A 72,089-nucleotide genomic window follows, 5' to 3' on the forward strand; every position below is an offset into this window, starting at 1 on the left:
TCAAGAATTTTTATTGATTTTTATTTATGTTTTTCATGAGGAGTGACATTATCTAATCTTTCTTTCCTAACTTAATAGAATATTTTGCATTTGTGTGCACCATTCCCCACTTCAAGACGCTCAAAATCTTAAAGTTTTGTGGTTCCACATCCTGGCGCATTTCAAGGGATGAATTTACTGTGAGGCTGAATGGGTTTTCTCAGTCTATCTTACCAAACTCACGGTATTTATTGCCATTTCAGTCCTTGTGGAGAGAAACACATCTGATTTATTCCCCATCTTACTATGCAATATTATTGGTGCAATCCACCACTCAGCAGAGATCCAGGAATTCATTGGCACCCCTGGAGCAGGTAAGTTCTTAGAAATATATTGTTAACCCAGACAAGCACTTGCACTGCATGGTTCTTGACATTGGCCTCAGACAGGGCAGTCGGGGAAATAGGTGCCCTGCTTTGTGGATGTGGTTCTGGAGGTCATGCTAGGTGGGTTAGTGCAGAGGAAGGATTTCCTTTTTTCCTAGGACCAGCAGTGAAGGCCATGAGACCAGACCATGCCACCTTGAACAAAGATTGCCACCCAGGTTAAAGCAGATTTAACCTTTTGGAGGAATGCCCACCACTGTAGGAAGAAGGTCAATATCCTTCTCCATTTCACCAGCATAAATGCTACCACCTTCTCTGTGCTACCACTCACTCCATTTTTGCGACTGAACCCAACTCCCATCAAGGCTCAAGCACTACCATGCTCACTAATATATACAACATCCTTCTCCAATTGCATTCACCCACACCAATCCCCAACACTATTAAGCTTGCATGCCCTCTATGCTGTTTACTCATCCAATCAGAACACCTCACAACCAGCACCAAGAGTAACGGCTGTGCCAACCACTTTCATCTCCTGCAATACCTGACATCTCTCATTCCAAGAGCAAAACAGCTGAAAATAAGGCAGGAAGAGTCAAGCCAGGTGTACACTGCCCACCATTCCTCACCCCTGATGAGCAGAGGATCCTGATCCAAGTAGGGACTAGACTGACATTGGAGGCTGCCCTTGCCTTTCTGCATTAGAATCAGTTGAACAAAGATTGCCCCTGTTCTCTTAGCTGAGACCTGCCTGCAAGCCTCTTGGCTTTCTGTCTGCACTAAATGACAAGATAGTATTAATATGAAGCTTGAATTTCTGGTTGAGAGGACAATGCACAAAACAGAAAGAAAATGGAAGACAGTGACCCTGTGAAAGTTCAGGTAGGATCAGAATGAGTATATTCCTTGCTGCCCCACTACTTTGATAGTGGCCAGAGAAGCCCACGGTGCAACTCTGATGTGCAGAAATAGCCTGTAAGTGGATCAAACATGTGCTATGGGGATGCATAGTGGCTGGCACCTGTTGGATGCTAATGTACATCGAAAATAGAACATTACAGCGCAGTACAGGCCCTTCAGCCCTAGAGGTTGCGCCGACCTGTGGAACCAACCTGATGCCCATTTATCCTACACTATTCCATTATCATTCATATGTTTATCCAATGACCATTTAAATGCCCTAAAAGATGGCAAGTCTACTGCTGTTGTAGGCAGTGCATTCTATGCCCCTATTATTCGTTGAGTAAAGAAACTACCTCTGACATTGGTGAGGTCTTTGACAGCAAGTGGTGAATTGAATCAATCAAGATCCCATGGTGGTTTCCATGTCGAGATTTTCCAATGGTTAGTTTGTACGGCGCATTCAGTAAGATCACAACTTGTGGATAGCTGGTCTAGTGTCACCCTACTTAATAAGCAATAAAGAAGTCAACTGGCAATTCACTATTGCCTAGCAAAAATCTCACCACATCACTTGGACAAAGCAAACAAGAGGAAAAGCGATCTCAACATTGGGCCTCATCAAACACCTCGCCTATTTCTGCTACACAATTCAGTATAGCCTATACTGCTCAGAGCTGTTAAGATTTCACCCAAGTAGTAAATGTACTACAAACTTGAGAAGATAGAGAGAATAAAAGAAATTCAGAAAATAGAGAATGCCAATTAGAGATGAAAGATGAGAATGACAGAAGTACCATGGTGAGAAATAAGTAATTCACCCCCAACGTGTTGGCACCACTTCTCCAAATGAGTATCATGACTAAGTGTCACTTTCCTGCCTTTTCTCTACACCAGTGCATATTGTTGCAATAAAAATAATCAATCTAATGCCCTCTGCATTGTCTCAGTTGAGCCTGCCTCCACCACACTTCTAGGCAGTGCATTGCAGACATGAACCATTCCTATTTGATCATCTCCAATATAAGATATTGCAACCACTGCTAATTGACATTCAATAGTGTTGTCATCACTAAATCTCTTACTATTAACTCACTGTGGGGGTTAACTTTGACAAGAATCTCGACTAGACTAACCATGTATTATAGTGCTACAGGACCACTCATCTTCTGACTCTCCAGAGCCTGTCTACCAACTGCAAGGCACAAGTCAGGAATATGATGAAATATACCCACTTGGCTGAATGGAACAACTCCAAAAACACTCAAAAGTTTGACACTATCCAAAATAACGTAGCCTGCTGAAGCACACCCACAAGCATTCTTTCTCTTCACCACAAATGCTCAGTAACAGGATTCGGTACTATCTACAAAATGCATTGTAGAAATTCACCAAAATTCCAGGGACATCACCTGCTAAACCTACTACCACATTGGTCTCAGATGGGCAGAGGATGCATGGGAGCACCACCAATTGCAAGTTCTCCTCTAAGCCATTCCCCACCCTAACTTAGTAACATAAAGTCATTCCTTCACTGCTGCATGGTCAAAATCTTGGAACTATCTCCTTACAGACATGTGGATCTAACCACTGCACATTGACTGCAGCTGTTCAAGAAGACAACTCACCACTACCATCTAAAGGACAACAAGGGACGGGAAATAAGGACTGGCAAGTCAGTGACACCATGTCCCACATGATAATTTTTTTAAAGATTATATTAGGCTCCGTAGTTTCCTCCAAATAAAGTTTTCAGCAATTAACAGCAATGAACATTGTCACTTATCTGCTTCGAATCACTGTTTAGCTGTCTTGCCAAAGGCAATAGCCTTTCTGCAATCAGCAGGTGGCTCACAGCCCACACGGAACTCCTGATCTCATTCCTTGGTAAAATGTTATTTCACCCATAAAGTGTCTATTCTGTTCAATAAGTTCCAATTTTTGCATATTACAAAAATATAGATATGCAGCCCCAAGAACAATTTATATATTATACAACGCTCATGAATTATTCTATCCTGACAGATAAATTCAGGAAACACTACAAAACAATGTTTATCTTTACTTATTTTCTCTGAAGGAAAACCTTAAGCACAAACTCTGCCAGAAGGCTGCCACCAGAGGAGATCAAACTCAGCTGTAGTCATGCAATTGCTGGAGGAACTCAGCAAGTCTAACAGTATCTGTGCAGAGAAAGCAAAGATTACATTTGGAGTCTGGTGACCCTTCTACGAATCCTGTTCTTTGTGGAAGAATGCATGCTGTCCATCATGGGTGCTGGGAAAGTCATGGCTGTGGATAAGGGCAACACTGGAGTTCCTTGAGCAGTGTCTTCAGACTGTTACCCTCTTATTGTCTTTTTCAGTCAGGCTCATCATACACACACTGCATGACAACCAGCATTTTCTTCTTCCTGCATTCTCCCTCCACACTTAAATATAACCTTTCTCTCTTTCTTTTATTTTATGTGCTGAAAATATGGGTATACATTATGCTGAATAAACTTAAAAACAATGAAGACTCTGTAGCCCATTACCCACCCAGTGCCAACTTGCACCAACTCACCAGTCAAGTTTCCTCTGGCCTACATTAGTGCCTGAGGAAGCATTATACAAATTAGGTGTGTTTTTTTCTCTAGAATTAGGAAGGTTAAGGGGTGACCTGATTGAAAACTTCAAGATATTAACAAGAAAACGCAGGGTAAAGACAAATTATTTCCACTGGTTGGGGATTCCAAAACTAGGATCACACAGTCTGAGAGTTAGGGCCAGGCTATTCAGGAGAGATGTTAGGAAGCTTTATATACACAAAGGATGGTAGATGTTTGAAACTCTTCCACAAGTGGCAGTAGATGCTGGATCAGTTGTTAATTTAAAACTGAGATAATTAATATTTTGTTAAGCAAATATATGAAAGGATATGAGTCGAAAGCAGATGTCTGGAGTTAGGCCACAGCTCAACCATAATTTCATTGAAAGGTGAGGCATGTTCAAGGGGCTGAATGGCCTAAACTTGTTCTTTATTTGTTCTTCCTGCTTTTAAATTCATCCGTAGACTCACCTCTCATAATCCCCATAGCCTCCTCATGCCTCATGTCCTGTGAGGCCCGTAGCTCCTCACTCCCCCAATTCTGGGATATTGTGCATTTTTGATTTAGTTATCATACTATTGGCAGTTATGCTTTCGGTCAGCTAGCTCTGAAGCTCCTGGACATCCTTCCTTTAATCCTTCCATTGTATTTGTGATTAACAGTTATGTCAAAAGTGTATATGCAGTTTTGTGAGTAATAATCAGAATAAACACGAGTTTTATAGACTTACGACTGTGGTAGAAGGGAAACAAAAATAGCTGACATGAAAGGGGAAAGCATATTTAGGTGTCATGTTTTATAACATCGGTGATCCTGGTTCAATTGGCTGTTATCAGAATCTGCCCTTGACTTATTGTGCCAGGTCCTTTGTTTGAAGACTGTCTTCATTAGGCTTTGAGACATGGCCCTTTGGTTGATGGACAAGTGATGCAGTTGTGAGATTGATGTCGCAGTGTCATGTTCACTCCTTTGACTGATCACTGCTGACAACCATGACAGGTGCTGGGCTTTCTGCATCTCTGCTGAAAGTCAAGTCAATTCAAGGCAAGGCTCAGATGCTGTAAGCAAGTAAGTAAATGCAAAGTGAGTACGCAGAGACAGAAAGTGATGAGCCTTGAGATGCACCAGGTCCAATCCACGAGTTAGATGCCTCCCCTATGCACAAAGCTTCCTTGCACCAGTATTCCAATGAAAGATGCAAGTGTTCTTCAAAGTGCAGTATTGAACGATAAAACTGTACTGCAAATTAATCAGAGATGTGCCATGAAAATGCAGTGAGGCTGGTACATTTCAGGTGCCAACATCCATTAATGGGAGGGCTGTGGGCAGTTACTGTCCATGAGTATACCCTGAGATGTTGCTGGCTGAGATTAAAGCCTAGAGGTGCATTGAGCAATCAGGACTACTTGTTTTGGTCTCCATGTCAGGAATTGACACAATTTAATTTCTATCCAATGGATGGGAGAACGGAAAATGGCATACAGAGGTAGGATTAGGGTATTAATGAGATGCTAACGCATAAATATTGATGCAAGTCAGGCTCTTGCTGCTCACATGCAAGATTCTCATCTCAACATTTCACACTTGGTTGCAGAATCAGAACTTCTGCTCCCAATATTGAGAATTTCATTATTACCAATCTCACACTATTTTCCAAACTTTCTGGCCAATGCCAGTGTCATTCTGGGACTGGCAACAGTCCACCCACAATCACTGTTGCCTTCAATTCATCTTCTATTCCAACTCCCACGTCCTTATTATAATATTGATCAGACATAGTGTTTTAATCATCTTGTTCTGCTTTTCGTCACCATATTTCTAAAGAGGTCTGATATTTTGTGAAGGTTTGTTATGTGCTTCCTGAAGTCTCAATCATTTTTCTCATCAACTAGTTGAGGAAATTATTCTAACACTTCTTTTTATTTTACTTCTCCTGTTATTTTGAAACTAGGTGTAATCTGTTCTTTGATATTACCATGCAGACAACTTTGCTGACATCTTTAAACAAACTTTCAAAAGAACAATCTATTCCCCCCAATCCATTTTTTTTCAGTCAACTATGGAAACATATTGGACAAGTCCTTAAATTTACTATGTTCTGATGATGATGGCTGATTTGCAACTCCCTCCCCCCTACCCCCCAGCTTTTTTAATCACCATAGCAAAGATTTTTTGTTATTTTTAGCCATATTACATTTCACTTAAATATAGTACTAGTTAAAATGAGGAAGCAAAATTGCAAGTTTTTCTTGAGTGAATAGAAGAGGGCTACTAACCATCCTAAAAATCATAAAATGTTCTTTCAAACATATGCACTAACAGAGGTATGAAATGTAAAGGAAGGTAGGGAGTCTAGTCTAATGGGAAGATAAAGAAGACGATAAAGAAGATAAGGATTTATTGCAGTCCTTGAGTTGTTGTAGTTGAACCTGAGACCACAGATGTTTAGTCGCTGGTTTTGTATCGTCAACAGTAACAAAATTTACAGAATTCTTGAGTTCTCAGTAAGTGGGCATTTCTCTGATTTATTTTATCACCTGTGCTGGCTGTAAAGTGGCAAAAATGAACAGGATATAAATATATAGATGGGAAAAGCAGAAACAGTATTTTCCACTCCTCGGTGTTACAAATCCATTTTATCTTCTTTCACTTCTGCTGTTCTGCCAGGAAGCTGCTGTTTCTCATTTTTCATTCACAGGATGTGGGCATTGCTGGCTATTTCAGAATTCAGTACCCATCCTTAATTACTCAGAGGGCAGTTAAGAGTCGAATTGATACTGTGGGTCTAGAATCACATGTAGGCGAGGCTGGGTAAGAACTGCAGTTTTCATTCATAAAGGACATTAGTAAAGCAAATGGGTTTTCTCAATTGTCAGCAATGGTTTCATGGTCATCATTAGACTCTTAATTCCAGATTTTTACTGAGTTCAAATTCCACGATTTGCCATGGCAGGATTCAAACCCAAGCCTCCATTACCTGGAGCTCTGCTATAATAGTTTAGTGACAATACGAGTAGGCCAGCACCTCACTTGAATATACTTCATTCTTGAAACAGACTCCATTTTCTTTTCAAGCTGCATAGTTGTACATGACACTTTTTTATCTCCAATTTGTGCATCTTTTCATGCAAGTGTGAGCTCTTTGATAGTTGACTGAGGTTCAATGTTATTAAATAAAATGGTAACAGTTAATTCAGATAATTTTACTTCTTCCAAATTGGTTTCCTGATCATGCCTTAATCTGTGGTCACGTGGTCATTGCAATCATTTTAGGTGCACATTTCTTCCTTTTAAAAAAAGCCCTTTCACTCTGTGAAGGTCACAGATATTAAATTAGATAATGGAAAATGAAAATAGATGATCAATACATTGCCACCATTGTGAATGCTTCAGAGATCCTTTCTCACGCAGTTTTCACTGACTCCAGAAGAAAATGTAAAGTTGATCCATCAATACTTTAAATAAAGTAAACACAGAATTTGCAAAAGTTAAAGAAAATGGCTTGAAACCTTCCAATGCATCATTCTATCAGATTTGGACATGATTGACGTTGTTTTGGACACCTAGATAATTATTCCTACTTTTTAACACTTGATAGATATTTAATAATAATGTTCCAACTCAGACAGAGATCATTATGCAGAAGTAGCTCACAAAGAGGGAGGACAGGATAGGAGTGTAAAAGAAAGTTAATCATCTCTAAGTCATATCACTTCAATTATGCATTGTTTGCTTTCAGGCAGTTCCTTTACATTTTTCCAAATTCTGTACTGAGATAACATAAATTATTGATAGATGATTCCTGTGCTTTGTAGCTGGGCTGGGAATGTTTTTCTTGCATTTGAGGAAGTTTGCTCAGCTTCTGTCTCCCATTACTTAATTCCCTTTATGCAAAAGCAGCGTGAAACCCTGAAGAGCAACAATAAGACTTTGAAATATTGTATTTCCTGAGCAAGCTGTATCTGCCAAGATCCTAGAGACAACTTTCTATGGAAACAGCTGTTTGCACATTTCAGAACATTAGACCAACAGCATCTGAACATCTCATACCTTATCCTCTTTAGTCTTCGGGAGCTAAGATTTATTGGTCAAGAGTTTTTTTTCCTTAGTGAAATTTTGCAGAGGCTTTGTGTGTATGAGTGTATGTGTACGCATGTGCATGTGTTTTAATATATAAGTTTTCATATTACAAGTTAAGTTGATTAACCTGTTTTATATTTTTGCTGAATAGGTTTTATTTTTCAATAAATCAGTAATTTAGTGTTTATTCAGTTAGCCTGCATGGAGGATCATTTTATTTTAAGTCTTGTATGAAGAAAGTATATGATTAGCCAAATCAAGAATCACATAAAGCTACTAAATTAATATTGTAACCCACAGAGTAGTAGAATTGGAGACAGCTAATGTATACTTCTTGTTTCAGTCATAACACTGGAAGTTTATAAAGATCTTGTGCTATCCTTCACAACTGAAAGAGATAGTCAGGAATGAAAGAATTGACAGAGGTTACTATTGTGGTTTTGTGACTACTCAGACAAACTTATTAATCTCACAGCAGGACTGGTAATTGATTGGAGGTTCTGTTTACTTGAAAATCCAACACTAGATTGCTCAGCAGGCAGGCTTATTGCAGACATGCAGCAGCTATTGTTAGAGCAAAACACAGCTACACTTCTTTATGCTTCAAATTAGACTGACAATAGCTGCCAGTCACAAGTTCTGCATCCTGGTTCCTTGCTCATGAACATGATCCCTCCAAATGTGATATGGTAACAGTTACATTTCTATAAGGAGTGGTATTGAGGTAATACCATTTAATATGCAGCTTTTCTATAGTGGAGCACATTTCCTCTTGGATTTAATTTTGATTTTATTTTTGAATGTCAGCAGTCATGACAAATTTCAAATCCTTCCAATGAGGTGGGTGAGTATGTACAAATGTTAGCAAGTACGCACTACAAAACTATTCTACGTTTTTAATGTTCAACAGTTCACAACATATTGCAAAGCATTTACAGCACAGAAAAAAAGATCATTTGCCCCACTAGATCTAGGTCAGTGCTTTTACGCACTTACCCCTTCCCACACATTATCATCTCATTCTACCAGCATTGTGTTTTCTATCTTTTTCCCTTATATGTTAAACTGGTTATGTTGACTCAATACCTCTACTACACTTTGTGGCATGTTCTATATTTTTACCACTCTGTGGCTTTGGAGGTTTCCTTTGAATTTCTGTTGGACTGTTGTTGTAAACCTCATATTTGTGGTTCCTAGAGTCAAAGAGCAGTACAGGATGGAAAAATTACCCTTTGGTTCAACTCACTCATGCCGACCAAATACCTTCAATGAATTTCGTCCCATTTGCCTGCACTTGGCCCATATCTCTCTAACCCTTCTTATTCATACACCCATCCAGATGCCTTTAAAATGCTGTAATTGTACCAGCCTCCACTACTTCCTCTGGCATCATATTACATATACATACTACATTCTGTGTGAAACAAAAGTGCCTCTGACATCCCTTTTAAATATTTCCCCTCTCAGCTTAAACATGGGTCCTCTAATTCTGGAATTCCTTACCCCCCCCCCAGGAAAAAGACCTTGGTTGTTCCTCCTATCCGACACTCATGATTTTATAAACCTCTATGAAGTCACTCCTCAGCTTCCGATACTCCAAGGAGAAAAGCCCCAGTCTTTTCCCATTAGCTCAAACCCTCTAGATCTTTGCAAATCTTTCTAAACCCTTGCAAGTTTCACAACATTCTTCCGAGAACACAGACTAGAATGTAATGCAGTATTCCAAAAGTGGCTTGCCTAATGTCCTGTACAGCCACAACATGACCTCCTAACTCCTATATTCAGTGTACTGACCAATAACGGCAAGCACACCAGATGCCTCCTTCACTGTCCTCTCTACCTGTGACTCCACTTTCAAGGCACTATGAATCTGCACTCTTGCCCACAAGTGGAATCATCTTCTCTAGTTCAAGTGAATCAAGCCCTTTCATATTGTTAAAGGGTCCATCCCTTAATCTCTTATCTCGAGAAAAGAGCCCCATTTCTGTCCCAACTTTTTTCATGATTATTATGTCGTGGTCAGGTATCACTCTCACTTTATTGCAACTGAATCCAAACACATTTTTTCCCCTTTCCATTCTAAAATAAATCTACACAAAAAATCCCTTTGTATTGGAAATACCGAAGTAATCAGATAATGTTGAAAGATACCATTTTAGACATTTTATCATAGTTTCCCTTTTGCAAACTGTTCTTCAATAAGTAATAAAAAGCATGTGAGAGCAACCATTAAATCATTGTATTGCCAATCAACACTTTAAAGGAATCTACAATTCGGGAGCCTGATCTAAGGATATGGGAGAGAGATAGCATTGTGGTAATGTCATTGTAATCTAAAGCCCTATGCTAATGCTCTGAGGGCAAGAGTTCAAATCCTATCAATTCAATTGATAAAATTACAACATTAAAAGCTAATCACAGAATTATGATGAGGAAACTGTCATTGATTGTTGTTAAGAATAAAATTTGCCCAGTCTGGCCAATATGTGACTTCAAACCCACTATTATGTGACTAATTCTCAATTGTCCTCTGCAAGAACTTGGTAGATGTTCAATTCATAGACAATTAGTGAGGGCTAGCATATATTGGCTATATCACTGAAGTTCAGATGTCATGAATGAATAAAAACAAGTGAATTAAAATGGGCAAATGATAGATTTGTGCTTTGAAAAGTTTTGAATACTTGAACAGAGCAATTCTCATTAGTGTCTTTGTTTTTAGTGTGATCCTTGCCATCAGCATCAATTACTGCCAGAAGCATGATGAATTAAAAAGCATTTGTGTGGTCTTTTTCAGTTGCCATATGCCTAAGGGTCATTTTCTGTTTAATTGTGTTCCAGAGAACAGGAAACACAGACAGGCAACAAGTTGCAATGGATCAATAATAGGGCAATAGGCAATGTTTAGAATATAGCTAATGCTGTTGCACTAGCTGTAGCTCCCTGATTGGTTTTTGAATTCTTATAACTATTATTTCACTCTTTTATACTCATCTATCGAAATGCAAACTTCTATGCACCTGCGTCTCCTTTGAAATTAAATATACACCTAGCTCTCACTGTTGTATCATTGTAATAATTCATTATGTGTATTGACACCATTAGTTTCAATTATACTGCAGATAAAACTGGGGCTTTTCATTGACATGTGGCTCATCCTCACTAGATGTTCGAACAGAAATTGATCAGGATGTCACCAGCCCAGAGCTTCTCCTGATTATCGCTTCACTCTTCAATGCAACATGTCGATGTACTGCATCCATTGATGATTGTCAGTGAGTCTCATTGTAGTAGACAGTCTATGTAGGAGGCAAAAGTGAGGGCTACAGATGCTGGAGATCAGAGTCAAGATTAGAGTGGTGTTGGAAAAGCACAGCAGGTCAGACAGCATCCGAGGAGCAAGAAAATCGATGCTTTGGGCAAAAGGAATGGCTTAATCCTGATGAAGGGCTCTGGCCTGAAACATTGATTTTCCTTGTCCTCGGATGCTGCCTGACCTGCTGTGCTTTTCCAGCATCAGTGTAGTCAATGTAGTAAACATAGTCTCAGTGTAGTAGACAGAACATCCACCAAAGGAGAATAAGGTCAAATCAAATACAAAATTGCGGTCCTAGTGCTCACGTAAAGACAATAGCTTGCATTTGTCTGGTACCTTCGTTGTAATTAATGGTCACAAGATTCTGGAGGCATCATGGGAGGGGCAAAGATTAATAGCTTTCAATTCCTTGCTTCCATCAAACTCCTCTGACAATTAAATCTTCAACACCATCACCCTTAATATCAACCATGCACTTGACAGCACGCAAGGATAAGGATTTCCATGTGGTTACCTGGATCTCTCCAACAAATCAAGGGTTTTTAAAACCTTATTCTACAACTGGACATCTTTTTCCTATGGCATCCTTCCTACGTAATCTGAGACCTATCACTTCTTTCTCATGAAGCACATGGGCGGCACGGTGGCACAGTGGTTAGCACTGCTGTCTCGCAGTGCCTGAGACCTGGGTTCAATTCCTGACTCAGACGACTGACTGTGTGGAGTTTGCACGTTCTCCCGGTGTCTGCGTGGGTTTCCTTCGGGTGCTCCAGTTTCCTCCCACAGTCCAAAGATGTGCGGGTTAGGTGAATTGGCCATGCTAAATTGCCCGTAGTGTTAGGTAAGAGGTAAATGTAGGGGTAGGGCTATGGGTGGGTTGTGCTTTGGCGGGTCGGTGTGGACTTGTTGGGCTGAAGGGCCTGTTTCCACACTGTAAGCAATCTAATCTAATCTAAAAAAAACCACTCAAATACCTTTCATTTTTAATTAGCAATAATTCAACTGCTATTAGCCATCCTTAAAGTGTATGAAGGAAATTATGATGGTTTAGGGTTAAGATTATGGTTGAGGGAATAATTAACCCTGGCAGAAGATAGCTGGTGGTAGAGTGGGCAGAAGAAAGCCACTGGCAGTGCAAATGCTCTTGAGTGATGTCTCTAGGTGGTCGAAGGTTTTTGATCAAGAAGGGGTCCTAATCACTTGAGTTGGGGAGAAGATGCAGAATAATCTTAAGAGGAGGTAGCTATGTCACTGCTCAACCTATTGGCTGGGAGGAAGTATGTTTGCTGCTCTTTGTCCATATGTTGTCCTATAATGGCATGTAACACATGTGTTCATCCCTTCTAACTTCTATTTGCTCAACTTGTTTCTTGAAACATGACCAAATGTGAGTAAAAGTAAGTGTAATGTAAAAATGAAAACACATAGCTTTATGAAAATATTTAAATGACCAGCCATTGGTTTGCCAATGGTATCCACAGCCTACGAAGGGGTAAAAGAAAGCAATAACTTTAAGGGCTCTTTAAATAATTCTCATGGCATGCTGGTGTTGGTGAGAGTCGATGCTCCCACATGCAGGTCAATACACTTTTATTTGGAAGTATTTTAATTAATGGATTAACTGAATTTGCACATTCCAAGTTGATAAGTGCCCAATGTGAAATATTCTTGTGTTGTCATAAGAATCTACTCTATGTTTGAGTTAGCCAGAAGTGGTTGCATTTGCTATTTTAAGCAAAACTGATTACTACGATGAGCTGACACCAGTGGTGCTACTGAGTTGGACCCTACAGTTTAATGTTATCAATTGATATAGATATTGTCACTGCCCACAACACATGGGAAGGCTGAGCTAGTGGGGTAGGAAGTGCACATAGAGTCAAAGAATCAGAGAGGTGTACAGCTCCAAAAGAGACTCTTTGGTCCTACACATCCATGTTGACCAGATATCCTAAACTAATCCAGTCCCATTTGCCAGCACTTGGTCCATATCCTTCTAAACTATTCTTATTCATATACTCATCCAAATGGATGTTTTAAATGTTGTAATTGCACCAGACTCCACCACTTTTTCTGGCATGTCATTCTATACATGCACCACCTTCTGCATTAAAAAGATGCCCCTTAGGTCCCTTTTTACTTTTTCCCCTCTCACTCTAAACCTATACCCTCTAGTTCTGGACTCCCCTATCCCAGGGAAAAGACCTTGTCTACTTACCCAATCTATGTTCCTCATGTCTTCCAGTTTTTTTTTGGTATGTGAATATTTCCTTTCCTTCCTCTACTCATTCTGCATCCTAGAAATATAGAAATGTAGAATAAAAGACCAGAAGTAGGCCATTCAGTCCTTGAGGCCTGCTCCACCAGTCACAATGATCATGGTCAATCATAAAACTCACTACATTGTTCTCACTTTCTACCCATACCCCTCGATCCATTCAGGGCTCCAACAACTATATCTAACCCCTTCGAGAAAACATTCAATCTTCTTGACCTGAACTACTTTCAATGGCAGAGAATTCCACAGGCTCACCACTAAAATACCTCCTCGTGTCAGTCCTAATTGGCTTACCAAATATCCTTAAATTGTGATCACTGGTTCTGGGTTCCCCCATCTTCGAGAACATCCTTGCTGCATTTTCTCTGTCTATTCTTGTTAGAATTTTATTGATTTCTATAAGATCTCACCTCATTGTTCTAAACTCCAAAGTGAATACAGTCCTAACCAATCCAATCTCTCTTCATACATCAGTCTGCCAGCCCAGGGATCAGTCTGGTAAATATTCACTGTACTCCCTCCATAGCCAGATAAAACTGCACACAATATTCCAGCTGTAGTTTCACCACAGCTCTAACATCATTGCAGCAAGATATTCCTGCTCCTGTATTCAAATACTCTCCTCATGAGACCAACATACCATTTGCCTTTTTCACCACCTGCTGCGACTAACTGCATGCTTAGTTTCAATAACTGGTGAACAGGGACACCTAGGTCTCCCTTCACCTCCCCCTAACTCTTTCCCAGTCTATCACCATTCAATGGAATCATCATTAAGCTATTCTTTCCTTGCTCTCTGCATTCTGCTGATAGACTGTGTGTGCCTCCCTTGGTGCCAAGCAACACTGCCAGTGCAATCACTGTCAGAACTGCAATCAGGCCTTTGGCATCTCAGATTATACATGGGAAGGATTTTTAACCAGCTCACATCACAATCTCCCAATGGAAGAGGCTGATGTTAATGCAGCTGAGTGTAGATTTTGAAACAGAAACTATGAAAAAATTCTGCTGAGGACAGTCATCATGACTGACACTCGTAGACAAGAAAAGAAAATATAGAGTTATAACTGAGCATCCTTAATAAGATCTATCCAACTGCTGCTTCAACTGAACAACATCAAAGAGAATGTCACTGCTATTTCCAATTGCCGGCATGTTCTCTCTTCTAAATTCAGCTGTATGCAATGTGTCGGTAATATCCTTGCATTTACATGAAGTGCACAGTAGCATGGGATTCTGTCATAGATCCACAATTGTTTCAATCCATCCTGACCTATAAGGCTGTCCCTATTGGGCCACCGTCACCTTTGGTAAAAGGGAAAAGTTCATAAATAAGTTAGATGGACTCCCCAATGTGATGAAATGAACAACACTGTTTGATACAGGTTGGGAGGGGAAAAAAGATAATAAATAATATAAAGATGCATTGCAGCACACAGCACTGCTGACATGATGAGCACAAATACCTACTGAATCGAAACAAAAATCTCCCAAACGACAGTGTTAAATTTGATGGAAAATGGGGAATAAAGTTGGATAATGGCATTTATTTAAGAAAATCCCTCCTCTCAAAGCCATTTTGAAAAAAATACTATCGCAAGGACTGACATATTTTCTCTTTTAAACATCTTAGATAAAAAATGTGGTTTCAAGGATTTAAAAGAAAGACAGGAAGGATATTTGCTAAGATCTCTGAATTTAGTAACCTGTTCGGAAACTAGGATATTCAAATAGCAGCTTATAGGAGGGAAGGATCATGCTGAAAGCAGTACCGACTGTAACTAGCTGAAAATGTGTTGCTGGTTAAAGCACAGCAGGTCAGGCAGCATCCAAGGAACAGGAAATTCGACGTTTCGGGCCAGTGTCCTTCATCAGGAATCCTGTAGATGAAGAACAGTAGAGGTCCTTTGCAGGTCTGTGAGAGTGTCGTCCTGAGCTGGGTAAGGGCTGATTGCAGGGAATGTAGGTAGCGACACATGGCCGCAAGGGTGGAGCGGAGGATCCGGAGGGAGGTCTGTTGCTGGAGGCTTCGGATTTGTTGCAGGTACAGGTTGTCCTGGTTGGCTCCAAATTTTGTTGGTTGGAATGTAGTCCGGAGTCCATGCGGGATCAGTCAGTTCCGTAGGCAGGTGCTGAGGAAGGAGATGTGGCTGTAGTCGCGAGTCTGTTTGAGAACGTGGCTGAAGAGCTTCTGTGCAGAGGAGATGACCTGGGGGGTGCAGTGAGAGAGAGACTCACTGAGATCCTTGTAGAGGGAGGAAGAGAGCTTCTTCAAGGAAGGCAACCTTGCACGATGATTCGCAGTAGGTTAAAATCTTCGAGTAAAAAGTGAGGTCTGCAGATGCTGGAGATCAGAGCTGAAAATGTGTTGCTGGTTAAAGCACAGCAGGTCAGGCAGCATCCAAGGAACAGGAAATTCGACGTTTCAGGCCAGGGCTCTGGCCCGAAACATCAGACTGTAACTAATCAGGATAGTCCATCACAGCTTCTTAACCTGTACTTTGTGTTGTTCAATGGAAAGCTACATCAATTTACAGGAGAACGTGACCACTAGGGTCTAACCCTTTGAAGCACAAACAAAATTTGTAATGGAGGACTTAACATCATGGGAGAAAACATAAATACCTCAATAGAATTCCAAATCATTTATTGATCTGTTCACTACTTATTGATCTTTATATAATGCCGTTTCAGACAAGAAATATAAAAATAAACTTGCATGTGATATGCAGATTAATACAGCTCATCATCTCCTGTCAGCTTTCTTTCTTTTCTTCTTATTTTCACTCATTAGCTTTTTTTCTTTTCATTTAAGCCTGGAAACTGACAGGTGCCGCATGGTGCCTGAAGAAGGAGGAAGGCGGTTTCAGCCCTGTGTGGCAGTCCCATCCGGCATAGAGGTCTCGTCCCTTTGTGGAGACTTTGGCATTCATGTTTTCCAGTGGCCCAGCAGGCAGTCTCATTCAGGAATGATGGTCTTGGCCCAGCTTGACAGTGTCCTTTGGCATCTGTTATTGATGTAGGTGCCGTGGTGGAGTGACTTGTAAAACCTTTCACTGTATTTTTCATCTCAAAGTACACATGACAATAAATTTATTTTCTATTCTATTCTAATTCTATTCTATCTCTAACATTGGATAATCCCCAAAAATAGATTCAAGAATTATAATGTGTCATTGCCAGAGAAGAAAATGTGCAGACGGGTATCTGAGGAACAGATGGAAATCAGACACAACTGCATTGAAAGGTGGAGCAAGCTTGAGTGGTCGATCTCTACTCCTATTTCTTACATTCTAATGTCCCACCCGTGTCCATTAGGAAGCCCTTAAGACAGAAAGTCAAAAGAGACATACCACGCAAGTTTGGATGCAGTGAAATTCAATAATGTGTGGGAGCTACTAACTTAACTACTAACCTCAAAATCTGCTCAAATAACCACTTCTGTAAGTTTACATACAAACACTCTCTTGTCAATCAAAATTCATGCATAATTTTGCATCTGATCCTCACAGAATTATCAGCAAACCTCACAGTCACATCCAGAGCTTTCACATGCTGCCAGCTATTCACCCATGACAACCACATCGCCAAACGATAATGTGTGACACTCATTATTTTCTGTTCTGAAACCCTGAAGTATCATTTCTTGAGTTTTCAATGCTCCAGTACCTTAAGGATGTTGAAGTCATCTTATCAGATCCTGATATTTTGTCCACTGTTTCTTTTTAAGGAGCCTTACTAATATTTCCTTTTTACCTTATTTTGATCTACCTCAACTCATTTTAACCAATTCAGTATTTACTTTCTTCATACTATCCTCACTTCAATAAACACTAATATGAATTATTTAACCAATTCGATCATGTCTGACTAATTTCCAATCCTCTCATCTCCTTCAGAGCTCCCATAGCATATTTAACAATTGACATACTTTGTATTATAGTTTTTTGTGTTTTTGTTTTGGAAGTATTTCCCTCATATTCTGTCCTTGCTTTCTTTATCTCATCCCACTTATACTTTTCAAAACTAAACTATACCCTAGTATTTAAGTGCCTGACACTGGGACAAAAAGTGGGGTCCCATGCCCAAAAGTGACAGCAGCAGCAGCAGTTACCAATCAGTATAAGCTGCATGTTATACACTTGCCTCATTACTTTCAGTCTGATAACAGGCATAGCATATTGTAATTGATGCTTCAGAAAATGCAGATGACATTTTATCCAGGCATTTATGTTGGTGAAATTACTGGGACTAAGCATTGATGATGCCCAAGACCAGAAGTGGGAACAAAAAACCTGGCTCCCCAGCCCTCAAACTAAGCACAGCAGTCTTATGATCAAATTGAGCACGAGGCCTTCATCCAGATTACTGGGCCCTGACATATATCTTTATCCTAGGTCCTTCCTGGAGCCTGGTATGCTACATCGCAGAGTGTCAAAATAGGTCTCTGTGGAAGTAATGGCTATACTGGCAACCATCTTACAGAATTCTATCGATTCTGAAATGCTTCCTGCAGATTGGAAGATAGCAAATATCACCCACGATTTGAGAAAGTTAGGGAGAGAGAAAACAGGAGTATAGATGAAATAGCCTTCCATCAGGAGGGGAATTGAAAGAATCAATTTACAAGAATATGATGAATAGAATGCTGGAATTCTCTTCCTAATACTGTTGTGAATTTAATGACACAAAACAAAATGAAGCAAATCAAGAATGCAATTCATCAACACTTTCTCAAGGGCAACAATGTATCAGCAATAAATTAGATTAGGTTAGATTCCCTACAGCATGGAAACAGACCCTTCTACCTAACCAGTCCACACCGACCCTCTGAAGAGTAACCCACCCAGACATATTTCCCGCTGACTAATGCACCTATGGGCAATTTAGCATGACCAATTCACCTGACCTGCACACCTTTGGACTGTGGGAGGAAACCGGAGGAAACCCACGCAGACACGGGGAGAATGTGCAAACTCCACATAGTCACCTGAGGCTGGAATTGAACCTGGTACCCTGGTGCTGTGAGGCAGCAGTGCTAACCCCTGAGCCACAAGACCCAAATTTCATTAGAGTCATAGAGATGTACAGCATAAAAACAGACCCACCTGTCCAATACATTCATGCTGACCAGATACTCTAAATTAATCTAGTCCCATTTGCCAGCATTTAGTCCATATCCCTCTAAACCCTTCCTGCTAATATAACCATCCAGATGCCTTTTAAGTGTTGTAATTATACCAGCATTCACCACTTGGCAGCTCACTTCATACACACACCACCCTCTGTGTGAAACAGTTGACATAATGAATAAAAATAAATAAAAGAATCATGATTGAACCGCATGTAGAGTGTTGTGCGAATTTATGCTCGTGAAGATTCACCAGATCTGGTCTGCCTGGTGCCACTGTGCTGCAACAAAATTTTGGGAAAACTGCTACTGTACTCTCTGGTGTTTTGAAGAATGAGAGATGAACTCTTTGAAACCAGCAAAATACTTAACAGGAAAGATAGAGTACATGCAGGTAAAGTGTTGTTTGTTCAGTGAGTTGTGAATCTTTGGAATTCATTATCCCAAAGGGCTGAAGGAGCTAATCACTGCATGTATGGAATAGAAATTAGTAAAATTCTGAAAACCAACAAATGATGATGTGAGGAATAAAAGGCATTCAAATAATTGTATCAATTTCCAGATCAGGTTCAATTCTTATATACCAGCTTGGGAACAAATTGAAAATGTGTCACTTCAGCTACTTATTCAGCTACTTATTGAAGCCCTCTTTTTTGGGGGGAGTATCTGTATCATATAGATTGCAGTAGTTCAAGAAGTTAGTTTACCACAACCTGCTGAGAACATGTGACAGATGGACAATAGATTTAGCCCTAGCCTATAACCTGTGAAAGAATGTAAATGAAACAAGAGCAATTGTAGCACCCTTTTCATCCATTAGATGTACCCATTAGAAATGTCCGACAAGTCTGACTGCTGGAAAGCAGTGCCCAGTTGACTGCCAACTGCCTGTACCACTCATCAAGACTCTTTCAAAAGTACACCCTGGTACAACTGATCAAGATTCCACAATCTATTATTTGGGCATCTGAATAATGACATTACAATGGATTAACAGGCAGAGGAAATTCTAAATTTAGGGCAAAAGTAGTCCTGAAATCGGAGCTCAATTATATTCTTTAAAGCTGTTCTTACATGAAATTAACAAATTTACCTTCTGACACAATCAGGGCAGAAGCCCTAGCTGATTTTATTTTTCCCCTTTCCTCATCTAGGAAAGATGACACAAGGTAACTGAAACTCCTGCTTAACAATGTTGTGGAAATCAGCAAAGTTCACTAAATAGGGAATCCAAAAATTGGATAACTTTAGGCCTATACATTTCTATAACATGTTGTCTTTATCAAATGAGCATTCCAAAATGAAAATTCCGAAAACCATTCTAATGCCCATATCCCAAGTTACAACAAGTTCTATTCATTCGTTACTCCAGTAATCATTGTATTATATTGGTTTTCAGTCAAGCAATACCTCAGTTTAAAAATTTAATTTTGTATTCAAAGCTTTCCACGATTGTGTCCTTTATGACCCCACAACACTCTAAGATTTCAGCAAATCTCTAAATCTGACATTCTGTGTATCCTCAATTTTCATTACTCTACCTTTGATGGCAGAACCTTCACTTGCTTCGGTTTTCTATCCTGCAAATCTTAGTCTAATGTCTGTGCCTCTGTCCCACTCACTTTTTAAAAAAATTGATTTTTCCTAAATTGGACTTTTTTAATCTAGTCATTAGGTATGTGGCCTTATTTTTATATGCGTGAATCTGACTCAAATTGTCTGTTTATCCTGCAAGGATCTTGGAATGTTTTTATTTGGTAAAGGTGCTATACAAATGAAGGTTATTGTAGTATAACTTCTGGCCTCTTTCAGAACTCAACCACCAGTTCATGTCAGTCTTCCTATTAAACACAATGGAACAAATTACAGGTGCAGAGTGAATGTTATTTTCTCACTTACTGATCAATTAAGGTTATGTTATATAGCCAGTGCTGATATAGTGCAACAGTTCTGTTCCCATGCTACCCCTCGTTACAAGCAAAATTCATAATAGCTAAACCATTTAAACTAATGGGGCTGGAATCATTTTCTAACCAATACATATGAGGAAAGTTTACGTTCTACAAATAATGGTCTAAATTCCTCAAACGCGTTGTAGTCAATTCGTGTTGAAGAAACGCACATTATAGCAGAAGCGACCATATGTTATTAAATTCATGCTGGGAAGCAGGTTCAGTGGAATGAATGACCTACTTTTATTTGCCTGTTTATGACCTCTTACTTATCAAAGTTGTGGATAATTTCCCTTTTTTTCACTTAGTGTCTTACTGCCACCAACTTCTTGGTGTCATACTTTGCAGTCAATGATGCCTGTAAATTAATTCAGTTTCCAATAAGTGAAATAATCTTTAAAAATAATTATTAGTTTGCCCATGTTTTGTACAGGTTGTTTTGCAAGCTGGTACATGTTATGAAGCCCAAAAAGCTTTAGTTTGTCCCAGTACTCTATAGGTTTATAATATGATTCACTGCAGCCATAAGGTCCTGTTATTTTTCTTTCATACTACAGAAACTTTGAATTTGAAATAGCAGAACTGAATGCTGAGAGTACTGAACAGGTCAGGCAACATCCATAGGAGAACTGGGGAACTAATACTTTAAACATAACCATTTTGACAAGAATGTAAAAGATTAGAGCATTTTTAAAAGCAGCTAGAATGTAAGGGGAAATTATAAAATTGAATGCACTCATCAGTATCAGCTGCAGTTCAGTGGGTAATATTCTTACCTTTGATTTAGGATAGCATCGGTCCTTGTTCCATGTTTTGAGCACAGTAACACACAAATAAAATGTTGTGGATGCTGGAAATACACAATAAATCTGAAAGCACTTTGCAGGTGAGTGAGCATGTGTGGTAGAAACAGAGTTATTGGATTGAATTTTGTGGATTCGAGCTGACCACAGTGGCCTCTAAGTATTATGTGTGGGTCATGATTCTGGGATTCCCATTACAGCCATTTTTTTTCCCCTGGTTCAGTGTAGGCAGAGATGTGGGTACCATTCATGATATGGCCAGGTCCACTGCTGGATTCAATGTGTCATAATGACCCAAACACACTGTGGAGACAGGCCAGGTTTTTGGAGGACTTGTGGTTCACCACTTCTGTAAGGAACCATGCACCATGGTCTGAATTTGGGATCTTTTGGAAAAATATATTGAAGAAACCTTACCCAGAGTCCTCCTACTCCCATTCCCTCTCGTATCAAGTATTCAGTAGGCTACCTGGAGAAGCACATGCATTGTTATCTTTATATTAATACAGTTAGGTGAATTGGCCAAGCTAAATTGCCCGTAATGTTAGGTAAAGGGGTAAATGTAGGGGAATGGGTCTGGGTGGATTGCGATTCGGCGGGTCGGTGTGGACTTGTTGGGCCAAAGGGCCTGTTTCCACATTGAGACTAACCTAATCTAAACAAATGGCTTCATTATGAATGCTTGGCTGAATTCAAAAGCTCAATAAATTATTAGCTCAGCAGGGATCTATTTACACAGGTAGAATGACAGGATTGGCTTTTGTTAATTGACATCTTTGTCAGGTTATTCTTTCTTTTTATGCGTATTCTGTTCCTGAGGTTTCATTAAAGTAATGCTGACTCTCTAATGCATTTCTGTGGGAGTGCTGCACCATCAGATCTGTTACCTTTCAGATGAGATGTTAATACTAGGCCCCATCTGCTCTGTATGGCAAATGTAAATATTTAAATAGCAATATTCAAAGAAAAACAAAGGATTTATCCCTATTATCTGCATTTTTCTGATGAAAAGGTGGAGTGTTAGGCTCAAAAATGACATATTCACACCAGACAATTAAGGGTTAATGGGTACGGGTTAACTGGACATGACAATGAGCACTTGAAGCAAAGTGGAAAAATATATGAAAAATAGTGTAAGAAACAACCTGTTATGGTTGAGAGGTAATTGCATAACCTTGATTGTCTGTGGGAACCATTTTCTTATGTAGTTAGCATAAATCCAAACAGAGATGCTTTTAATTCATTTTCTGCACAATGGAATGTCTGAAAAAGTACTGAAAGTAGTACCAGATGGTGATACAGCATGCAACCATAATAATATTTTTTTATCAGGGACTCTGTCCCAATGAACAGACATTCCTCATTGAACTGTGTTCATGAGACCAGGGCCATGGACCTTCATCATCAGACTGGGGTTCAAGGACTAGTGCCATGGAAACGGAGATAGAGCTCCAAACGCTAGCTGTCATGCGGGAGTCCCTGAAGGGTAGAAAGCAGTGAGACTCACTTGTTGAAAATGTCTAAAGTAGTTTAAGTTAATAGATTCACTCATTAGCTTGCATATATCTAAAATAGAGTAAGCTAATAAATTTGATTTATATCAAAGTGCACGCCTTGTATTCATCATGAATAAAGAACAAATTGCCTTAAAGAAACCATTAGGTACTTTCAATGCAAAAGCTGACTAACAAAGAGAGCAGTTTATAACTTGAAATAGTGAAGATGATTCTTTTGAGCAGAAGAAATATTTGTGACCCTCAACAAAATGCCTATGCTTTAATAGGAAGAGGTAAATGTGAGATTGAATTAAGATGATTTGGAGAGGACAATCCCTAGGGAAAGAAAAACAAAACTGTGTTTAGTCACAGCATCACAATAATGTTGGTGGCAATAATAGAAAATGAATTATCTAATGTAGAGTGTGGTAGAAGGTAATGAGTATCCTACCATGCTACTTCGGACAGGAGTATCAGAATATGAAAAGAAACACACCCTAGAGATCATCTTATGTTATAGAGCAGTCAAAGATGATACCTTTATGTACTAAATAAATGTTTTGTCATTTGGGAAGAGTTTTATTTTTATCCTATTTATATATCAGCTTTAGCTGAGTGGGTCCCTTTCATCACTGAGGCAGAAAGTTCAGGACTTAAAACATGCTCCAGAGATAGGAGTAAAAATATCACATCTACCACTTCGGTACAGCAGTGACAAAAATGCTGCAATGTTGGGAGTGTTGTTGTTTACATGGGATGTTAAATTAAGACCTCTCAAAGCTGAATATAAACAAGACTGCTTTGAAGAAAAGCAGGGGAGTGATCATTGGTGTCCTGATCAAAGTTACCCACAATCAACATCACAAAAGCAGGTTGATTAACTGTTATTATATTACTACACACGGAAGCATGCTACGTGCAAATTGGCTGCTGTTCCTATAATAAGTCCACTTCAAAAAATTCATTTGGGGATAAAGCACTTTAGGATGTCCTGAGGGTATGAAATAAATATGTGAATTTTCTTTTACTGCTATTATGATGTTCTCATCGATTCATCATTTTTTGCTATGGATTTTCAACAGTTTCAAACTGTCTCACTGTCCAGAAGTCCGATCAGGATGAATGATCATTTGTATCACTCGACATGAAATAAAACCTGTACGAAACATCTCGATGGGTGTTCTACAATCGATCGAGAATTGCCTTCAATCCTTTTCATTGAAGAAGTGAACAGAAACCAAGAGGAAAGATGATAGAGATTTGAGACAGGATATCAGAACACAGTGAGTGTGGAAAGGAGGTGCAGAAGTTAGGTTTGACAGAAAGATTAGACATAAATGTATGAGCTGACTGGGAAGGTACTTTTAATGGTTTCAGAGCAAACTTAGTGATCATAGCTGTGTGTATCTGACAGCTGCTGTAAGTAGAAATAAAGAGACAGACAAACAAAAATAGGGAGATGACATAGAAATATAGGAATAAGCAAAGGTACTCACAATAGAGTGAAATAAAAAGTATGTTTATGAGAGAGGAAAAATGTAAGGAATCACTTTTAAAAAAGATCTGACTGCCAGAAACAAATTGGACTCTTCAATCAATGTTAACATTCATTTTAGAATCTACTTACTTGCTTTTATTTTGTTTCAAAATTAAGTTATGGAACACAGAACAGGCCATTTGGCCCATGATGTCTGTGCTGACTATGATCCTAATCTAAACTAATCCTATCTGCCTGTACATGATCCATCCTTTTACTCTCTAAATGCCTTGTAAACTTTGCTATTGTATCTGCTTCTACCACCTCCCCTGGCAAAATGTTCCAGGCACCTCCTACACTCACACAACATATTTTAGTTTTTTTAGCACAACATCTTTTAGCTTTTAGCCTCTTATAGTTTTATATACTTCTATCAGGTCACCCCTCAACCTTCAATGCTCAAGCGAAAACAATTCAATTTGTCCAACTTAACCTGCTAACATCCTGGTAAGCCTCTTAATCACCCTCTCCGACGTCTCCACATCTTTCTTATAACGTGGTGACTAGAACCATGCACAGTACTCTAAAAGTGGCAGGAACAAACAATGCCCCAAACGATGAAGGCAACCACACTATATGTATTTCTTACTAATTTGTCCACTTGTGTTGCTACCTTCTTGCAATTTTGGACTTAGACCTCAAGATCCCAATGCTTCTAAGGATCCAATCATTAACAGTGAACCTTCCCCTTGCATTTGACCGCCAAAAATGCACCACTTCACACTTGTCAGGATTAAACTCCATCTGCATTTTTCTGCCCAACTTTCCAGCTGATTTATATCCTGTTGCTTCCTTTTACATGCTTCTTCACAGTCAACGACTCTACCAATTTTTGTGTCTTCTGAAAATGGACTACTGACATTTCCATCCAAATTATTTAGAAATGTTACAAAAAACAGAGCTCCCAGGATTGATCCTTGCTGAACATCGCTGGTCTCAGACCTCCATGTAGGCTTAGTTATGAGCCCATGTCACATCAAGAATGGAGCTTAATTTGACATGATAAGGGCATTTGATTCTGGATTAAAGAGGCATAATTCTACAATTTTTGAAATTTACATTTTTAAGATGACTTTTAAATTTTAAATGACTGCTGGGGAACTTCTGCTCTTAATGCACATGAGCGGTTGGTCATTTGATAATGCAGTTAAGTTTATTATGGTCAAAAATATTCCTCCATCTGCTTCTGACTTCTGACTGAAAATGACAAAGAATAGTGCACTTACATATTTTAATGTGGATATGAATTAAATATGCATTAACTACACTGCAACATCAAATCTGTAAAGTACTAATATTATGGCTAAGACTGGTATAAAGCACAGTTACAGCAGCCCATTACCCATGTGCTTGAGGAGATAAGGGATTTTTTAACGAATCCTGGAAACCTTTAAATAATAGCAGCAAATCTTCAAAATGCACAGGAGATCAATAATCATTAGAGAGAGAAAGGTAGGGTAACATTTCAGTTGGCACATTTTATCAGAACTGATGAAGTCGCTGACTAAAACATTAACCTGTCTTTCTATCACAGATGCTTCTCAAACCTGCAGAGTCTTTCCAACGCTGTTTTCCCATTCTGGGCACTTGGGATGGTTCTACTTCCCATTAATCAAGACTTCATACAGAGGACATTAAACATGACATATTTAGGACAGCAGACTGGCAGAGCCTGTCAATAGGAAGCAGTAAGAATTGTATTTGGCTGTGCCAAGTGTTCATACTATTACCATTTCTGAAGGCTGTAAGACAGGGATACAGGCTACTGTAGGTTCACAAGTCAGTCCAGAAGCCATGACTGGATAACTCCACAGCAATACAGAGAGCTGTAGCTGTTTTTTTCAAGTGAGATGTTGGACTGAGGCCTTCTCTTCCCATGGCTATGAATGGTCCTTTGGCACTATTTATCAAGAACAGCGTGAATTCTAAGCTGTATCAATCTCATCAATTATCCCTGAAATGAGATCGTTTAAAAAATGAATTACCTGTTCATAATTGTATAGCTTTGCAAGAGCTTTAAATTTGCAAGTTAGCTACTGCATTTCCCACACCACGACAGTGAGGAACTTGGTTGTTTGTAAGGATCAAGTATCCTTCCAAGTTGGCAGCAGTGGAGTAGGCAGTGCCCGGGCATTTGACCCGTGACCTCATCCATTCTGCATGCTTTCATTTTGTACATTACGTTTTTGATTCTTTTCTGAGTTTTTAGTAGCGGCAATGCAGCATTACAGTGGCTGGGCCCAGCATGAGCCTCGATGGTGGTAGCGGTGAGGTGGGGAGATGCAGCAGTAAAGGATGTCAGTCGTGGTGAGATGGGGATAGGCAGCAGTAAAGGATATCAGTCGTGGTGAGATGGGGATAGGCAGCAGTAAAGGATGGCAGTAGCGGTGAGATGGGGATAGGCAGCAGTAAAGGATGTCAGTCGTGGTGAGATGGGGATAGGCAGCAGTAAAGGATGTCAGTCGTGGTGAGATGGGGATAGGCAGCAGTAAAGGATGTCAGTCGTGGTGAGATGGGGATAGGCAGCAGTAAAGGATGTCAGTCGTGGTGAGATGGGGATAGGCAGCAGTAAAGGATTTCAGTCGTGGTGAGATGGGGATAGGCAGCAGTAAAGGATGGCAGAAGCGGTGAGGTGGGGATAGGCAGCAGCAAAGCATGGCAGTAAGGGTGAGGTGGGTAGAGGCTGCAGCAAAGGATGAGGGTAGCGGTGAGGTGGGGAGAGGCAGCAGTATTGGATGGCAGTATTCGTAAGGTGGGGAGAGACAGCAGCAAAGGATGGCAGTAGCGGTGAGGTGGGGATTGGCAGCAGCAAAGGATAACAGTCGAGGTGAGGTGGGGATAGGCAGCAGAAAAGGATGGCAGTCGTGGTGAGGCGGGGAGAGGCAGCAGCAAAGGATGGCAGTAGCGGTGAGGTGGAGATTAACAGCAGCAAAGAATGGCAGTAGTGGTGAGGTGTGGATAGGCAGCAGCAAAGGATGGCAGTAGCGGTGAGATGGGGCTAGGCAGCAGCAATGGTTGGCAGTAGCGGTGACGTGGGGATTGATGGTATCAAAGGATGGCAGTAGCGGTGGGGTGGGGAGAGGCAGCAGCAAAGGATGGCAGTAGCAGTCAGGTGGGGATTGGTGGTATCAAAGGAGGGCAGTAGTGGTGAGGTGGGGATAGGCGGCAGTAAAGGATGGCAGTAGCAGTGAGGTGGGAATAGGCAGCAGCAAAGGATAGCAGTCGTGATGAGGTGGGGATAGGCAGCAGTAAATGATGGCAGTCGTGCTGAGGTGGGGATAGGCAGCGGTAAAGGATGGCAGCAGCGGTCAGGTGGGGAGTGGCAGCAGCAAAGGATGGCAATTGTGGTGAGGTGGGGATAAGCAGCAGTAAAGGATGGCAATCGTAGTGAGGTGGGGATAGGCAGCAGCAAAGGATGGCAGTAGCGGTGGGGTGGGGAGAGGCAGCAGCAAAGGATGGCAGTAGCGGTGAGGTGGGGATAGTGGGCAGTAAAGGATGGCAGTAGCAGTGAGGTGGGGATAGGCAGCAGCAAAGGATGGCAGTAGCAGTGAAGTGGGGATTGGCAGTTGCAAAGGATGGCAGTAGCGGTGTGGTGGAGATTGGCAGCAGCAAAGGATGGCAGTAGCGGTGAGTTGGGGATAGGCGGCAGGAAACGATGGCAGAAGCGGTGAGGTGAGGATAGGTGGCAGTAAATAATGGCAGTAGCAGTGAGGTGGGGATAGGCAGCAGCAATGGTTGGCAGTAGCGGCGTGGTGGGGAGAGGCAGCAGCAAAGAATGGCAGTAGCGGTGAGGTGGGGATAGGCAGCAGTAAATGATGGCAGCAGCGGTCAGGTTGGGAGTGGCAGCAGCAAAGGATGGCAGTAGCGGTGAGGTGGGGATTGATGGTATCAAAGGATGGCAGTAGCGGTGAGGTGGGGATTGATGGTATCAAAGGATGGCAGTAGTGGTGGGGTGGGGAGAAGCAGCAGCAAAGGATGACAGTAGCGGTCAGGTGGAGATTGGTGGTATCAAAGGAGGGCAGCAGTGGTGGGGTGGGGAGATGGAGCAGTAAATGATGGCAGTTGTGCTGAGGTGGGGATAGGCAGCAGCAAAGGATGGCAGTAGCGGTCAGGTGTGGATTGGCAGCAGGAAAGGGTGGCAGAAGCAGTGAGGTGGGGATTGGCAGCAGAAAAGGATGGCAGTAGCAGTGAGGTGGGGATTGGCAGTTGCAAAGGATGGCAGCAGCGGTGAGGTGGGGATAGGCGGCAGGAAACGACGGCAGAAGCGGTGAGGTGGGGAGTGGTGGCAGTAAAGAATGGCAGTAGCAGTGTGGTGGGGATAGGCAGCAGCAATGGTTGGCACTAGCGGTGTGGTGGAGAAAGGCAGCAGCAAAGGATGGCAGTCGTGGTGAGGTGGGGAGAGGCAGCAATAAATGATATCAGTAGAGGTGAGGTGGGGATTGGCTGCAGCAAAGGATGGCAATAGCGGTGAGGTGGGGATAGGCAGCAGTAAAGGATGGCGGGAGCAGTGAGGTGGGGATAGGCCTCAGCAATGGATGGCAGTAGCGGTGAGGCTTGGATTGGCGGCAATAAAGGATGGCAGTCGTGGTGAGGTGGGGATAGGCAGCAGTAAAGAATGGCAATCATGGTGAGGTGAGGATAGGCAGCAGCAAAGGATGGCAGTAGCAGTGAGGTGGGGATTGGCTGCAGTAAAGGATGGTATTAGCAGTGAGATGGGGAGAGGCAACAGCAAAGCATGGCAGTAGCAGTGTGGTGGGGATTGGCAGCAGCAAAGGATGGCAGTAGCGTTGAAGTGGGGATAGGCGGCAGTAAAGGATGGCAGTAGCGGTGAGGTGGGGAGAGGCAGCAGTAAAGGATGGCAGTCGTGGTGAGATGGGGAGAGGCAGCAGCAAAGGATGGCAGTAGCAGTGAGGTGGGGATTGGCTGCAGTAAAGGATGGCATTAGCAGTGAGCTGGGGAGAGGCAGCAGCAATGGATGGGGATAGTGGTGAGGTTGGGATAGGTAGCAGCAAAGGATGGCAGTAGTGGTGCGGTGCGGATAGGCAACAGTAAAGGATGGCAGTAGCGCTGAGGTGGGGATAGGCAGCAGCAAAGGATGGCAGTAGCGGTCAGGTGGGGAGTGGCAGCAGGAAAGGGTGGCAGAAGCAGTGAGGTGGGGATTGGCAGCAGTAAAGGATGGCAATTGTGGTGAGGTGGGGATAAGCAGCAGTAAAGGATGGCAGTCGTAGTGAGGTGGGGATAGGCAGCTGCAAAGGATGGCAGAAGCAGTGAGGTAGGCATTGGTGGTATCAAAGGATGGCAGTAGCAGTGGGGTGGGGAGAGGCAGCAGCAAAGGATGGCATTAGCGGTCAGATGGGGATTGGTGGTATCAAAGGATGGCAGTAGCGGTGGGGTGGGGAGAGGCAGCAGCAAAGGATGGCAGTAGCAGTGAGGTGGGGATAGTGGGCAGTAAAGGATGGCAGTAGCAGTGAGGTGGGGATAGGTAGCAGCAAAGGAGGGCAGTAGTGGTGCGGTCCGGATAGGCTGCAGTAGAGGATGGCAGTAGTGCTGAGGTTGGAAGAGTCAGCAATAAATGATATCAGTAGAGGTGAGGTGGGGATAGGCAGCAGCAAAGGATGGCAGTAGCGGTGAAGTCGGGAGAGGCAGCAGTTAAGGATGGCAGTAGCAGTGAGATGGGGATTGGCAGTTGCAAAGGATGGCAGCAGCGGTGAGGTGGGGATAGGCGTCAGGAAACTATGGCAGAAGCGGTGAGATGGGGATAGGTGGCAGTAAAGAATGGCAGTAGCAGTGAGGTGGGGAGAGGCAGCAGCAAAGCGGCACGGTGGCACAGTGGTTATGGGCGGCACGGTGGCACAGTGGTTAGCACTGCTGCCTCACAGCGCCTGTAGACCCGGGTTCAACTCCCGACTCAGGCGACTGACTGTGTGGAGTTTGCACGTTCTCCCCGTGGGTTTCCTCCGGGTGCTCCGGTTTCCTCCCACAGTCCAAAGATGTGCGGGTCAGGTGAATTGGCCATGCTAAATTGCCCCTAGTGTTAGGTAAGGGGTAAATGTAGGGGTATGGGTGGGTTGCGCTTCGGCGGGTCGGTGTGGACTTGTTGGGCCGAAGGGCCTGTTTCCACACTGTAAGTCTAATCTAATCTAATCAAAGGATGGCAGCAGCGGTGAGGTGGAGATTAACAGCAGCAAAGAATGGCAGTAGTGGTGAGGTGGAGATAGGCAGCAGCAAAGGATGGCAGTAGCGGTGAGATGGGGATAGGCAGCAGCAATGGTTGGCAGTAGCGGTGACGTGGGGATTGATGGTATCAAAGGATGGCAGTAGCGGTGGGGTGGGGAGAGGCAGCAGCAAAGGATGGCAGTAGCAGTCAGGTGGGGATTGGTGGTATCAAAGGAGGGCAGTAGTGGTGAGGTGGGGATAGGCAGCAGTAAATGATGGCAGTCGTGCTGAGGTGGGGATAGGCAGCGGTAAAGGATGGCAGCAGCGGTCAGGTGGGGAGTGGCAGCAGCAAAGGATGGCAATTGTGGTGAGGTGGGGATAAGCAGCAGTAAAGGATGGCAATCGTAGTGAGGTGGGGATAGGCAGCAGCAAAGGATGGCAGTAGCGGTGGGGTGGGGAGAGGCAGCAGCAAAGGATGGCAGTAGCGGTGAGGTGGGGATAGTGGGCAGTAAAGGATGGCAGTAGCAGTGAGGTGGGGATAGGCAGCAGCAAAGGATGGCAGTAGCAGTGAAGTGGGGATTGGCAGTTGCAAAGGATGGCAGTAGCGGTGTGGTGGGGATTGGCAGCAGCAAAGGATGGCAGTAGCGGTGAGTTGGGGATAGGCGGCAGGAAACGATGGCAGAAGCGGTGAGGTGGGGATAGGTGGCAGTAAATAATGGCAGTAGCAGTGAGGTGGGGATAGGCAGCAGCAATGGTTGGCAGTAGCGGCGTGGTGGGGAGAGGCAGCAGCAAAGAATGGCAGTCGTGGTGAGGTGGGGATTGGCAGCAGTAAATGATGGCAGCAGCGGTCAGGTTGGGAGTGGCAGCAGCAAAGGATGGCAGTAGCGGTGAGGTGGGGATAGGCAGCAATAAATGATGGCAGCAGCGGTCAGGTTGGGAGTGGCAGCAGCAAAGGATGGCAGTAGCGGTGGGGTGGGGAGAAGCAGCAGCAAAGGATGGCAGTAGCGGTCAGGTGGGGATTGGTGGTATCAAACGAGGGCAGCAGTGGTGGGGTGGGGAGATGCAGCAGTAAATGATGGCAGTTGTGCTGAGGTGGGGATAGGCAGCAGCAAAGGATGGCAGTAGCGGTCAGGTATGGATTGGCAGCAGGAAAGGGTGGCAATTGTGGTGAGGTGGGGATAAGCAGCAGTAAAGGATGGCAGTCGTAGTGAGGTGGGGGTAGGCAGCTGCAAAGGATGGCAGTAGCAGTGAGGTAGGGATTGGTGGTATCAAAGCATGGCAGTAGCGGTGGGGTGGGGAGAGGCAGCAGCAAAGGATGGCAGTAGCAGTGAGGTGGGGATTGGCAGTTGCAAAGGATGGCAGCAGCGGTGAGGTGGGGATTGGTGGCAGTAAAGGATAGCAGTAGCGGTGAGGTGGGGATAGGTGGCAGTAAAGAATGGCAGTAGCAGTGAGGTGGGGATAGGCAGCAGCAATGGTTGGCACTAGCGGTGTGGGGGAGAAAGGCAGCAGCAAAGGATGGCAGTCGTGGTGAGGTGGGGAGAGGCAGCAGCAAGCTGGCAGTAGCTGTGAGGTGGAGATTGGTGGCAGTAATGGATGGCAGTCGTGGTGAGGTGGGGATAGGCAGCAGTAAATGATGGCAGCAGCGGTCAGGTTGGGAGTGGCAGCAGCAAAGGAGGGCAGTAGCAGTGACATGGGGATTGGCTGCAGTAAAGGATGGCAGTAGCGGAGAAATGGGGAGAGGTAGCAGCAAAGGATGGCGGTAGTGGTGAGGTTGGGATTGGCAGCAGCAAAGGATGGCAGTAGTGGTGCGGTGAGGATAGGCTGCAGTAGAGGATGGCAGTAGTGCTGAGGTTGGGAGAGTCAGCAATAAATGATATCAGTAGAGGTGAGGTGGGGATTGGCTGCAGCAAAGGATGGCAGTAGCGGTGAAGTGGGGATTGGCGGCAGTAAAGGATGGCAGTAGCAGTGAGGTGGGGATAGGCAGCAGTAAAGGATGGCGGGAGCAGTGAGGTGGGAATAGGCCTCAGCAATGGATGGCAGTAGCGGCGAGGTTTGGATTGGCGGCAATAAAGGATGGCAGTCGTGGTGAGGTGGGGATAGGCAGCAGTAAAGAATGGCAATCATGGTGAGGTGAGGATAGGCAGCAGCAAAGGATGTCAGTAGCAGTGAGGTGGGGATTGGCTGCAGTAAAGGATGGCATTACCGGTGAGATGGGGAGAGGCAACAGCAAAGCATGGCAGTAGCAGTGTGGTGGGGATTGGCAGCAGCAAAGGATGGAGGTATGTTGCGGTGTGGATCGGCAGCAGCAAAGGATGGCAGTAGCGTTGAAGTGGGGATAGGCGGCAGTAAAGGATGGCAGTCATAGTGAGGTGGGGGTAGGCAGCTGCAAAGTATGGCAGTAGCAGTGAGGTAGGGATTGGTGGTATCAAAGGATGGCAGTAGCGGTGGGGTGGGGAGAGGCAGCAGCAAAGGATGGCAGTAGCAGTGAGGTGGGGATTGGCAGTTGCAAAGGATGGCAGCAGCGGTGAGGTGGGGATTGGTGGCAGTAAAGGATGGCAGTAGCAGTGAGGTGGGGATAGGCAGTTGCAAAGGATGGCAGCAGCGGTGAGGTGGGGATTGGTGGCAGTAAAGGATGGCAGTAGCGGTGAGGTGGGGATAGGTGGCAGTAAAGGATGGCAGTAGCGGTGAGGTGGGGATAGGTGGCAGTAAAGAATGGCAGTAGCAGTGAGGTGGGGATAGGCAGCAGCAATGGTTGGCACTAGCGGTGTGGGGGAGAAAGGCAGCAGCAAAGGATGGCAGTCGTGGTGAGGTGGGGAGAGGCAGCAGCAAGCTGGCAGTAGCTGTGAGGTGGAGATTGGTGCCGGAACGGATGGCAGTCGTGGTGAGATGGAGATAGGCAGCAGTAATGATGGCAGCAGCGGTCAGGTTGGGAGTGGCAGCAGCAAAGGAGGGCAGTAGCAGTGACGTGGGGATTGGCTGCAGTAAAGGATGGCAGTAGCGGAGAAATGGGGAGAGGTAGCAGCAAAGGATGGCGGTAGTGGTGAGGTTGGGATTGGCAGCAGCAAAGGATGGCAGTAGTGGTGCGGTGCGGATAGGCTGCAGTAGAGGATGGCAGTAGTGCTGAGGTTGGGAGAGTCAGCAATGAATGATATCAGTAGAGGTGAGGTGGGGATTGGCTGCAGCAAAGGATGGCAATAGCGGTGAGGTGGGGATAGGCAGCAGTAAAGGATGGCGGGAGCAGTGAGGTGGGGATAGGCCTCAGCAATGGATGGCAGTAGCGGTGAGGCTTGGTTTGGCGGCAATAAAGGATGGCAGTCGTGGTGAGGTGGGGATAGGCAGCAGTAAAGAATGGCGGTAGCAGTGAGGTGGGGATTGGCTGCAGTAAAGGATGGCATTACCGGTGAGATGGGGAGAGGCAACAGCAAAGCATGGCAGTAGCAGTGTGGTGGGGATTAGCAGCAGCAAAGGATGGTGGTACGTTGCGGTGTGGATCGGCAGCAGCAAAGGATGGCAGTAGCGTTGAAGTGGGGATAGGCGGCAGTAAAGGAAGGCAGCTGCAGTGAGGTGGGGAGAGGCAGCAGTAAAGGATGGCAGTTGCTGTGAGGTGGGGAGAGGCAGCAGTAAAGTATGGCAGTCGTGGTGAGATGGGGAGAGGCAGCAGCAAAGGATGGCAGTAGCAGTGAGGTGGGGATTGGCTGCAGCAATGGATGGGGATAGTGGTGAGGTTGGGATAGGTAGCAGCAAAAGATGGCAGTAGTGGTGCGGTGCGGATAGGCAACAGTAAAGGATGGCAGTAGCACTGAGGTGGGGATAGGCAGCAGCAAAGGATGGCAGTAGCGGTCAGGTGGGGAGTGGCAGCAGGAAAGGGTGGCAGAAGCAGTCAGGCGGGGATTGGCAGCAGTAAAGGATGACAATTGTGGTGAGGTGGGGATAAGCAGCAGTAAAGGATGGCAGTCGTAGTGAGGTGGGGATAGGCAGCTGCAAAGGATGGCAGAAGCAGTGAGGTAGGCATTGGTGGTATCAAAGGATGGCAGTAGCAGTGGGGTGGGGAGAGGCAGCAGCAAAGGATGGCATTAGCGGTCAGATCGGGATTGGTGGTATCAAAGGATGGCAGTAGCGGTGGGGTGGGGAGAGGCAGCAGCAAAGGATGGCAGTAGCAGTGAGGTGGGGTTAGTGGGCAGTAAAGGAGGGCAGTAGTGGTGCGGTGCGGATAGGCTGCAGTAGAGGATGGCAGTAGTGCTGAGGTTGGAAGAGTCAGCAATAAATGATATCAGTAGAGGTGAGGTGGGGATAGGCAGCAGCAAAGGATGGCAGTAGCGGTGAAGTGGGGATTGGCAGCAGTTAAGGATGGCAGTAGTGGTGCGGTGCGGATAGGCAACTGAAAGGGATGGCAGTAGCGCTGAGGTTGGGAGAGGCAGCAGTAAATGATGGCAGTAGCGGTGAGATGGGAAGAGGCAGCAGCAAAGCGTGGCAGTAGCAGTGAGGTGGTAATTGGCTGCAGCAAAGGATGGCAGTAGCGGTGAGGTGGGGAGAGGCAGCAGTAAAGGATAACAGTAGCGGTCAGGTGGGGATTGGTGGTATCAAAGGATGGCAGCAGTGGGGAGGTGGGAAGAGGCAGCAGCAAAGGATGGCAGTAGCGGTGAAGTGGGGATAGGTAGGAGTAAAGGATGGCGGTCGTGGTGAGGTGGGGATGGGCAGCAGCAAAGGATGGCAGTACGGTGAGGTGGGGATAGGTAGCAGTAAAGGATGGCAGTTGCGATGATGTGGGGATAGGCAGCAGCGAAGGATGGCAGTAGCGGTGAGGTGGGGATAGACAGCAGCAAAGGATGGCGGTAGCGGTCAGGTGGGGATAGGCAGCAGCAAAGGATGGCGGTAGCGGTCAGGTGGGGATAGGCAGCAGCAAAGGATGGCGGTAGCGGTCAGGTGGGGAGTGGCAGCAGCAAAGGGTGGCAATAGCAGTGAGGTGGGGATTGGCTGCAGTAAAGGATGGCAGTAGCGGTGAGATGGGGAGAGGTAGCAGCAAAGGATGGTGGTAGTGGTGAGGTTGGGATTGGCAGCAGCAAAGGATGGCAGTAGTGGTGTGGTGCGGATAGGCTGCAGAAGAGGACGGCAGTAGCGCTGAGGTTGGTATTGGCAGCAATAAATGATGGCAGTAGAGGTGTGGTGGGAATAGGGAGCAGCAAAGGATGGCAGTAGCAGTGAGGTGGCGATTGGCAGCAGCAAAGGATGGCAGTAGCGGTGAGGTGGGGATTGGCGGCAGTAAAGGATGGCAGTAGCGGTGATGTGAGGATAGGCAGCAATGAAGGATGGCGGTAGCGATGAGGTGGGGATAGGCATCAGCAATGGATGGCAGTAGCCATGAAGTTTGGATTGGCAGCAGTAAAGGATGGCAGTAGCGGTGAGGTGACGATAGGCAGCAGTAAAAGATGGCGGTAGCGATGAGGTGGGGATAGGCATCAGCAATGGATGGCAGTAGCCGTGAAGTTTGGATTGGCGGCAGTGAAGGATGGCGGTAGCGGTGAGGTGGGGAATGGCAGCAGAGAAGGTTGGCGGTAGCAGTAAAGGATGGCAGTAGCAGTGAGGTGGAGATTGGCGGCAGTAAAGGATGGCAGTAGCGGTGAGGTGGGGCTAGGCAGCAATGAAGGATGGCGGTCGTGGTGAGGTGGGGATAGGCAACAGCAAATTATGGCAGTAGCAGTGAGGTGAGGATAGGCAGCAGTAAAGGATGGCAGTAGCGGTGACGTGTGGAGAGGCATCAGCAATGGATGGCAGTAGCGGTGAGGTTGGGATTGGCAGCAGCAAAGGATGGTAGTTGTGGTGAGGTGGGGAGAGGCAGCAGTAAACGATGGCGGTAGTGGTGAGGTGCGGATAGGCATCAACAATGGATGGCAGTAGCAGTGAGGTTTGGATTGGCGGCAGTAAAGGATGGCAGCAGCGGTGAGTTGAGGAGAGGCAGCAGGAAAGAATGGCAGTCGTGGTGAGGTGGGGATAGGCAGCAGTAAAGGATGACGGTACCGCTGAGGTGGGGATAGGCAGCAGCAAAGCATGGCAGTAGCAGTGTGGTGGGGATTGGCAACAGCAAAGGATGGTGGTAGTGGTGTGGTGAGGATCGGCAGCAGCAAAGGATGGCAGCAGCGGAGAGGTGGGGAGAGGCAGCAGTAAAGGATAGCGATAGCAGTCAGTTGGGGATTGATGGTCTCAAAGCATGGCAGTAGTGTTGAGGTGGGAAGAGGCAGCAGCAAAGGATGGCAATAGCGGTGAAGTAGGGATAAGCGGCAGTAAAGGATGGCAGTTGCGGTGAGATGGGGAGTGGCAGCAGCAATGGATGGTGGTAGTGGTGAGATGGGGAGAGGCAGCAGCAAAGGATGGCAGTAGCAGTGAGGTGGGGATAGGCAGCAGTGATGGATGGCGGTCGTGGTGAGGTGGGGATAGGCAACAGCAAAGGATGGCAGGAGCAGTGTGGTGGGGAGAGGCAGCAGCAAAGGATGGCAGTACTGGTGAGATGGGTATTGGGAGCAGTAAAGGATTGCAGTAGCGGTGATGAGGGGATAGGCGGCAGTAAAGGATGGCAGTAGCAGTGAGGTGGGAATAGGCATCAGCAAAGGATGGCAGTAGTGGTCAGGTGGGGAGTGACAGCAGGAAAGGGTGGCAGAAGCAGTGAGGTGGGGATTGGCAGCAGTAAAGGATGGCAGTCGTGGTGAGGTGGGGATCGGCAGCAGCAAAGGATGGCAGTAGCAGTGAGGTAGGGATTGGTGGTATCAAAGGATGGCAGTAGTGGTGCGGTGCAGATAGGCTGCAGTAGAGGATGGCAGTAGCGCTGATGTTGGGAGAGGCAGCAATAAATGATGGCAGTAGAGGTGAGGTGGGGATAGGCAGCAGCAAAGAATGGCAGTAGCGGTGAGGTGGCGATTGGCAGCAGCAAAGAATGGCAGTAGTGGGGAGGTGGGGATAGACAACAGCAAATGATGGCAGTAGCGGTGAGGTGGGGATTGGCAGCAGTAAAGGATGGCAGTCATGGTGAGGTGGGGATAGGCAGCCGCAAAGCATGGCAGTAGCAGTGTGGTGGGTATTGGCAGCAGCAAAGGATGGCAGTAGCGTTGAGGTGGGGATTGTCAGCAGTAAAGGATGGCAGTAGCGGTGAGGTGAGGATAGGCAGCAGTAAAGGATGGCGGTAGCGGTGAGGTGGGTATAGGCATCAGCAATGGATGGCAGTAGCGGTGAGTTTTGGATTGGCGGTAGCGGTGTGATGGGGATTGGCAGCAGGAAAGGATGGCAGTACCGGTGAGGTGGGGATAGGCAGCAGTAAAGGATGGCAGTTGCCGTGAGGCGGGGAGTGGGAGCAGCAAAGGATGGCAGTACCGGTGAGGTGGGGATTGGCCGCAGTAAAGAATGGCAGTTGTGGTGAGGTGGGCATAGGCAGCAGTAAAGGATGGCAGTCATGGTGAGATGGGGATAGGCAGCAGTAAAGGATGGCAGTAATGGTAAGGTGGAGATTGGTGGTATCTAACGCTGGCGGTTGCGGTGAGGTGGGGATTGGCAGCAGTAAAGGATGGCGGTAGCGGTGAGGTGGGGAGAGGCAGCTGCATTGGATGGCAGTAGTGGTGAGGTGGGGATAGGCAGCAGTAAAGGATGGCAGTAGCAGTGAAGTGGGGATAGGCAGCAGTAAAGGATGGTGGTAGCGGTGAGGTGGGGATTGGCAGCAGCAAAGGATGGTAGTAGCGGTGAGGTGGGGAGAGGCAGCAGCAAAGGATGGCAGTAGCGGTGAGGTGGGGAGTGGCAGCAGGAAAGGATGGCAATTGTGGTGAGGTGGGGATTAGCAGCAGTAAAGGATGGCAGTAGCAGTGAGGTGGGGATTGGCAGCAGTAAAGGATTGCAGTAGCGGTGATGAGGGGATAGGCGGCACTAAAGGATGGCAGTAGCAGTGAGGTGGGTATAGGCATCAGCAAAGGATAGCAGTCGTGATGAGGTGGGGATAGGTAGCAGTAAATGATGGCAGTCGTGCTAAGGTGGGGATAGGCAGCAGCAAAGGATGGCAGTAGCGGTCAGGTGGGGAGTGGCAGCAGGAAAGGGTGGCAGAAGCAGTGAGGTGGGGATAGGCAGCAGCAAAGGATGGCAGTAGCGGTGAAGTGGGGATGTTGTATCAAAGGATGGCAGTAGCGGTGGGGTGTGGAGAGGCAGCAGCAAAGGATGGCAGCAGCGGTGAGGTGGGGATAGGGGGCAGTAAAGGATGGCAGTAGTAGTGAGGTGGGGATAGGCAGCAGTGAAGGATGGCAGTAGCGGTGAGGTGGGGATTGGCCGCAGTAAAGAATGGCAGTTGTGGTGAGGTGGGCATAGGCAGCAGTAAAGGATGGCAGTCGTGGTGAGATGGGGATAGGCAGCAGTAAAGGATGGCAGTAGTGGTCAGGTGGAGATTGGTGGTATCTAACGCTGGCGGTTGAGGTGAGGTGGGGATTGGCAGCAGTAAAGGATGGCAGTTGCGGTGAAGTGGGGAGAGGCAGCTGCATTGGATGGCAGTAGTGGTGACGTGGGGATAGGCAGCAGTAAAGGATGGCAGTAGCAGTGAAGTTGGGATAGGCAGCAGTAAAGGATGGTGGTAGTGGTGAGGTGGGGATTGGCAGCCGTGAAGGATGGCAGTAGAGGTGAGGTGGGGAGAGGCAGCAGCAAAGGATGGCAGTAGCGGAGAGGTGGGGATTGGCAGCAGTAAAGGAGGGTGTAGTGGTGAGGTGGGGCTTGGCAGCAGGAAAGGATGGCAGTCGAGGTGAAGTTGGGATTGGCAGCAGCAAAAGACGGCAGTAGTGGTGACGTGGGGATAGGCAACAGTAAAGGATGGCAGTAGCACTGAGGTGTGAGAGGCAGCAGTAAATGATGGCAGTAGAGGTGAGGTAGGGATTGGTGGCAGTAAACGATGGCAGTAGCAGCGAGGTAGGGATAGGTAGCAGTAAAGGATGGCAGTAGCAGTGAGGTGGGGATTGGCAGCAGTAAAGGATTGCAGTAGCGGTGATGAGGGGATAGGCGGCACTAAAGGATGGCAGTAGCAGTGAGGTGGGAATAGGCATCAGCAAAGGATGGCAGTCGTGATGAGGTGGGGATAGGCAGCAGCAAAGGATGGCAGTAGCGGTCAGATGGGGAGTGGCAGCAGGAAATGGTGGAAATTGTGGTGAGGTGGGGATTGGCAGCAGTAAAGGATGGCAGTCGTGGTGAGGTGGGGATAGGCAGCAGCAAACGATGGCAGTAGCGGTGAAGTGGGGATGTTGTATCAAAGGATGTCAGTAGCGGTGGGGTGTGGAGAGGCAGCAGCAAAGGATGGCAGTAGCGTTGAGGTGGGGATAGGGGGCAGTAAAGGATGGCAGTAGTAGTGAGGTGGGGATAGGCAGCAGCAAAGGATGGCAGTAGCGGTGAGGTTGGGATTGGCAGCTGCAAAGGATGGTAGTAGTGGTGAGGTGGGGATTGGCAGCAGCAAAGGATGGCAGTAGCGGTGAGGTGGGGATAGGCGGCAGTAAAGGATGGGGGTAGCAGTGAGGTGGGGATAGGTGACAGTAAAGAATGGCAGTAGCAGTGAGGTGGGGATAGGCAGCAGCAATGGTTGGCAGTAGTGGTCAGGTGGGGATTGGTGAAATCAAAGGATGGCAGTAGCGGTGAGGTGGCGAGAGGCAGCAGCAAAGGATGGCAGTTGCGGTGATGTGGGAATAGGTAGCAATAAAGGATGGCAGTTGCGGTGATGTGGGGATAGGCAGCAGCGAAGGATGGCAGTAGCGGGGAGGTGGGGAGAGGCAGAAGGAAAGGATGGCAGTCGTGGTGATGTGGGGAGAAGCAGCAGCAAAGGATGGCAGTTGTGGTGAGGTGGGCAGAGGCAGCAGCAAAGGATGGCAGTCATGGTGAGGTAGGGATTGGCAGCAGCAAAGGATGGCAGTAGCGGTCAAGTGGGGAGAAGCAGCAGCAAAGGATGGCAGTAGCGGTGAGGTGGCGATTGGCAGCAGTAAAGGATGGCAGTAGCGGTGAGGTGGGGATAGGCAGCAGTGAAGGATGGCGGTCGTGGTGAGGTGGGGATTGGCAGCAGTAAAGGATTGCAGTAGCGGTGATGAGGGGATAGGCGGCACTAAAGGATGGCAGTAGCAGTGAGGTGGGAATAGGCATCAGCAAAGGATAGCAGTAGCAGTCAGGTGGGGAGTGGCAGCAGGAAAGGGTGGCAGAAGCAGTGAGGTGAGGATAGGCGGCAGTAAAGGATGGCAATTGTGGTGAGGTGGGGATAAGCAGCAGTAAAGGATGGCAGTAGTGGTGGGGTGTGGAGAGGCAGCAGCAAAGGATGGCAGTAGCGGTGAGGTGGGGATAGGTGGCAGTAAAGGATGGCAGTAGTAGTGAGGTGGGGATAGGCAGCAGCAAAGGATAGTAGTAGTGGTGAGGTGAGGATTGGCAGCAGCAAAGGATGGCAGTCATGGTGAGGTGGTGAGAGGCAGCATCAAAGGATGGCAGAAGCAGTGAGGTGGGGATAGGTAGCAGTAAAGGATGGCAGTTGCGGTGATGTGGGGATAGGCAGCAGCGAAGGATGGCGGTAGCAGGGAGGTGGGGAGAGGCAGCAGGAAAGGATGGCAGTAGCGGTGAGGTGGGGATTGGCAGCAGCAAAGGATGGCAGTCGTGGTGAGGGGGGGAGAGGCAGCAGCAAAGTATGGCAGTCGTGGTGATGTGGGGAGAGGCAGCAGCAAAGGATGGCCGTCGTGGTGAGGTGGGGAGAAGCAGCAGCAAAGGATGGCAGTCGTGGTGAGGTGGGGAGAGGCAGCAGCAAAGAATGGCAGTCGAGGTGAGGTGGGGAGAGGCAGCAGCAAAGGATGGCAGTAGCAGTCAGGTGGGGATAGCCAGCAGGAAAGGATGGCAGTCGTGGTGAGGTGGGGAGAGGCAGCAGCAAAGGATGGCAGTCATGGCGAGGTGTGGAGAGGCAGCAGCAAAGGATGGCAGTAGCGGTGAGGTGGGGATAGGGGGCAGTAAAGGATGGCAGTAGCGGTGAGGTGGGGATAGGCAGCAGGAAAGGATGGCAGTAGCGGTGAGATGGGGATTGGCAGCAGCAAAGGATGGCAGTCGTGGTGAGGGGGGGAGAGGCAGCAGCAAAGGATGGCAGTCGTGGTGATGTGGGGAGAAGCAGCAGCAAAGGATGGCAGTCATGGTGAGGTGGGGAGAGGCAGCAGCAAAGAATGGCAGTCGAGGTGAGGTGGGGAGAGGCACCAGCAAAGGATGGCAGTAGCAGTCAGGTGGGGATAGCCAGCAGGAAAGGATGGCAGTCGTGGTGAGGTGGGGATAGGCAGCAGCAAAGGATGGCAGTAGCGGTGAGGTTGGGATTGGCAGCTGCAAAGGATAGTAGTAGTGGTGAGGTGGGGATTGGCAGCAGCAAAGGATGGCAGTAGCGGTCAGGTGGGGATTGGTGATATCAAAGGATGGCAGTAGCGGTGAGGTGGGGATTGGCAGCAGCAAAGGATGGCAGTCATGAAGTGGTGAGAGGCAGCATCAAAGGATGGCAGCAGCGGTGAGGTGGGGAGAGGCAGCAGCAAAGGATGGCAGTTGTGGTGAGGTGGGGATAGGTAGCAGTAAAGGATGGCAGTTGCGGTGATGTGGGGATAGGCAGCAGCGAAGGATGGCAGTAGCGGGGAGGTGGGGAGAGGCAGCAGGAAAGGATGGCAGTAGCGGTGAGGTGGGGATTGGCAGCAGCAAAGATGGCAGTCGTGGTGAGGGGGGGAGACGCAGCAGCAAAGGATGGCAGTAGCGGTGAGGTGGGGATAGGTGGCAGTAAAGAATGGCAGTAGCAGTGAGGTGGGGATAGGCAGCAGCAATGGTTGGCAGTAGTGGAGAGGTGGGGATAGGCAGCAGCAAAGGATGGAAGTAGCGGTCAGGTGGGGATTGGTGATATCAAAGGATGGCAGTAGCGGTGAGGTTGGGATAGGCAGCAGCAAAGGATGGCAGTAGCGGTGAGGTGGGGATGGGCAGCAGCAAAGGATGGCAGTCATGGTGAGGTGGGGATAGGTAGCAGTAAAGGATGGCAGTTGCGGTGATGTGGGGATAGGTAGCAGTAAAGGATGGCAGTTGTGGTGAGGTGGGGATAGGTAGCAGTAAAGGATGGCTGTAGCGGAGAGGTGGGGAGAGGCAGCAGGAAAGGATGGCAGTAGCGGTGAGGTGGGGAGAGGCAGCAGCAAAGGATGGCAGTTGTGGTGAGGTGGGGATAGGTAGCAGTAAAGGATGGCAGTTGCGGTGATGTGGGGATAGGCAGCAGCGAAAGATGGCAGTAGCGGAGAGGTGGGGAGAGGCAGCAGGAAAGGATGGCAGTAGCGGTGAGGTGGGGATTGGCAGCAGCAAAGATGGCAGTCGTGGTGAGGGGGGGTGAGGCAGCAGCAAAGGATGGCAGTCGTGGTGATGTGGGGAGAGGCAGCAGCAAAGGATGGCAGTAGCAGTGAGGTAGGGAGAAGCAGCAGCAAAGGATGGCAGTAGCGGTCAGGTGGGGATTGGTGATATCAAAGGATGGCAGCAGCGGTGAGGTGGGGAGAGGCAGCAGCAAAGGATGGCAGTTGTGGTGAGGTGGGGATAGGTAGCAGTAAAGGATGGCAGTAGCGGTGAGGTGGGGATTGGCAGCAGCAAAGATGGCAGTCGTGGTGAGGGGGGGAGACGCAGCAACAAAGGATGGCAGTAGCGGTGAGGTGGGGATAGGTGACAGTAAAGAATGGCAGTAGCAGTGAGGTGGGGATAGGCGGCAGCAATGGTTGGCAGTAGTGGAGAGGTGGGGATAGGCAGCAGCAAAGGATGGAAGTAGCGGTCAGGTGGGGATTGGTGATATCAAAGGATGGCAGTAGCGGTGAGGTTGGGATAGGCAGCAGCAAAGGATGGCAGTCATGGTGAGGTGGTGAGAGGCAGCATCAAAGGATGGCAGCAGCGGTGAGGTGGGGAGAGGCAGCAGCAAAGGATGGCAGAAGCAGTGAGGTGGGGATAGGTAGCAGTAAAGGATGGCAGTTGCGGTGATGTGGGGATAGGCAGCAGCGAAAGATGGCAGTAGCGGGGAGGTGGGGAGAGGCAGCAGGAAAGGATGGCAGTAGCGGTGAGGTGGGGATTGGCAGCAGCAAAGATGGCAGTCGTGGTGAGGGGGGAGAGGCAGCAGCAAAGGATGGCAGTCGTGGTGATGTGGGGAGAGGCAGCAGCAAAGGATGGCAGTAGCAGTGAGGTAGGGAGAAGCAGCAGCAAAGGATGGCAGTTGTGGTGAGGTGGGGAGAGGCAGCAGCAAAGAATGGCAGTCGAGGTGAGGTGGGAAGAGGCAGCAGCAAAGGATGGCAGTAGCGGTGAGGTGGGGATAGCCAGCAGCAAAGGATGGCAGTCGTGGTGAGATGGGGAGAGGCAGCAGCAAAGGATGGCAGTCATGGTGAGGTGGGAATTGGCAGCAGCAAAGGATGGCAGTAGCGGTCAAGTGGGGATAGGCAGCAGCAAAGGATGGCAGTAGCGGTGAGGTGGCGATTGGTAGCAGCATATAATGGCAGTAGCGCTGAGGTGGGGATTGGCAGCAGTGAAGGATGGCGGTCGTGGTGAGGTGTGGATAGGCAACAGCAAAGGATGGCAGTAGCGGTGAGGTGGGGATAGGCATCAGCAATGGATGGCAGTAGTGGTGAGGTTTGGATTGGCGGCAGTAAAGGATGGCAGTAGCAGTGAGGTGAGGATAGGCAGCAGCAAAGGATGGCAGTAGCAGTGTGATGGGGATTGGCCGCAGCAAAGCATGGTGTTAGTGGTTCGGTGCTGATCGGCAGCAGCAAAGGATGGCAGTAGCGGTGAGGTGGAGAGAGGCAGCAGTAAAGGATAGCGATAGCAATCAGGTGGGGATTGTGGTATCAAAGGATGGCAGTAGTGGTGAGGTGGGAAGAGGCAGCAGCAAAGGATGGCAGCAGCAGTGAAGTGGGGATAGGCGGCAGTAAAGGATGGCAGTAGCGCTGAGGTTGGGAGAGGCAGCAGTAAATGATGGCAGTAGCGGTGAGGTGGGAAGAGGCAGCAGCAACGCATGGCAGTAGCAGTGAGGTGGGGATTGGCAGCAGCAAAGAATGGTGGTAGCGGTGAGATGGGGAGTGGCAGCAGTAAAGGATAGTGGTAGCGGTCAGGTGGGGATTGGTGGTATCAAAGGATGGCAGTAGTGGTGAGGTGGGAAGAGGCAGCAGTAAAGGATGGCAGTTGCGGTGAGGTGGGGAGAGACAGCAGCAAAGGATGGCAGTAGTGCTGAGGTGGGGAGAGACAGCAGCAAAGGATGGCAGTAACTGTCAGGTGGGGATTGGAGGTATCAAAGTGTGGCAGTAGTGGTGAAGTGGGGATTGGCGGCAGTAAAGGATGGATGTAGCAGTGAGGTGGGGAAAGGCAGCAGCAATGGATGGCGGTAGCAGTCAGGTGGGGAGAGGTAGTAGGAAAGGATGACAGTAGCGGTGAGTTGGGGAGAAGCAGTAGCAAAGGATGGCAGTCATGGTGAGGTGGGGAGAGGCAGCAGCAAAGGATGGCAGTCGTGGTGAGGTGGGGATTAGTGGTATCAAAGGATGGCAGTAGCATTGGCGGGGGGAGAGGCAGCAGCAAAGGATGGCAGTAGCGGTCAGGTGGGGATTGGTGGTATCAAAGGATGGCAGTAGCGGTGGGGTTGGGATAGGCAGCAGCAAAGGATGGCAGTCGTGGTGATGTAGGGAGAGGCAGCAGGAAAGGATGGCAGTAGCAGTGAGTTGGGGATTGGCAGCAGTAAAGGATGGCGGTCATGGTGTGGTGGGGATAGGCAGCAGTAAAGGATGGCAGTCGTAGTGAGGTGGGGATAGGCAGCAGCAAAGGATGGCAGTAGCGTTGAGGTGGGGATTGGCAGCAGCAAAGGATGGCAGTAGCGGTGAGGTGGGGATAGGCAGCAGTGAAGGATGGCGGTCATGGTGTGGTGGGGATAGGCAGCAGTAAAGGATGGCGGTAGCGGTGAGGTGGGGATTGGAAGCAGCAAAGGATGGCAGTAGCAGTGTGGTGGGGATTGGCAGCAGCAAAGGATGGCAGTAGCGGTGAGTTTTGGATTGGCGGCAGTAAAGGACGGCAGTAGCGGTGTGATGGGGATTGGCAGCAGCAAAGGATGCAGTACCGGTGTGGTGGGGATAGGCAGCAGTAAAGGATGGCGGTAGTGGTGAGGTGGGGATTTGCAGCAGGAAAGGATGGCAGTCGAGGTGAGGTGGGGAGAGGCAGCAGCAAAGGACGGCAGTAGTGGTGCGGTGCGGATAGGCAACAGTAAAGGATGGCAGTAGCACTGAGGTGTGAGAGGCAGCAGTAAATGATGGCAGTAGAGGTGAGGTTGGGATAGGCAGCAGCAAAGGATGGCAGTAGCGGTGAGGTGGGGATTGGCGGCAGTAAAGGATGGCAATACAGGTGAGATAGGGATTGGTGGCAGTAAATGATGGCGGTAGCAGCGAGGTGGGGATAGGCAGCAGTAAAGGATGGGGTTAGCAGTGAGGTGGGGATAGGCAACAGCAAAGGATGGCAGTAGCAGTGAGGTGGCGAGTGGCAGCAGGAAAGGGTGGCAGAAGCAGTGAGGTGGGAATTGGCAGCTGCAAAGGATGGTAGTAGCGGTGAGGTGGGGATTGGCAGCAGCAATGATTGGCAGTAGTGGAGAGGTGGGGTTAGGCAGCAGCAAAGGATGGCAGTAGCGGTCAGGTGGGGAGTGGCAGCAGCAAAGGATGGCAGTAGCACTGTGGTGGGGATTAGCAGCAGTAAAGGATGGCAGTTGTGGTGAGGTGGAGAGAGGCAGCAGCAAAAGATCGCAGATGCAGTGAGGTGGGGAGAGGCACCAGCAATGGATGGCGGTAACGGCGTGGTGGGGAGAGGCAGCAGCAAAGGATGGCAATTGCGGTGAGGTGGTAATTAGCAGCAGTAAAAGATGGCAGTAGCGGTGAGATGGGGACAGGCAGCAGCAAAGGATGGCAATAGCGGTCAGGTGGGGATTGGCAGCAGCAAAGGATGGCATTCGTGGTGAGGTGGGGATAGGCAGCAGCAAAGGATGGCAGTAGCGGTGGTGTTGGGATAGGCAGCAGCAAAGGATGGCAGTAGCGGTGAGGTGGGGATTGGCAGCAGCAAAGGATGGCAGTCGTGGTGAGGTGGGGAGAGGCAGCAGCAAAGGATGGCAGCAGCGGTGAAGTGGGGATAGGCAGCAGTAAAGGATGGCAGTTGCGGAGAGGTGAGGATAGGTAGCATTCAAGTATGGCGGTCGTGGTGAGGTGGGGATAGGCAGCAGCAAAGGATGGCAGTAGCAGTCAGGTGGGGAGAGGCAGTAGGAAAGGATGGCAGTAGCGGTGAGGTGGGGATTGGCAGCAGCAAAGGATGGCAATCGTGGTGAAGGGGGGAGAGGCAGCAGCAAAGGATGGCAGTCATGGTGATGTGGGGAGAGGCAGCAGCATAGGATGGCAGTAGCAGTGAGGTAGGGAGAAGAAGCAGCAAAGGATGGCAGTCGTGGTGAGGTGGGGAGAGGCAGCAGCTAAGGATGGCAGTCATGGTGAGGTGGGGAGAGTCAGTAGCAAAGGGTGGCAGTAGCAGTGAGGTGGGGATTGGCAGCAGTAAAGAATGGCAGTAGCGGTGAGGTGGGGATTAGTGGTACCAAAGGATGGCAGTAGTGGTGGGGTTGGAATAGGCAGCAGCAAAGGATGGCAGTAGCAGTGAGGTTGGGATTGGAAGCAGCAAAGGATGGCAGTAGCGGTGAGGTGGAGATTAGCAGCAGCAAAGAATGGCAGTAGTGGTGAGGTGGGGAGAGGCAGCAGCAAAGGATGGCAGTAGCGGTCAAGTGGGGAGAAGCAGCAGCAAAGGATGGCAGTAGCGGTGAGGTGGGGATTGGCGGCAGTAAAGGATGGCAGTAGTGGTGAGGTGGGGATAGGCAGCAGTAAAGGATGGCAGTAGCGATGAGGTGGGGAGAAGCAGCAGCAAAGGATGGCAGTAGCGGTGAGGTGGGGATTGGCGGCAGTAAAGGATGGCAGTAGCGGTGAGGTGAGGATAGGCAGCAGCAAAGGATGGCAGTCGCGGTGAGGTGGAGATTGGCAGCAGCAAACGATGGCAGTCGTGGTGAGGTGCAGATAGGTAGCAGTAACGGATGGCGTTACCGGTGCGGTGCGGATCAGCAGCAGCAAAGGATGGCAGTAGCAGTGTGGTGGGGATTGGCCGCAGCAAAGCATGGTGGTAGTGGTGCGGTGCGGATCAGCAGCAGCAAAGGATGGCAGTAGCGGTGAGGTGGGGAGAGGCAGCAGTAAAGGATAGCGATAGCAATCAGGTGGGGATTGGTGGTATCAAAGGATGGCAGTAGTGGTGAAGTGGGGATTGGCGGCAGTAAAGGATGGATGTAGCAGTGAGGTGGGGAAAGGCAGCAGCAATGGATGGCGGTAGCAGTCAGGTGCGGAGAGGCAGTAGGAAAGGATGGCAGTCGTGGTGAGGTGGGGAGAGGCAGCAGCAAAGGATGGCAGTCGTGGTGAGGTGGGGAGAGGCAGCAGCAAAGGATGGCAGTCGTGGTGAGGTGGGGAGAGGCAGCAGCAAAGGATGGCAGTAGCAGTGAGGTGGGGATAGGCAGCAGCAAAGGTTGGCAGTAGCGGTGAGGTGGGGATTGGTGGTATCAAAGGATGGCAGTAGTGGTGGTGTTGGAATAGGCAGCAGCAAAGGATGGCAGTAGCGGTTAGGTGGAGATTAGCAGCAACAAAGAATGGCAGTAGTGATGAGGTGGGGAGAAGCAGCAGCAAAGGATGGCAGTAGCGGTGAGGTGGCGATTGGCAGCACTGAAGGATGGTGGTCGTGGCAAGGTGGGGATAGGCAACAGCAAAGGATGGCAGTAGCGGTGAGGTGGGGATTGGCAGCAGTAAAGGATGGCGGTCGTGGTGAGGTGGGGATTGGCAGCAGCAAAGGATGGCAGTAGCAGTGAGGTGGGGAGAGGCAGCAGTAAAGGATAGCGATAGCAATCAGGTAGGGATTGGTGGTATCAAAGGATGGCAGTAGTGGTGAGGTGGGAAAAGGCAGCAGCAAAGGATGGCAGGAGCGGTGAAGTGGGGATAGGCGGCAGTAAAGGATGGCAGTCACGGTGAAGTGGGGAGAGGCCGCAGCAAAGGATGGCAGTTGAGGTGAGGTGGGGAGAGGCAGCAGCAAAGGATGGCAGTAGCGGTGAAGTGGGGAGTGGCAGCAGCAAAGGATGGCAGTAGCAGTGAGGTGGGGATTGGCAGCAGTGAAGGATGGCAGTCGTGGTGAGGTGGAGAGAGGCAGCAGCAAAGGATCGTAGTAGCAGTGAGGTGGGGAGAGGCACCAGCAATGGATGGCGGTAACGGCGAGTTGGGGAGAGGCAGCAGCAAAGGATGGCAATAGCGGTGAGGTGGGGATTGGCAGCAGCAAAGGATGGCAGTCGTGGTGAGGTGGGGATTGGCAGCAGCAAAGGATGGCAGTCGTGGTGAGGTGGGGAGAGGCAGCAGCAAAGAATGGCAGTAGCGGTGAGGTGGGGATTAGTGGTATCAAAGGATGGCAGTAGCGGTGAGGTGGGGATAGGCAGCAGCAAAGGATGGCAGTAGCGGTGAGGTGGGGATAGGCAGCAGCAAAGGATGGCAGTAGCGGTGAGGTGGGGATAGGCAGCAGCAAAGGATGGCAGTAGCGGTGAGGTGGGGATAGGCAGCAGCAAAGGATGGCAGTAGCGGTGAGGTGGGGAAAGGCGGCAGTAAAGGATGGCAGTAGCAGTGAAGTGGGGATAGGCAGCAGTAAAGGATGGTGGTAGCGGTGAGGTGGGGATAAGTGGCATTAAAGGATGGCGGTAGCGGTGGTCAGCTGTGACGGATGATATCAGCAGTGATCAGTAGCGACGCGGTTGTCAGCGCCAAAACCTTGCAAGCAGCAGCAAAGCCTGGCATCCTTGGGCAAGTCTGAGCCCATCTTGGGGAACACATGCCCAGTGTGGGAGAGAGTGAGCTCTCTTGCGTTAAGCTCAGCCTGGAGTGTCTGCAGGCCCTTATCTTAAGAAAGGACTGCAAGATTTTATATTTTAACTTTATTTATTTATTTTTCTACTTTTATGCTAAGAAGACTGTAGTGCTGAACTTCTTAACAGTTCTTTACCTTTCTATGTTGGTAACTATGATTTTGTACTGAAGTTGGCACTGTGTATCACAATTGTACACATTTCAATGTACTCTTATAACCTGTAGATTTCAAGAATCTAAAGTGTTCCTGGAATGTCCTGTGGTTGTGAAACGTGCTGCATACATTTCTTCCCCAGATGTGCTCATTTGCCAATTGGCATTGTGTAGTCCTGTTATAAACAACAAAATCAACATGAATTGTTGGAAGGTGTGAACTCCAAGCTCAAATAGCTGGAATAAATGCTGTTTCTTTCTGTTCATTGCACCTGGGTTCAAAACTGTAAAATAAAATTGGATTTCAGTGACTATTTTTAGTGACTTTAGGAAAAAAATTAATGATTATTTTGAGTGTTTTATGGTATGAGTTAAAAATTCATTTTAAACATTAATCAAGTTTGGCATTTTACAATTTATCCTAACCTTTCGATTGCACATAGTGATTGACAGCTTCATTTTGTAATACTGTGCACCAGAATAAAAGGGCGTGTGGGCCTTTTGCTTTGTATTTCCGTTGGATCCACGAAGATGTTTCTGACAGGTGTTGGAAAGATATTCTTTTAAATAATTGTTCAGGTTCTTGATCTTTAGCTGAATGCCAGACTCTAATACAGAATGAAGACGCCACAGATTCAGGCGCACTAAATGCAGGTTGTACTGAGGGAAAGACACTTTGGGGGGGCGGTGGAGGTTGTGGCTAATGTTGTGCCTTGTTGAAGAAAGGCTGTAAGAACAAGCCTGGAAACTATTGTAAATATGCTGTAGCTTTAAATGGTTATTTTGTCATGGTTTCTTTTAAGAGAGATTTAATGAGAGATCTCAAACTGGCTCCTGACGAGCACTTGAGTAAACACCTTGGGAGGCCTAGCATTTTTTTAACAGCCTGAAAGAGTGTCGCCACCTCTCACAGATCAGGATTTCTGGGTTTTGGTTTTTCTGTAGCATCAGAAGCTATTGGAATCTGAACAGATTTGGGAGCTTTCATATCTACCTTCCGGCTGCTACTGTCTCTGCATTTTCTCTTGAAGCTTGTTCCTTCAGGATTAGAGAACTGCATATCAGAATCTAGGTCCCTGAATTTGCTTTATTGCCAATGGGTGTGTTCATAGGATGTTACGACATTGGCGTAGTTAATTAGTATTGTTACTATAACTATTATTCAGGTAAGTCTTCCAATAGAGTTAAGCTACTCTAAGATGTCCTTTCTTTTGTTTGCATTTTAAATATAGTGTTTAAATAAATGTGTTTTTGCTTAATGTTGAATAGCTTGACCAGTCGTATTGCGTCCAGAACATACCACTCCATATTTGTCTTTGAAGTAAGAGAAAGATAGGGTCTAGGCTATCTTCTTAAATATCTAAAGAGTGTCTGGTCTGGTCCATAACACTGTCGACCTGTGCATTTGACATTTGTGGTAGGTAAGTTGTTGGAGATGATTCTGAAAGATAGGATTTACAGGGAAAGGCAAGGAATGATTACAAGTATGGTTTTGTGCAAGGAAAATCATGACTAACTTGATTGAGATTTTTTAATGAAGTACCTAAAAAAGATTGATGAGGGCAGAGAGGTGGACATTGTTTACTTGGACTTTAGTAAAGCCTTTCACAAGGTTCCGCATGGTGGACTAATCAGTAAAGTTAGATCACACGGGATTCAAGGTGACCTTGCCTATTGGATACAAAATTGGCTTTATAGTAGGAGGCAGAGGGTAGTGGCATAGTTAGGAACTTTGCAGATAACACCAAAATTGGTGGTATAGTAAACAATGAAGAAGGCTATCTAAGATTACAAAGAGATCTTGATAAATTGGGTCAATGGGCTGAGGAGTGGCAGATGATGTTTAATTTGAACAAATACAAGGTATTGCATTTTGGGTAAAACAAACAAGAGACAATAAATGGTGGGGCCCTGGGTAATATTGTAGAATAGAGAGACTAAAGGATTCAGGTAAATAATTCTTTGAAATTTGTGTCAATGGTAGATAGGGTTGTTAAGAAGGCACTTAGCACAGTTACCTTCATTGCTCAGAATTTTGAACATAGGAGTTGGAATGTCATGTTGAGATTGTACAGGACATTGGTGAATACTGTGTACAGTCTGGTCACCTTATTACAGGAAGGATATTTTAAAGTTGGAGCGAGTTCAGAAAGGATTTACCAGGATTTGTCGAGAATGGAGGGTTTGTGATAGAAAAACAGACTGGATAGGCATAGATTTGTTTTTACTGGAGCTCAGGAGGTTGAGGGGGTGACATTATTGAGCTTTATAAAATCATGAGAGGCACAGTTTGTGGTGGTAGAGTGAAAAACTCGGTGCATATTTTTAAAGTCAGAGGAGAAACATTTGAAAAGGACATGAGGAGCAACCTTTTTACACAGCGTGGTTCACAGAAAGTTGTGGATGCCGGTTTCTAGAAGTTCATGAAGAGGAAAGGTTTGGAGGGATATGGGCCAAACTCAGGTAGGTAGGACTAGTTTAGTATGGGAACGTGGTCGGCGTGGATTAGTCGGACTGAAGGGTCTGTTTCCATGCAGTATGATAATACGACTATAAATAAATTTATTTAGACTCTAGAGATTAAGGCCACTTTCAAACAGGGGAGATCAAGATCCCAAATGCAGATTTGTCTTCAGTGAAATTTGATTCGAATTTCCTGCGGCTGATTGGAAATTTGCAATTGCCTCTTGGGAATGAAAGGAAGAAGTAATGGGAGCTGTTGAGAAATTATTTATTACCATTTGCAGTTGCTTCATGGTCCAACTGCACTTCCAGTTTGGCAGGTATCTCTTCCTGATACTTCCCTCTTCTCTGTCTTCCACTTTTCGTGTTCTAACAACGTTTATATACCCTACAGTTCTAATAATCAGTTGCCATGCAGTTAGTGTGGATTATAAGGGATTTACAGATAGAACCTTAAGCCCCAGGAGATGGTGTGCTGGTTATGAGAGAGAAGGGGCAGCATAACAATAAGTGCCTTGTCACTTATTGCCTCATCTGGCATCTTGCTAAAGATGGAGTGGGTGTCAGGTGGCTCACCACATGTGGAACAATTATTGACCCCAGAGAGGTCTCTTCCTGGCCCATGATATTTTAGAGGAAAAAGTGAGGTCTGCAGATGCTGGAGATCAGAGCTGAAAATGTGTTGCTGGAAAAGCGCAGCAGGTCAGGCAGCATCCAAGGAACAGGAAATTTAACGTTTCGGGCATAAGCCCTTCTTCAGGACATAAGCCCTTCTTTCCTGAAGAAGGGCTTATGCCCGAAACATCAAATTTCCTGTTCCTTGGATGCTGCCTGACCTGCTGCGCTTTTCCAGCAACACATTTTCAGCCATGATATTTTAGCACCAGTGTGTCTGGCTATAGAGTCGTTTTGTGAGGGGTGACCTTCTGGTTCAGGCACTTAGTTCACAAAGGCACGCACCCACCCCATTTGCTCCCTGTCTTCTTCCCAAATCATGAACACCTTCCACCCCTCCTAGCAGCACTCCTGCGACTGGCCATCCAGCAGCTTCAGCTTCATCCTCCTAAGTAAGGCAGGAGGCAGCACCCTCAGACATTTAAGACCCTTAGACCTGGTCATAACTTCATAACCATGCAAATGCAAGCTGACCACCTACTTTCAGTCTGGGGTCAGAACCTTTAGCACAACAAGAGGCCATGTTGATGTTGGTTCTCCACAGAAGCCTCTTCTTATTCTCTTTATTTTATCTCATCCAATCAGCTAAAACTTTTATTCCTCAGTTTTACATGTATTTACCTGACTTGCTCTTTAAAAACATTTAGGCTATTAGCCTAACCATTTAATTTGGTTGTGACTGAAATTCTAACCAACAAACCAAGGGAATACCCATAATGAATGAATGGAGCCTGGGAAGCACCAAGAATCAGAGGAACCTTGGTGTGCCTGTCAACTAGTCCCTTAAGGTAGCAGAACAGGTGGATAAAGTGGCTAAGACATCACATGGGATATTTTCCTTTATTAGACAGGCCATAGAGTTTAAGAGGAAGGAATCTATGCTGCAACTGAATAAAATGTTGGTTAGGTCAGTGAGAATATTATGTTCTGGAATCCATATTATAGATGGGGGGGGCAGGGGGGAGGGGGGAGGTGATTTACCCTGGAGATGCTGCAGAGGATGATGCCTGGCATTTAGTTATTTTCCTTGGAGCAAAGGAGATTGAGAGAAGACATGATCAAGATGCATAAAATTTTGAGGGGCATAGATAGGCGAGGTAGAAAGGAACTTACCTCCTTGGTAGAAGGATCAATAATTAGAGAAAAATATTTAAAGTAAGGGGCAAGAAATTTGGTGGGGATGTTAAGGAAAATATGTTCACCCAAACAGTGGTGAGCAACTGGAAGTTACTACATGTAGGGTGGTGGAAGCAGACACCCTCATAACATTGAAAAATTACATAGATGTGCAATTGTGATACCAAGGCATACAAGGTTTGGACCAAATGGTGGAAAATGGCACTGGAATGGTTATGTGTTTGTTCTTGCCTGGCATAGACACAAGCTGCAGAAGGATTTTTTTTTCCCTGTGCTGTAGACCTCTATGACTCTAGGTTAAAAAAGTTCCTCTGTAATCCTTCATAATTATGGCTCTTCATCCCCATCTCTTCAGTCACACACAATCACTTTCTCCATGTCTATGCTACTTCAAGATTATAAAGATTTCCATGAAGTAATGACATGATTTCTTCATTCAAACACCACTGTAAGAATGATATAGTCAGAGAATTTCTCTTTATGTTAGCCCATAAACCATGAAAACCAGATTGTTATTTATGTCTTGAAGTTTGCTAACAATTCCAACTACTTATAGTATTATAAAATCTCAGACTCAGGCCTAGTCTGGATTCAATGTTCATAAATACATTACATTTCTTTAGCAGTGCACATGCCTGACTGTAATGACTGCACAGTGCACTGACAGCCTTGCACTGAAGTTAAGGTGAGGACCTTTATTTTGGAATGTCACATGGCACAATGTCATCTAAATGTCTCAAAGGAATTCAACCTTTCTTGGATCTAAGTGATAAAACAACACTTTAAGTATGGGAAGCCTTTTCCAATAAACGTGTCTACTGATAGACTATCTACCCATAAATATAATCTTTGGCAGTTTTTTGACGTGACTGGATCTAGTCCTCAGACAGTCATGACGACTTGATTGTGTAACCTTACTCTGTGCTGTGCTGTAGGTGTAGCTGTTATCTAGCATAATACTTTTATCAAGTCATCATTTTGGGTTATAAATATGCTGTGGAGGGGACAAGACTGTCACACACCTCCTTCTGGAATGTGCCTATGCAAAGGAAGTCTGGAGAGGAATGAAATGGTATTTGTCAAGGTTCGTCCGAGCAGCTCTGTAATGCAGGACTCCGTGCTCTATGGTCTGCACACCAAGACGAACATCAACTGTGCCTGCAGGATCATCATCTCGGTGAAAGACGCTCTTTGGTCTGCCCGAAACCTGTTGGCCTTCCAACTGAAGGAGTTGACCCCGACTGAGTGTTGCAGACTGGCACATTCCAAGGTCCTGGACTGTATGTTGAGGGATGTACTCAAGCTTGGGACAGCTGCCGCCAAGGTGTAGTGGGGAAAGACCACCGTGTAAGGTCTACCTACGGAAGAAGAACAGGGGGGCTACTCAGTAATTGGGCTCAGCTAAAAATCTGGACGGTCAACATATAGGCTTGTACATACAAATGATTCAGCCTGATCTCTGCATGTAAAGAAATGCAATGTATAAATATGAATGGCATCACCGATTGTACAGATATCAAAATATTTTTATGAATAAAGTATATTTTTGAAATAAAAAGAAATTGATGATATGCAACTTAAGACCATAAGACCATAAGACATAGGAGTGGAAGTAAGGCCATTCGGCCCATCGAGTCCACTCCGCCATTCAATCATGGCTGATGGGCATTTCAACTCCACTTACCCGCATTCTCCCTGTAGCCCTTAATTCCTCGAGACATCAAGAATTTATCAATCTCTGCCTTGAAGACATTTAGCATCCTGGCCTCCACTGCACTCTGCGGCCATGAATTCCACAGGCAAATACGTAAAGCCAAATTACAAACTTCAATGCCATCTATTTCTTTGCAGGATTTGACCATTGCTTATTACAACATAATATGATCTAAGCTAGACACACAATCTAACATCATTCCACGAAATCACCCATAGGGCAGCATGGTGGCTCAGTAGTTAGCACTGCTGCCTCACTGCCAGGGACCTGGGTTTGATTCTTGCCTCAAGTGACTATCTGTGTGGAGTTTGTACAGTCTCCCGATGTCTGTGTGGATTTCTTCTGAGTGCTCTGGTTTCCTTCCACAATCCAAAGATGTGCAGGTCAGGCGAATTGCCCATGCTAAATTGTCCATAGTGTTAGGTGCATTAGTCAGGAGTAAATATTGGGTAGGGAAATGGGTCTGGGTGGGTTACTCTTCAGAGTATCAGTGTGGACTTGTTGGACCAAAAGGCCTGTTTCCACACTGGGAATTGAATCTATATGAATATGTCAAACTCCTGTGTATTATCTTGGTTTAAGTTGGAATAACTTATCTGCGTGCTCATTGATCATGCTTATGTACCATTTTTTCTCTTTTTCCAATGACATATTGCATGCATATGATTGGGTGGTGAGAATGTGGGAAGGCAATGGGATGGAGAGGAAAAACAGAAAAAAACTTGTAAATGACAAATACTGGTCTGATGCATTTGTATTCTTCAACATGGAACTTCCATATACCAGCAAAATTGTATTGCCAAGTATTACTTGTTAGTTAGTTTTAGTGGATTTCCCCTTTGGCTGGATATGTCTGCCAAACAGGAAAACTGCCGATAAGGATAGACCATTAACTTCAAAAGTAGCATGTGGAAATAGCATAGCTGTCAGAAAATCTTGACAAATTGCTTTACTCTTAACTATCATGAACTTTACCATATGAAGTAGTTTCTATGAGGCCATTCACTGGGGAGATAGAGAATAGAATATGTCAAGACTTGGCTACCCCGCTTTCTGCACACCTTGTACACTGTGGACCATTGCAGGAGAAAATTACTGCAGATGCTGGAATCTGTACTGGAATCAAAAAGTGCTGGGGATTGCAACGCGCCATGCAGCATCCATGGAGAGAAAGCAAACTAACATTTCGAATGTAGATGACTCCTCATTAGAACAGAAGTGTGGAGAGCACAGCATTTATTCAACAGTAGGGATGGGAGTGGGGTGTGAGTTTGGAGTGCTGTGGGAGAAAGGGTGTTGATAGTTCACATTAAGTGATCAAAATATGAGAATGGCAAAACAATGGTGCATCTAACAGCTCGGCTGGAAAAAACAGACAGTCCCACGAGAGTGGGGGTAGCGGGGGGAGGGGAGACAAGGTGACAGAGAATGTAACAAGCAAAGCTAAAAGAAAGGTAAGGAATGGGTTCACATTTTGAAGGTGTTAACCTCAATATTGAGCCCAAAAAGACTGTAAAGTTTGATGTCTGAGATGTTGTTCTTCCAGTTTTTGCTATGATTTGCTGGAGCATTGCAGCATGCCAAGGATAGACATGTGGGTATGTAAGCAGGACGCTATTTTAAAATGACTGGCTACAGGAAGATCTGGGTCAGGCTTGCACACAGACCAGAGGTATTCTGCAAAATAATCATCCAGTCCGCGTTTGGTTTCTCCAATTTGCAGTAGGCCCCATTAGGTGCAACAAATACTATTCGTAAGTTTGGAGGAGGCACAGGTGAAATGCCATTTCACCTGGACAAATGGTTTAGATTCTTGGATGGTGAACAGGGAGGAGGTGAAGGAGCAGGTGAGGTTACATAGAAAAGTACTGTGGGAAGGGGGAGTGGTGTTGGTATTTACGGAATAGACTAGGGTGTCCGAGAGGGAATGATCCCTTCAAAATGCAGACAGGGAGAGTGAGGGGAAGATGTGTTTGATGGTGACATTCTGCTGCAGTTGTTTGAAATGGCAAAGAATGATCCTTTGAATGCGAAGGCTGGTCAGTTGAAAAGTGAGAACAAGGGGGACCTGATCACGCTGTTACTTGAAAGGATACCTTCATAATGCAGGCGATATTTTTCATTAATAATGCATGTTGATCTTTGTGCACTCTTCAGGTTTTCCTTTTTGAAAGACCAGGTCATCGCTCATTAACTTTAATAGTTTTTTTTTAAATTTCATCTAATCTTTCACCATCATCTTAAAGTTCAGAACAACTTTGCAACAAATAAACTTTTTTCCTCCATCAATAAATCTCTTTGTGTGTCACTTGGGTGAATATACTGGTTGTCTAAGTGCAAGATAACATTTGTAAATCTTCTGTAAGCATCTCATTTTGAGGCCGCAAGACTTGCGCAACTTGACTGCAAAAGCTGGACTTCCATTTCAGTCATCTCACTGAGGTAAACTATGCCAACTTTGATCTGTCCAAGCTAGTTCTGATGTTTAAGTTTAAATTTCACAACACGTTGTTAAGAATTCAATAGGGCTGCTTTTGTAGTTTCTGGCTGAGACAGTCTTTTGTCTTTCTATAGCTTCCTGATGGATTTAACTGGCGGCCTCTAACTGCCAATTATGCAGATCAATAAGTCCTGTATATTGAGAATGAACATGACCCATTTAGACTTAAGGATCTTTTATTTTGATGGATAACTTTTTTATTAGCTACATGGAGTGTTGTCCTTCTTGATGGTCCTTTTTGAGGATTTATTTTTTTCTTCTGTAAACACATCACATCATGTTGTTGATATATCTTGATTGCAAAGACATGTTGCATACACGCGGCTTCCATCTGCATAGACGTGGCATCATCCAACCTGGCCACAGCTTCAGTGGTCCTGAATTTGTTTAAACTTTTTGAGTCTTATACCTTGCATGATTGAAGATTTATGTTGAACTCTACAACTATCCATCTCTCCGATTCTGAGGTCACTTTATTGGCTGTAGAAATGTTTGAAGCTTCTCTTGCTTTCATTAGTGATTGAACTAGTACAAGGTTTTGATCTTGCTTCCCAGCAGTCGATCAGCTTTCTACTTTGGGGTAAACTTCAACCATCCGGGACTGCAATAGCTGTCGATGCATCTCCTTGGCAGGTTCTGGATAATAATTTAGACACCTTTATTCTTCTTTAAATTGGAGTCAAAGAGGTCCACAGTACTGAAAAAGTACATTCAGCCCATCAAGCCAGTACCAGTCATCAATAAGCGCCCAACTGTTCTCATTCCATTTAACAGTACTTGGCCTTGGCATCACAAGTGCACATTGAAATACTTCTTCCATAAAGGACTGATCTTCCTCAAAAGATGTGGAGGTGCCGGTGTTGGACTAGTCAAAATCACACAAAACCAGGTTTTAGTCCAACAGGTTTATTTGAAACCGCAAGCTTTCTGAGCCCCTGCTCCTTCCTCAGGCAGTTAGTGAAAGAGAATACATCAGACACAGAATTTATAAGTAAAAGATCAAAGGGTCATATAACTTACGTGAATGTTTTGAACAAACCTAAATGACTAATAAGTTTTTAATCAGTTAGAATTGAAGTGCAGGTTTTGTTTGATTAATGTGTAAATTCCAAAGTGGACTTCGGGACATGCAACGATGCCCATTTTCAATACCCATGAAGACAGCCTCAACCAAGAACTGGAACTAGAATTAGAATTCCCACAGGTGTAGAAACAGACCCATGTGCCCAATAGGTCCACACTGACCCTCCAGAAGAGTAATCCGTCCAGACCCTTTACCCTACCCTATTCCTCTACATTTCTCCTGATTAATGCACCTCACCTACACATCCTTGAACACTATGGGCAATTTAGCATGGCAAATTCACTTAACCTGCACATCTTTGGACTATGGGAGAAAACTGGAGTACCCAAAGGAAACCCACGCAGACACGAGGAGAATGTGCAAACTCCACACAGTCACCCAAGACTGGAATCGAACCCAGGTCCCTGTGAGACACCGAGCCATCGTGCCACCCTAGGATCTTGGGGTGATATCACATTGCAGATGATTCCACCACACACACACACACACACACACACACACACACACACACACACACACACACACACACACACACACACACACACCCCTTGTACTCACTCTCTCACAGGCATATACCCATTCACATTTTCACACACTCTCTCTAAAGCATACACACTCTCGCACACAGTCACATACCTGCTCTCACACAAATATATTCCCTCACACTCATACCCACTCTCTCTCAAGAGCATGCACGCGCACATACACACACACACACACTTTCATCACACATACACACACCCTCTCACACAGACTATCTCTCTTTCTCCAGACACACACAAACATATATAAATCTATGGGATGAATTTACATTTACAGATTCGTATTTGCAGACATATTCTATTTTGTTCAAAAAGCACACTGTCTGAAGACAGTCAATCAATGTGGCATTTTATAAATTCCTACTTTGGAAAATAAAATCAGTCTGACACATTCAAGCGGGCTTGAAACATGACCTCACAATGAAAATACATTGTCTGACCAAAGATGTCACTTTCATTCTGATAAAACCTGAAGTTATCTTGGGGCAGTGACTTGAAAGAAATTCTGGGATTTACTTATTAGTCAAAGAAACCTGCACCTCCATTCTAACTGATTAAACACTTATTAGCCATCTAGATTTGTTCAATATATTTGCATATGTTGTATGACTTTTGAATTTTACTTATAAATTTTGTGTCCAATGTATTCTCTCTCACGAGCTGTCAAAGGAAAGAGTGGGTGGTTCCAAAAGCTTGCCATTTCAAATAAATCTATTGGATTATAACCCCGGTGTTGTGTGATTTTTGACTTCCTCAAAAGAGACAGATGACTGTTCAGAAACAGTGCCATTAAGGTACCAGTAAGCCTTGGGTTCAGATTCCAGTTAACAAACAACGTGTGTGTTGGATTCCTCCCTGTAACTAAATCTGGGGGAAAAAAAACATCCTACTATCCAGAAAGCCCCTGGTAGCAGGTCAACATTTTTTTTGGTGCTTTTATTGCAATTTTTCACTTTCTGAGATTTTAGTTTTCATTCTATTTTCATCTAATGACACTGAGGGTCAACCTTCAACACATAGACTGCGGCAGTTCAAGAAGAGAACTCACCATCACCTTTTCAAAAGGCAGTTAGAGTCAGGCAGCTAGAGGCGGGCAATACATGATGTCCAGCCTGTGATACTCATGTCCTTTAAGTGAGTTAAAAAAATTATCTTCCTCCTTTTGCAGTGCTATTTGACAAACACTGGATCCATGCAACTCTCCACCACTTCATACACACTCCATCCAAATCCCAAAACATTCACTGTCAAATTGCATCCCATTCATCTCTCCACACTTTCACACTTATGTTTCTAGCTTCCCATTCATTCACATACACACCTGTACACCACCCAAATCCTCATCCTTTCAAACTTAGAATATATCCCATCCAACTTCCACCATCTCATACACACACTATATCCTATCCCACACCCAACACTTTGACACCTACACAATACTCCATTCAACTCCTCACCTTTTCTCACACACATTGTGTTCCATTCAATGCAACACACACACACACACACACACACACACACACACACACACACACACACACACACACACACACACACACACACACACACACACACTTTTCCCCAATTCAAGTCCTTACCCTTTCTCACAGTCACTGTAACCTGTCAAATGACTGTGGGTATAAACCCAATTTGCATGGAAATTTTATTTGGCTCTATATTCTGAGTAAATTGTTTTTATTTTGTACTTCAAATAAAATCCATTTTGTTTAAGTTCCACCTTGACTCTCGCTGCAATATCAATACTCTTTCTGTAAATTATCACGAGATGTCCTGAATAGTTTTATAAAAGAGGCAAAGTGAGTCAGCATAAATTGATTGCCAAGGCCCGGGGATTATTTTAGGGAATTGGAATGTTGCATTTGTATACATTTCCCATGGTGAAGTCATTTACAATATAGTGTTATCAGTTTCTGAAGTACAAGTCTTATGTAGTGAAACAGGTCAATACTAATATTTGGGATTCTTCAATGTGAACAGCGATTTATTATCATATTAATGAGAATTTTAAAAATGGCATAGTTTAATAGATTTCTGAGATAGGAATATCACTGTTGTTAAAAGGCCACTCCTATTCAGATTTCTATGCGAATTTTACATTCAAGTTGTCCGTTCTCAAGGAAAGAATGATGGTAATGGATGATTTCTCCATCAGTTTGGATTTTCAATTTTCAATCAGTGATTGCTTATTCATATTTTTTTCACATTTGAAACGCAAAGTCATGATTTCACAAAATTAGGAATCGAAGGTGTTCATTCACAAGCATTTGCAGGATGTTTAAAGAATTATTGTGATTTTGTAAGCTTCTACATCTTGTCAGATATATTAATTTCTATGCAGACGTATAATACTAAATAAGGCAATACTAAATATTCAATTCCAAATAGCAAGAGGGCATTTGGGTATGACATGGGGACAGGATAAATTTGTTATGAGGTGTCAGGTAGTGCTGTTATTCCCCTTGGAAAGTACTCTGCTCATCTTGCAGTTATTTCGATTCACACACGTCTTAACAATGACTCAAACAATGTCTTAAAGTAGATACCTGAAAAGCATCTATTTAATGCAAGGAGTATAGTGTGTAAGGCAGATGAACTTAGGGCTTGGATTGGTGCCTGGGAGTATGACATTATTGCAATTACAGAGATTTGGTTGAAGGAAGGGCGTGATTATTGGCAACTAAATGCTCCAGGATTTGGATGTTTCAGACAGGACAGGGACGGAAGTAAAAGGGGGTTATGATATTACGGTTGTGCTAAAGGAGGACACTATGGAGGTCTTGGGCAGTGAGGCATTATGGGTGGAGCTGAGAAATAAGAAAGGTGCAGTTACATTGTTGGGGCTGTATTACAGACCTCCCAACTGTGAGTGTGAGGTAGAAGAACAAATAGATAAACAGATTATGGAAAAAAGTAGAGGCAATAGGGTAGTGGTGATGGGAGATTTTAATTTTCCCCACATTGACTGGGATACACTTAGCGTCAGAGGTATAGATGGGGTAGAATTTGTAAGAAGCGTTCAGGAGCGCTTTCTAGAGCAATATGTCAATAGTCCAACGAGGGAAGGGGCCATATTGGACCTGGTACTGAGGAATGAGCCAGGACAGGTTGTAGAAGTTGCAGTAGGGGATTTCTTTGGGAACAGTGATCACAATTCTGTAAGTTTTAGAATACTCGTAGATAAAGACGAGAGTGATCCTAAGGGAAGAGTACTAAACTGGGCCAAGGCCAATTATATCAAGATTAGGCAGGAGCTCGGAAATATGGATTGGACACAACTATTTGAAAGGAAGTCCACATTTGATATGTGGGAGGCTTTCAAAGATAGGTTAAAGGTAGTGCAGGATAGGCATGTCCCATTGAAGGCAAAGGATAGGGAGGGCAAGATTCATGAACCATGGATGACAGGAGAAATTGTATGACTAGCCAAGAAAAAAAGGGAAGTGTACATAAGGTCTAGGCAGCTAAGAACAGAAGGGTCTTGGAGGAATATCGGAAGAGTAGAGCAAGTTTTAAACGAGTAAACAAGCAGGCTAAAAGGGGTCATGAAATAGTTTTAGCAAGCAGAATTATGGAGAATCCCAAAACATTTTATTCTTATATAAGAAGCAAGCAGGTAACTAGAGAAAGGATTGGTCCACTAAAGGATAATAAAGGAAGGCTGTGTGTCAAAACTGAGAGATTGCATCAGTGTTTACTGAGGAGAGGAACATGATGAATCTTGAGAGTAGGGATAGAAGTTTGATTAGTCTGGATCACGTTGACATAAGTAGGGAAGATGTGTTGGGTAGACTAGAGGTTTTTAAGGTGGAAAATCCCCAGGACCAGATGGAATCTATCCCAGGTCACTGAGGGAGGTGAGAGAGGAAATAGCTGGGGCCCTGAGAGATATCTTTGTGGCATCCTTAAACACAGGTGAAGTGCAGGAGGACTGGAAGGTTATCTCCCTGTACAAGAAGGGTAATAGGGATATTTCGGGTAACCACAGACCAGTGAGCCTGATGTCGGTGGTGGGAAAGTTGCTGGAGAAGGTACTGAGGGATAGGATCTATTTATATTTTGAAATATAAAATATAAATATAAAATATTTATTTTTTGGGCTTATCAGTAATAGGCAACATAGTTTTGTGCGGGGGAGATCGTGCCTTACCAACTTAATAGAGTTCTTCAAGGAAGTGACCAAGTTGATAGATGAAGGGCTGTTGATGTCATATACATAGACTTAAGTAAGGTGTTTGATAAGGTTCCCCAAGGGAGACTAATAGAGAAAATGAAGTCACATGGTGTGCAAGGTATTCTAGCTAGGTGGATAAAGAACTGGTTGAGCAAAAGGAGACAGAGAGTAATAGTTGAAAGAAATTTCTTGAAATGGAGTAAGGTGACCAGTGGTGTTCCACAGGGAGAAAGTGAGGACTGCAGATGCTGGAGATCAGAGCTGAACATGTGTTGCTGGAAAGGCGCAGCAGGTCAGGCAGCATCCAAGGAGCAGGAGAATCGACGTTTCGGGCATGAGCCCTTCTTCAGGGGTCAGTGTTGGGGCCACTGTTCTTTGTAATATACATAAATGATCTGGAAGTGGGCACTGTTGGTATGATCAACAAGTTTGCAGATGACACAAAGATTGTGGAGTAGCAGAAAGCTACTCTCTTGGTGGAGCAGGTAACGGCTGTCTGGTGGTGTTTTTTTTAAGTCGCAGTATAGTCCAGTTATTGTTTTTATAACGGTTAAAATTTAACGTTCTTTTTAAGCGCCTAGCGCACCCGGAAGCTGGTGTCGCGCTAGCTTACCTGGGAAGGTTTGTTTCTTATAAAAGCGCGCAGGCACCAACGACATAGGTAGGAATAGGGGTGAGGATGTTAGGCAGGCTTTCAGGGAGCTAGGTTGGAAGCTCAGAACTAGAACGAACAGAGTTGTTGTCTCTGGTTTGTTACCCATGCCACGTGATAGAGAGTCGAGGAATAGGGAGAGAGAACAGTTAAATGCGTGGCTACAGGGATGGTGCAGGAGGGACGGATTCCGGTTTCTGGACAACTGGGGTTCTTTCTGGGGAAGGTGGGACCTCTATAAACAGGATGGTCTATACCTGAACCTGAGGGGCACCAGTATCCTTGGGGGAGGTTTGCTAGTGCTCTTTGGGAGGGTTTAAACTAACTCTGCAGGGGCATGGGAACCTGGACTGTAGCTTTAGGGTACAGGACCTTGAGTGTAGGGAGGTTAGGAACATGGCATCGATCTCGAAGGAGGGTGCCTGTAAACAGGAAGGTGGCTTGAAGTGTGTATACTTCAATGCCAGAAGTATAAGAAATAAGGTAGGTGAACTTGCAGCGTGGGGTGGTACCTGGGACTTCGATGTTGTGGCCATTACAGAGACGTGGGTAGAACAGGGACAGGAATGGCTGTTGCAGGTTCCAGGGTTTAAATGTTTTAGCAGGGTCAGAGATGGGCGTAAAAGAGGGGGAGGTGTGGCATTGCTTGTCAAGGATAATATTACAGCGGTGGAAAGGACAATGGAGGAAGACTTGCCATCTGAGGTAGTTTAGGCTGAGGTTAGAAATAGGAAAGGTGAGGTCACCCTGTTAGGAGTTTTCTACAGGCCTCCTAATAGTCCGAGAGAAGTAGAGGAAAGTATTGCGAGGATGATTCAGGAGAAGAGTGAAAGTAGCAGGGTGGTTGTTATGGGGGACTTTAACTTCCCAGATATTGACTGGGAAAGCTATAGCTCGAGTTCGTTAGATGGGTCACTGTTTGTCCAATGTGTGCAGGAGGGTTTCCTGACACAATATGTAGACAGGCCAACAAGAGGTGAGGCTATACTGGATTTGGTTCTAGGTAATGAACCAGGCCAGGTGTTAGACTTGGAGGTAGGTGAGCACTTCGGGGACAGTGACCACAACTCGGTGACTTTTACTCTAGTGATGGAGAGGGATAAGTGTGCACTGCAGGCCAAGAGTTATAGCTGGGGGCAGGGAAATTATGATGCGGTGAGGCATGACTTAGGATGTGTGGATTGGAAAAATAGACTTCAAGGGAAGAACACAAATGACATGTGGAGATTGTTCAAGGAACAGCTAATGGGTGTCCTTGATAAGTATGTACCAGTCAGGCAGGGAGTAAAGGGTCTTGTGAGGGAGCCGTGGTTTAATAAGGAATTGGAATCCCTTGTGAAAGGGAAGAGGGCGGCCTATGTAAAGATGAGGCATGAAGGTTCAGTTGGGGCGATTGAGAGTTATAAGGTAGCCAGGAAGGATCTAAAGAGAGAGCTAAGAGCAGCGAGAAGGGGACATGAAAAGTCCTTAGTTGGTAGGATTAGGGAAAACCCAAAGGCTTTCTATAGGTATGTCCGGAATAAAAGGATGACTAGGGTAGGTATCGGTCCAGTCAAGGATAGTAGTGGGAAGTTGCACGTGGAGGCGGAGGAGATTGGAGAGACACTAAATCAATACTTTTCGTCAGTATTCACTCAGGAACAGGACACTGTTGCTGATGTGAATATTGAGTCACAAGTGATTAGAATGGATGGCCTTGAGGTATGTAGGGAAGAGGTCCAGGGAATACTGGAAAGGATGAAAATAGATAAGTCCCTTGGGCCTGGTGGCATTTATCCTAGGATCCTCTGGGAAGCTAGGGAGGAGATAGCGGAGCCATTGGCCTTGATTTTTATGTCGTCGTTGTCTACGGGAATAGTGCCAGAAGACTGGAGGATAGCGAATGTTGTCCCCTTGTTCAAGAAAGGGAGTAGGGATAGCCCTAGTAACTATAGGCCAGTGAGTCTCACTTCTGTTGTGGGCAAAGTCTTAGAGAGAATTGTAAGGGATAGGATTTATGAACATCTGGATAGGAATAATGTGATCAAGGATAGTCAGCATGGTTTTGTGAAGGGCAGGTCGTGCCTCACAAACCTTATTGAGTTCTTTGAGAAGGTGACCAAGGAAGTGGATGAGGGTAAAGCAGTAGATGTGGTGTATATGGATTTTAGCAAGACGTTCGATAAGGTACCCCATGGTAGGCTAATGCAAAAACTACGGAGGTATGGCATTGAGGGTGCTTTAGAGGTTTGGATTAGGAATTGGCTGGCTGGAAGGAGACAGAGGATAGTAGTTGATGGTATAGGTTCATCTTGGAGTGCAGTTACTAGCGGTGTTCCACAAGGATCTGTTTTGGGACCATTGCTGTTTGTCATTTTTATAAATGACCTAGAGGAGGGGCTTGAAAGCTGGGTGAGCAAGTTTGCGGATGACACGAAAGTCGGTGGAGTTGTGGACAGCGAAGAAGGATGTGGCAGGTTACAGCGGGATATAGATAAGTTGCAGAGCTGGGCAGAAAGGTGGCAAATGGACTTCAATGTAGCTAAGTGTGAAGTCATTCACTTTGGTAGAAATAACAAGAAAATGGATTACTGGGCTAATGATAGGCTACTTGGTAGTGTGGATGAGCAGAGGGATCTTGGTGTCCTTGTACACAGATCTCTGAAAGTTGCCACCCAGGTAAATAGTGCTGTGAAGAAGGCATATGGTGTACTGGGCTTTATTGGTAGAGGAATTGAGTTCCGGAGTCCTGAGGTCATGTTGCAGTTGCATAAGACTCTGGTGCGGCCTCATCTGGAGTATTGTGTGCAGTTTTGGTCGCCATACTATAGGAAGGATGTGGAGGCATTGGAATGAGTGCAGAGGAGGTTTACCAGGATGTTGCCTGGCATGGTAGGATGTTTGTATGAGGAAAGGCTGAGGCACTTGGGGCTGTTCTCATTGGAGAAAAGAAGGTTTAGGGAAGATTTGATAGAGGTGTACAAGATGATTAGGGGTTTAGATAGGGTTGACAGTGAGAACCTTTTTCTGCTAATGGAGTCAGCTGTTACTAGGGGACACAGCTTTAAATTAAGGGGTGGTAGGTATAGGACAGATGTTAGGGGTAGATTCTTTACTCAGTGGGTTGTGAGTTCATGGAATGCCCTGCCAGTAGCAGTGGTGGACTCTCCCTCTTTATGGTCATTTAAGCGGGCATTGGATAAGCATATGGAGGTTATTGGGCTAGTGTAGCTTAGGTAGGCTTCGGTCGGCACAACATCGCGGGCCGAAGGGCCTGTACTGCGCTGTATTTTTCTATGTTTTATGTTCTAAGGGACTGTCAAAGAATACAAGAGAATATAGATAGACTGGAGAGTTGGGCAGAAAAGTGGCAGATGGATTTCAATCCAGACAAATGTGAGGTGATGCATTTTGGCAAGACTAATTCGAGAGTGAATTATACAGTAAACGAAATAGCCTTGGGAAAGGTTGATGGGCAGAGAGATCTGGGAGTGCAGGTCCTTGTACCCTGAAGGTTGCTGCACAGTTGGATAGAGTGGTAAAGAAGGCATATAGTATGCTTGCCTTTATTGGACGGGGTATTGAGTATAAGAGCTGGCAAATCATGTTAAAATTGTACAAGACATTAGTTCGGCCGCATTTAGAATACTGTGTACATTTCTGGTCACCAGATTACCAAAAAGATGTGGACCCTTTGGAGTGCAAAGAAGGTTTACGAAGATGTTGCATGGTATGGAAGGTGCTAGCTGTGAAGAAAGGTTGAGTAGATTAGGTTTGTTTTCATTAGGAAAAAAGGAGATTGAGGGGGGACCTGATTGAGGTTTACAAAATCATTAAGGGTATAATAGACAGGGTGGATAGAGACATGCTTTTTCCCAGGGTGAAGGATTCAATAACGAGAGGTCACGCTTTCAAGGTGATAGGTGGAAAGTTTAAGGAGGATACACATTGCAAGTACTTCACCCAGAGGGTGGTGGTCATCTGGAGCATATTGCCAGCAGAGGTGGTAGAAGCAGGCACAGTAGATTAATTTAAGATGCATCTGGACAGGTGCATGAGTAGGTGGGGAGCAGAGGTATATAGATACTTAGGAATTGACCGACAGGTTTAGACAGTACATTTGAATTGGCTCAGGCTTGGAGGGCCGAAGGGCCTGTTCATGGACTGTAAATTTTCTTTGTTCTTTGTTCTTTGACTCAGAGGATCTCACTCTCCCTTCTGAGTCACAGATGAAGGTTATGGGTTTAAGTGTCATTTCAGTGACCTCAGTACAAAGTCTGGGTTGACGAATCAGAGCAGAAATGATCGGTGAAATGGACTAACGATTCAGTGCATTATTGATCAGTGCAATGGAATGACGATTCAGCACATTATTAATCGGTGCATTGGCAGACGATTCAGCGTAGTATTGATTATTACAATGTACTGATGATTCAGCGCAGTATTGATCACTGCAATGAACTGATAATTCAACTAATTGGTACAATATACTGATCATTCAGTGAAGCATTGATTGGTGCAACAGACTGGCTGATGCAGTGCAATATTGATCAGTGCAACGTGCTGAAAATTAAGTGTAGTATTCAGTACAATAGACTGCTGATTCAGCGCACGTTGATTGGTGAACTGAAGTGATAATTCAGCAGTGTTGATTGGTGAACCAGACTGATAATTCAGCACAATATTGATCTGTGAAACATATTGATGATTCAATGCAATATTGATCGGTACAATGGACTAACAATTCACCAAAGCATTGATTGATACAATGGACTAATAATACAGCGCAGTATTGAATTGTGAAACACCCTAAGAATTGAACACAGTATTGATTGGTGAAAAATACTGAGGATTCAGCACATTATTGATCAGTGAAACATACTGCAATTCAGCGCAGTATTGATTGGTGAAACGTACTGATAATTCAGCGGAATATTGATCGGTGAAACGTACTGATTATTCAACGCAGTATTGATCAGTGAAACACACTGATAATTCAGCACAGTACTATTTAGTGAAATGTACTAATGATTTAGCGTAATATTGATCGATGAAAGAGACTGATTGGTGAAACGTACTGACGATTCAGCGCAATATTGACCAGTGAAGTATATTGACGATTCAGTACAGTATTGATCAGTGAAATGTACTGATAATTCAACATAGCATTAATCGTGAAACATACCGATGACTCAGTGCAGTATTGATCGGTGAAACATACAGATTATTCAGTATAGTATTGATCAGTGATATGCACTGATGATTCGGCTAGTATTGATCAGTGAAATATACTGACAATTCAGCAAATATTGATTGCAACAATGAACTGATGATTCAGCACAGTATTGATCAGTACAATATACTGATGATTTAGTGTAGTATTGATTGGTGAACAGGACTGATAATTCAGCACAATATTGATCTGTGAAACATATTGATGATTCAACGCAATATTGATTGGTATAGCGGACTAAAAATTCGGTGCAGTAGTGATTGGTATAATGGGATAATAATATAGCACAGTATTGATCAGTGAAACATAATGACGATTCAGTGCAGTATTGATCAGTGAAACATACTGATGATTCAATGCAGTATTGATCTGTGAAACATACTGATGATTCGCCACAATATTGATCAGTGAAATATACTGACGACTCAGCACGTATTGATTGGTGAAATATACTGATAATTCAGTGCAGTATTGATTGGTGCAGCGTACTGATAATTCAGTGCAGTATTGATATGTGAAACACATTGATGATTCAATGCAATATTGATCAGTCAAACATACTGATGATTCAGTGCAGTATTGATCTGTGAAACATATTGATGATTCGCCGCAATATTGATCAGTGTGCGATATTGATCTGACGACTCAGCACATATTGATTGGTGAAACATACTGATAATTCAGTGCAGTAACGATTGGTGAAGCATACTGATAGTTCAGTGCAGTATTGATTGGTGTAACATACTGACAACTCAGCGCAGTAATAATCGGTGAAGCATACTGACGATTCAGTGCAGTATTGATTAGTGAAACGTACTGATGATTTAACACAGCACTGATCGTGAAACACACTGACAATTCAGCACAGTATTGATCAGTGAAACATATTGGCAATTCAGTATCGATTGATGAAAAAGACTGACGATTTAGCACAGTATTGATTGGTGAAGCATTCTGATAATTCAGCGCAGTATTGATCGGTAAAACATACTGATGATTCAGCGCAGTATTGATCCGTGAAACATACTGATGATTCAGCGCAGTATTGATCAGTGAAACATACTGACGATTCAGCACAGTATTGAACGGTGAAACAACGCTGACAATTCAGTGTAGTATTGATCGGTGAAGCATACTGATGATTCTGCGCAGTATTGATCAGTGAAACGTACTGACGATTCAGCGCAGTATTGATCAGTGAAACATACTGACAATTCAGTGCAGTATCGATTGATGAAAAAGACTGACGATTCAGCACAGTATTGATTGGTGAAGCATTCTGATAATTCAACGCGGTATTGATCGGTGAAACATACGGACAATTCAGCACAGTATTGATCGGTGAAACATAATGACGATTCAGCGCAGTATTGATCAGTGAAACATACTGACAATTCAGTGCAGTATCGATTGATGAAAAAGACTGACAATTCAGCACAGTATTGATTGGTGAAGCATTCTGATATTTCAGCGCAGTATTGATTGGTGAAACATACTGATGATTCAGCGCAGTATTGATCAGTGAAACGTACTGACGATTCAGCGCAGAATTGATCAGTGAAACATACTGACGATTCAGCATAGTATTGAACGGTGAAAGAACACTGACAATTCAGTGTAGTATTGATCGGTGAAGCATACTGACGATTCAGCGCAGTATTGATCAGTGAAACATACTGACGATTCATCGCAGTATTGATCACTGAAACGTACTGACGATTCAGCACAGTATTGATCGGTGAAACAACACTGATAATTCTTCGCAGTATTGATCGGTAAAACATACTGACAATTCATGGCAGTATTGATCAATGAAACATACTGATAATTCAGCGCAGTATTGATCGGTGAAACATACTGATGTCACAGCACTCTATTGATCATTGAAATGTACTGATGATTCAGCTCAGTATTTATCAGTGAAACATTCTGATGATTTAGCACAGCATTAATTGGTGAAACATACTGACAATTCAGCGTAGTATTGATCAGTGAAACATACTGACGGTTCAGCGCAGTATTGATCAGTGAAACGTACTGACGATTCAGCACAGTATTGATCAGTGAAACATACTGACAATTCAGCGCAGTATTGAACGGTGAAACAACACTGACAATTCAGTGTAGTATTGATCGGTGAAGCATACTGACGATTCTGTGCAGCATTGATCAGTGAACGTACTGACGATTCAGCGCAGTATTGATGGTGAAACA

This window comes from Hemiscyllium ocellatum, chromosome 2 (genome assembly GCF_020745735.1).
Source record: "Hemiscyllium ocellatum isolate sHemOce1 chromosome 2, sHemOce1.pat.X.cur, whole genome shotgun sequence".
NCBI classification, from domain to species: Eukaryota; Metazoa; Chordata; class Chondrichthyes; order Orectolobiformes; family Hemiscylliidae; genus Hemiscyllium; species Hemiscyllium ocellatum.